Source organism: Aulonocara sp. 'chitande type north' Nkhata Bay, linkage group LG1, assembly GCF_057382095.1.
Source record: "Aulonocara sp. 'chitande type north' Nkhata Bay isolate Kocher_YH1m ecotype deep benthic linkage group LG1, A_spYH_male_GT1.1, whole genome shotgun sequence".
In the NCBI taxonomy this organism is placed as follows: Eukaryota; Metazoa; Chordata; class Actinopteri; order Cichliformes; family Cichlidae; genus Aulonocara; species Aulonocara sp. 'chitande type north' Nkhata Bay.
In genome coordinates this window covers 28,968,944-29,040,353 of record NC_141344.1, presented here as the reverse complement: position 1 = coordinate 29,040,353, position 71,410 = coordinate 28,968,944, and the positions used below count along the sequence as shown (strand labels likewise).

The following is a 71,410-nucleotide window of genomic DNA, read 5'->3' as shown; positions in this document are numbered from 1 at the left end:
CTCATCAGAATAATGTATTCTCAATTTGTGCTCAGAATTCCAGCTTTTACCAAAGAATTCTCAAAACCTATGAAATTCTCACTTTTATCTCAGATTCTAATGTTCATTTGAGAATTGCCACATGGTTCTCACAATTCTATTCTGTCAATTCTATGTGTCAACATTCCAAGAACAATCTGACGGTTCTGAGAGTAAAGATAGAATTCTTACTGTCTCATCAGAATACTGATTTTTGCCTCTGAATTGTAAGAGGCAAAATTCCGACAGGTAAGTGAAAATTATGGGGTAAAGTCCATAATTCAAAGACCTGGCAAAGAATCTATCTCTCTGCCCGAAATGCTTTCCACTCATGGAATTTAGAATTTAGATGCTGAAATAGAGCCACGTTTCAAACCGTTCATTTCCAAAGGTTTAGTTTCTGTGACGTGGGAGAAGAAGGATAAGGTGCCTGTTATGTTGGACATAACAGGCACTGCCGTTGTCAGATAAAACTGCTTGTGATTCAAATGTGTTGATATGGGGGATTAAGATGAGCATTCTTCGGGTGCCACTACATAAGGTGCATTTGCATTCGCCCGTAACAACGGGGCATGTTAAAGCTCCCAGTTACAGATTAAAGGGGTTTCATTTATTCTGTGAAATGATTTGGCTGGTGGGAAAGTTTTCCCCGCGCCTGAAGTGATCGAAATGCCTGTTACCTCTGTCACTAGTGCTGCCACCCCTATAGCAGGTGTGTTCCGTGTTTGTACCATTACTCGTGTGCAATCGCGCAAATTTGATGATGTTACTGATGTCGCTGACACATTCATGGCTACGTTAGACGGGAAGAAGTTTCCCACCACTAAGAGTGGTAGAATAAAAAGTGGCAATGATGTGACAATACTGATGGCAAGAGCTAAGCTTAAAGTTAAACAGGGATGCATTAATAACTGCTCAGCAAAATGACCCGTCACTGACTCCCTGTTTCAAATCTGCCGTCACTACCAACCCCCCGGGACACCTCGGGGTGAACAAAATTTATCACCAGGTGTTGCACAATTTCTTTTGGCCTTTGCTGAAGGCTGATGTGGTGGCATATTGACATTCACTCACTACATGTCAGCTGGTGGGGAAACCTACTAAACAAATCCCACATGCTCCGCTACATCTTATTTCAGGGGAACCATTTAAAAAAGTAATATTGGATTTCATGGGTCCACTGTGTCTACCAGAGGCGGAGCCAGACATTTGAAACACCCGGGGCTTAGCCCTAAAGGGTAGTATGCATGTGGTATTTTTATTTTTATTTTTTTTTTATTTTTTTGGGGGGGTGGGTTAGAAATGACTGAAAGATTAATAGGCTCTGTTTTGAGTTTTGTTCAAAAAAGAATGACTTCATATAGGGAAAAATATATATCACATGTGCAGGACACCTTAAACTAGTTTTTTAATTAAGCAGCAAGGCAGAACAAAGTCGGGGCTGTATCAAGACACAGGGACTAAACCCCAATTCAACCAGACCCAGAACTGATCCGGAATTAAAACAGGACTACAACAGTTCAAAATCAGGACTACTTAGGACTTAACCAAGACAGAACCAGAATCAGAACTAGATGATAGTAGCACTAAAAATCATCATAGACCTGCACTACACTTATTTTTTAATTCCACCAAAGTACAATATTTAGATTGAGGAAAGTTTATATAATTATTTATCCTTGTTGTGCGAACAAGCCTGCAGAACTTAATAAATATAGAATTTGAAAAATAGCAAACCTAAAAAGAAACACTAGGTACGAGATACATGAGGACCTATGATACGGTGATACTTTTGGCAAATGACCATTTGACTAACATGTGTGTCTCACCTGCTCTTGTTCATCTCTGTTCTGTCCTCATTCTCCATCTCCCTCTCTGTTCCTCTCTCTCCCTCTTTGTGCTGACAATCATCAAATATACAGTTGAAACCACATATTTATGTACTGTTCAGATCAAAACACAAACACTTTTTAATTGTAACATCAAATCGGACTAAATGTTTATTTTTTTAGATTGATAAATATAAAAACATATTTGTTAACTTTAAGAGTAAAGAGAGAAACTATCTGTATTTCTTAATTGCAAATGGCACCAAATTGTATTCAAACTGAGCCACACTTATGGAGCTCCACAGTTCTTTTCCTGGTGTTTTGGTTGACATCTCTTGATTTTCCCATGTCAAAGAAACAGACTCTGTGTTTTGCCTTATATGCATCCACAGCTGTGCCACCAATTTACTCACATGGACTCTACTAACCTATCAGAAGCTTCTTCAGCTCAGAATGGAATCGTCTGGAGTTTCTTACTAATTAACAATAAACTTAATGTATATGTACTCCTAAATTTGATCAAAGTGATAAAAAATAGACAGCTCTGTCTCTCTTTATTCTGACATTTAACTAATTCAAAAGATATTTCAATATTTATCTAAAACAAAAGTTTACTCTAAATTGATGTTGTACAGTAAAAATGTTTTATGTTTTCTCCCTAAAGTGTAAATATCTGGTTACAAATGTGAATATCCTGCTGTGTACTGAAATCCCTCTTGTTTTGCATAGAAATATACTGAACAACATACAAAGCATAATATATAAAATAACATTTACCTGAGTTTTTTCTTTGAAAGAAGCCTCTAATGTCCATTCTTATATTTCAGTACATAACTGAAACCGATTTAGTCGGGGAGGGTAAGAACTGAAAATATGAAATAAACACACGTAAGCTAAGACTCTCTAAAAAATAGCATTTGTTCGGCTTTTCATTTCGCCATTTGTTGATTCACTTGAAGAGCAAGTAACGTAATATTGGTCAAGTGATCAGTTTGATATCAATCTTTCGTGATGCACCGTCATATTTACATTATTTGTACGGTATGAATGATTTTCTTTGGTAACTGGTCAAACTTAAGCTCTCCTTAGTATGGCTGGCTCCGTTTCTCCAACAGCGCACACAGGCAGCAGCTGCCCCGCCCCCTCGCTCAGTCACTTAGTGCCTGAGCTCGGATCATACCAATATCAGGGGGGATTCACGCACAGTCGTAAATTCCCACAGTGTGCACTATGTGCTTCGAATATTGTGTGTACTTTTTGTTTTATACAGTTGTCAGCCAGACATCTAACTATGAAAAAATTACACTCCAAAAGACCCCGGGCTTCTGACAAAATAACCCGGGCTTAAGCCCAGTAAGCCACCCCCACGCTCCGCCCCTGGTGTCTACTAAATCCAGACACCAATACATACTCAGAGTGATGTGTTCAGCGACAAGATTCTCAGAAGCAATTCCATTATGTACATTAACAGCCAAAATGTTGAGAAAAGCACTAAGTAATTTTTTCTCTACATTTTGGCTCCCAAAGATTGTTCAAATTGACCAGACTGTGTGTAGTGTGAATGGAGGACCCAAACAAAGATACAATGAACATGGAACGTAAATGCACACAGGAGGTGATCAGGGGAAGTGGAAACACATGGGGAAACAGCTGATATGAATCTACATAATGACGCCACAGGGGAAGTGAAACTAGACCCACTGAACATGGAAATAGACTCTTCACAATAAAACAGGAAACATAATGAGACGCAGACATGAAACATGACTGATTGAAACAAGCAGACTTAACATGACAAACTGACAAAGGAGACTTAAACACAGGGGGTGATAACACAAAGGGAGTCTAAGAAACAATGAGCTCTAACGGCAACCTAGGCATAATAGAAATGAGCTTAGATAACCTAACGAGCTTAAACATAAAACATTAACATAAAAATATATTAAAACTTAAAACGCTGGGTCAAATGACCCAGGATCATGACAGAGGTAAAGTCCATACTACAAACCGAGTAAGAATTCTATGATGGAATTCAGGGTTTTGAGGTAAAAATGAGAATTCTATGTGGCAACATTCCAAGAACAATGTGAGAATTCTGAGAACAAAGATGGAATGCTTACTGTCTCACTAGAATACTGATTTTTGCCTCAGAATTCCAAGAGGCAAAATTCAGAGAAAAAACTAAAAATTTTGAGGCCAATTGTTCTCACAATTGTACTCTGAGTTTTACCTCATAAGTTTTCTGACTTTTCATTTCATTCTATATTTAACTTAGTTCAAGTCCCAGAAGTTTCCGTTAAACCTCAGAATTCTCATTTGTATCTCTGAATTCTCACCTCATTCTCATAATCCTATTCTGGGTTTAACCTCAAAATTTTCACTTTCTTGTTTGATTTTGCCTTTTAGAATTCTGACTTTTTCATCAGAATGCTTAGTCTTGTCAGAATTCTATTTCTGTTCTCAGAATTCTAACGTTATTCGAATGTAGAATGTCTCCCTTTTACCTCAGAATTCTTATTTTACTTATGCTCATTTCAGAATTCTATCTTTGTTCTCAGAATTCAAGCTTTTAGTTCTGAATTCTCACACTTTCCGTTCAAGGAACAGGGGCTCTCATCGGCTGAAAAAGAATTCTGTACCTGAGACTAAATAGCTCATTCTGCTGGAATCCTATGCCCACCTCCCAACACCCATTCTCACCACCTTCTACAGAGGACTATCGAGAGTGTCTTGAGCAGCTGCATCACTGTCTGATATGGTAAGTGCACTGTATCGGATCGCAAGACCCTAGAGCGGCTAGTGAGAGCAGCTGAAAAGATCATTGGAGCCTTTGTTCCCTCCATCACAGACAATTATTGCACCCGCTGCATCCGCAAAGCCACCAGAATTGTGGACCCCACACACCCCTCACACACACTCTTCACCCTGCTGCCTTCTGGCAAGAGGTATCGGAGCATTCAGGCCCCGACTGCCAGACTGCAAAACAGTTTCTTCCCCCAAGCCATCAGACTCAGCACTCAGTGACTGGACTGACACATGCACACTTTCACACATCAAGTTACTTTTTGCACAATGCTCAGTCTTTTTGCACAACCCACTGTCATTGTTGCACTTTTCTATTGCACTGTGTCTGCACTGCCTTGTGTCTGTATCATTCTGTTCTGTCTAGTGTTGCACTGTTTTTGCACACTTGAACTTTATGTAGTCCTGTGTTGATTGTCTGTAATATGTAGCACCATGGTCTTGGAAGAACGCCATCTAGCTTCACTGTGTAATGACAATAAATTCACTTGACTTGACTTGTTCATGGGGTTTCTGAGTTTCAGAAGCTCTCTGTTTGGTCAACGTCCTGCAATCCCACTTCGTTGATGCTGCCCGATCCTCTGGAAGCTCATGCGAGGCAGAGTGTGGCGTGGTTTGGGGCCAGGCTGCAGGAGAGGTGTGGAGCAGCAGGTTCAGGGGACAGTGTCAGCGCAGAAACAGCTGATGCTGGTCAGACTGATTACTTTGCTCTCCTCATTTTAGTAGCTGCTGGTGCCTGGAGGAGACAGTCTGTTTGAGGCTGAGAGAGTGTCAGGCGGACTGGAGCCGAACGGAGTGGACAGCTCCGACTTATATGTGGACGTTTGTGCATATAAACATATAAATAAAAAGTGAGACAGAGACCGGAAAGCTCTTTCCCGTTGTGTGTGGGTGTGTGTTTTGGGTGTCGTGTCGGGGACGGTGGCAGAGTGCTACACAGACGTATCAGGGTTCTTTTCATTCTGTAAATCTGCAAATTTTGGTAAAGATTTAGACATTTCTGTATCTAAGTGGGCAAAGGAGAGGTCCAAGTTTTCTGTGGGGGAAGTTGTGTTTATTCTGCTTTTGTGTCAACTGGTAACCAGTCTGAGTTTTCTGTCGCTGTGTGTTCTGTTGCTCAACCAGGGTATCGGGAAAAATATTCTGCTAGGAATTATAGATGTGCTTTGTTTCTGTGTCAGCAACGTCTGTGCCCATGCATTCACCTCCAGGGCCTGAGAACAATAATACTGAGTTGGTTTCTGAGTAACTCAACAATGATGTGGTGTCTCCTGAGCCTATGGAATGTTATGTATGTTATGGAGTCTGAGTGTTTTGATTCATTTTCTGTTTCTGAGCTGGTCAATGCTGAACAAATTTTTTGTGTTCATAACTGTCCACTTGGAGACTGTTTGTTGCGGTAGTCAGCCAGCTAAATCTGAGACTGTTTATTGTGCAAGGACACTAACCTCCGCAGAGACTGATTATGCTCCTGAGCCAACACCTCCGTAAACTGTTTGCTGTGTTCCAGAGCAGCCGCTTTTGGAGAATGTTTATGCACCACACCCTGAACTCCTAAAGATTCTTGCTGCGCCTGAAGCCACCCCATCCGTCCCTGCTCCTAGGGTGAGGTCAGGATGGCCCAGCCTGTCCCTGCACTTGCATCAGTTCCTCGGGTAGGGGTGGCTGGTTCCAGCCAGTCAGTATATATTTCAGTCAGTTCCTGCACCCATCCTGGTTCCTAGGGTGAGGACAGCCAGGACCCGGCCTACCTCTGCACCTAAGCCAGAGGGACACCCATCACCTGAGGCGGAACCTGAGCTCAAGTATCGTGGGCACCCAGAGCCTGTACCAGAACCAGAGGCTGAGGGTCCAGGGCTCCGTCATAGTCCTGGGTCAGTTGACCCAGTGTTATAAGTTTGTTGTGGATTTTCTAGAGTTCCTACAGTTGGCTAATGTTTATAATGTTTCATGTACTCTTCCTTGTCCTGTCACTGTGTCCCCCTTTCTCCTGTGTTAATTCCCTTGTATTTATCTTGTCAGTTGGTGTTTCTCAGTCTCTGTCTCTGTGTTTATGCTTCCTGCTGTATTTTGATGGTCTCTCATCTTCTGTGGGTTATGTTTAATTTGCTTCCCTCTGTCTCATTTCCCTGAAGCAGTTCATTTTGGTCTCCTGGTGTATTCTATCTCCAGGTGGTAAAAGTACAGACATTCTTTACCAGAGATGGGCAGTAACGCGTTACTTGTAACGCGTTACTGTAATCTGATTACTTTTTTCAAGTAACGAGTAAAGTAAGGGATTACTATTGCAAAATCAGTAATTAGATTACCGTTACTTTCCCGTAGGAACGCTGCGTTACTGCGTTACTAAAACCGTTATTTTTTTGCGAGAATGTCTCATGACAGTGACGTAAGCAAGTGCGACGTTGGTGACAGCAGCTGTGTGCAGATCAACAATGGATAATATATCGAGTGCGGGAGAGAGTATGAGCGTGCAGCGTTTAAAGCGTGGAAGTACTGACCTTACTTTGAGTTTGATTCCATAAAAAGTGACAAAAACATTAGTGTCCATCGTGCGTGGGAAGAAAACTTCTTTTTACAGCGAAAAAAACCCCTAAACGTCCGAGCAAGCACCGAGTAGCTACGACGTGATGGGAAACTCACAGAGACACTCGCGCGGATTCTTCAACTGACCGCAGCACACCTGCACCAGGGTAACCCTCCGCCTACCCTGCTCCTGCTTTACAGGTGAAAATAGAGCAAAAGGACCGCTGAGTCTTTGACTTTATTTATTTTCTGCTGTGTTTTACTTGCATCTGTTTGAAAGAGTGAGTGAAAACACAAAAAATATTTTATTTTATGTGCTGGAATGTGTAGAAAATAGGTTTAAATGTTAAACTAATTTATTCAAGTCAGAGAATGTTGCATATAATTAAATGTTTTGCTTGATGCATAAAGTTAAAAGATTAAAACTGATAAAACAAGTTAAAAAAAGAGACTTTTCCATTTGATTACATTTTGTATGATGGATTATGTAGAAAAAGTAGAATTGGGCTGAAAGATCTATCACTTTATCACCTCTTCAGGTTGTAAATCGTGTTTTTAAAAAGTAACTAAGTAACTAAGTAACTAAGTAATTAATTACTTTTGAAAATAAGTAATCAGTAAAGTAACGGGATTACTTTTTTGGGGGAGTAATCAGTAATTAGTTACTGATTACTTTTTTCAAGTAACTTGACCAACACTGTTCTTTACTTAAGTAGAAGTACAGAAAATAGTGTTAAAAAAATCTACTTAAGTACAATAATGAAGTATTTGTACTTCCTGCAAAAAGTCACATGAGTGTTGCCTGCAGAAAGGATCTCCAAATAAGGAGATGCCCAGAAAGCTGCAGAAGAAGAAACATGAGCTGCTATCAGACCTGAGGCCACCCTCACCTCTTTCAACCGATGTTAACATTCAGTTTCTGTGACCCACAATAAGTGTATACTACCTGGGCGTGGCAGCTTTTGTCTCTGAGACAGAGAGAGGAAGTCCATGGAGCCATATAAAGCTAATTTGAAATTCGAAACGTTTTGATAATAAATTGTGAAAACGTAACATTTAAGCATATTTGTCTTCTCTCTCATAGAAAACCCCAACAGTCCTCAGTTTCCCTCTGTTATTTGTCACGTTGTCATCTTACCTGCCCTTATGCTGCTCGAGTGTTTGTTTTGTGTTTTCTATGTCTTCCTCTGAGTTTGCTAGTTTTTTGAGTAATTGTATTTTGAGAACACAGCAATAAAGCTGTTTTTGAGTTCACACCATGCCTCCTGATTCCTGCATTTGGGTCCAACTTCCTGCTTCAGCACAGCCAACACATGACAAAGGCCAATATTAAATGGACTGGTTCTTATATTTTGCTTTTCTGCTTGAGCACTGAAAGCTCTTTATATAACGTGTCTCATTCACCTGTTGATACAAGCATTTTCTATGCATTTTCTAACTAACATTCACACACCAATGGATGCATCAGAGAGCAACAAGGACCCAAGAATACTTTGGCACACACACTGTAGCAGCCAGGATTGAAACTACCAATACTCTAATTAGCAGAAGTTTAAATATTTAGTTTAAATCTTGTGTTGTTTCATGAACTCACCTAACGCAGAATAAAGTGATTAGTGAATAGTATTTTTGAAACCTCTGTAAATTTATATAACACTCCCACATATATATAACCCAACACTTTCAAGCTCACCCATCTCCTATAGGCCACACAAAGCAAATACATAACACACTATGTTAGCGTGTGAAGCATAAGGAGTGTGTGTAGACTTGGCTGCAGTGACTTTGCAGCTCTTTGGAAGTTGGATTTGAAATAACACCCCCAAATGATGGAAGCCGTTGCATAAAATTAAGACACGCTTCTACATACCTTGTAAAAATGAAAACATCTACCAAAAAGTAAAAAGAGAAAAACAAGCAGGCTAGTCACGCATCTTGCTCGAGTTTAAAAGTACGAGCCGCTATGATCGCCTAAGGGTAGACTGCACAAGGTTTGCAACCCTGCATACTGCTGGGGTGTGATTGTTTGTGCATTTGTTTTAATACGTGAGTAATCATCTACAAGGGAGTTGGCATAGGGACAACAATGGCCTAATGTGTTAGGCTCTTCTGTTGGCAAAAGTATATAAAAGAGGCAGCCTGCTGGAGGAGAGAAGGAGTAAAAGAGACAGAAAGGTACATAGGCGTTTGCTGTCACGTGCCATGATGGAGATGTATTAAAGACTTTTCTAATGTTTACTAGACTGTCGTGAACGTGATTAAATTAACTCTGCAAAGGTTATTAGGCTCAACATAAAACACTTTTTGGCATAAAAAAATTAAACGGCTTATGAACTGTAGTGTATACATTGATACCAAGGGAATAATATCATTGTACTAATTTTAACAATTAATCCTAAACAGTTACTGAAAATAAGAAGGGATGCTTATGTGTGTTTATAAGGTTTAATACCACACTTCTGGATTGCTGAATAAGCTTTGCAGATTTGCATGGAAAGGTTAAACATCATGATGAACTTGTGTTTATTATACCGTCTGCCTGACTCAATTAGATAAATAAAGTCTTTGGCATTAGATTAGATTAGATAGAACTTTATTAATCCCTCGGGTGGGTTCCTCTGGGAAATTCGATTTCCAAAAAAGCACAGCACCGACAGAAGTTACAGAGTTACAGAATATCATATATATATATATATATATATATATATATATATATATATATATATATATATATATATATATATATATATATATATATATATATATATATACGGTTCCGAATGACAGCAATATCAGGAAGAAGGAACACGAGAAGCTGGAGAAATACCAAGGGCTCAGAGAAGAGCTCGAGAGGATGTGGAGGGTGAAGGTAACGGTGGTCCCCGTGGTAATCGGAGCACTAGGTGCGGTGACTCCCAAGCTAGGCGAGTGGCTCCAGCAGATCCCGGGAACAACATCGGAAATCTCTGTCCAGAAGAGCGCAGTCCTGGGAACAGCTAAGATACTGCGCAGGACCCTCAAGCTCCCAGGCCTCTGGTAGAGGACCCGAGCTTGAAGGATAAACCGCCCGCAGGGGCGTGCTGGGTGTTTTATATATACATATATATATATATATACACACACACATATATATAAATACAGAGACAATATAAATAAAATATACGAAGGGGATAAATAGAGTAAATAGGAATAAAAATAAAAATACAAGTGAATTGCACATTTCAAGTATTGAGTCTATTGCACCGTTGACTATTTACAAAAGTATTGCACAAAAGGTATTGCACAGTGAGGTGAAGAGGCACTACAGCTTAGTTGTTCCCCCCTCCTTTGTCCTCCTGTTTCCCCTCCCTCTCCCCTCCAGGGAGGAGTTAAACAGTCTGATGGCGTGTGGGACAAAGGAGTTTTTAAGTCTGTTAGTTCTTGTCTTTGGGAGAAGCAACCTGTCACTGAACAGACTCTTCTGGTTGTTAATGGCCGTGTGCAGAGGATGCCTGGCATCCATTAAGTTGGACCTTGAAGTGTAGTAGAATGAGCTTTGCCCTTCAAATACTATAACATGTCCTCACCACAGCTGGGTCATGCAGTTTTTAGAGACCGTCACTGTGTTACAACATTACTTAGCCTGTGGCCATAACATTGCACTTTAGGTATGTGAAGATGCCATCTAATTTGAGAAGGCGTGTGGGTGACGTGATTACAAAACAGGGCATGTTAGCACCCATGTGTCTTTTATCTCAGACCCACAACTTTTCTGGAATTGTTGATTTGTGCAGAGAAACACTGCTTATTTGTGAAGCTTTTGTGTTGATGCTAACCTAGTGCAATTAATGAAATGATGACAGACAAAAGACACACACACCACTGATGCTGGAATGACGCATTTCATGCATGCAATAAAGAGGTGCACCCAAACTGTATTGCATCAAATGCATACATGTCCATACCAATTAGAATATTTTTCTTTCTATTTAAAAATTTGCAGAATTACATTATATAGAAAATGCAATGACTGCCTTCCATGATAAATGACTGGGGATAGTACCCAACTATAATAATAATGGATTGCATTTATATAGCGCTTTTCAAGGCACCCAAAGCGCTTTACAATACCACTATTCATTCACTCTCACATTCACACACTGGTGGAGGCAAGCTACGGTTGTAGCCACAGCTGCCCTGGGGCAGACTGACAGAAGCGAGGCTGCCATATCGCGCCATCGGCCCCTCTGGCCAACACCAGTAGGCGGTAGGGTAAAGTGTCTTGCCCAAGGACACAACGACCAGGACAGAGAGCCCGCGGATCGAACCGGCGACCTTCCGGTTACAGATACGCTTCCCAACCCCCTGAGCCACGGTCGCCCTATGGCACATTAATACACATACATTTGCATATGGAGTATAAATATGAACATTTTTGATACTTTAAAACTTAGTCAGTCTGTGACTTTAACTTTCTTTCCTCTGGTATTGATGTTAGTGATTCATGTCTGGACATTGTAAATATTATGGCCAACCTGACTGCGCAGGATGATCGACTTTAGTTTTTCACCCACACTCATCAGGATTTTTTTTTTTTAAATAAACTTATGACACATAACTTGATGACACAGGAAGATGATTGCGTAATTGTTTGCAACTTGAACTAAATCAGTTCAGAAATAAAATCTTTCACATGGTTCAATGTGGAATGACCCCCAGAGTGAGACAGAGAGGCTAAAGCGGGAAGACATGCTGCCAACGGGCTCTTTGTGTGGCAGCCAAGAGTGTTGAGGAGTCACGAAATCCTGTTGCCGTGAACTTGATTCACAGAGCTAACTGAAATCTAACAAACACAGATAGAATTTAAGTGGATGTTAACTAGCTGAAAAAAAGTACATTATACATTGTACTTATTTGAAAAAAGTACATTTTTTCAAATACTACATTAGTATTAGTACAATGTTAGTGCGCTTAAAGGCCAATTAGATTTTTTTAAATCTAAAATAATAAATTTCATATTCTTAGTGACAAGGTTTGCCTTTGAAATCAAAACACTTCAGTTTAACCATAGCACTTGAGTAAATGTACTCTTCTTCCACTAACAGTAAATCTAGTCAACAAGTCAAAAGCATTGTTATAAAAATTATCTTACTGTCATGTCACGTTATGACGTCCACGTGAAACCTCACGTATCAGTCGTGATCCAACAGCGCCATCTATAGACGGAAGTGTACCCTGCGTCTTACCGCCCCGACCCATCACCTCACTGCTGCAAAACACAGCACAGGCCGGGCTACAGTAGTCTGTCTGTGAATAACAACAAGGAACACCAGCAAGATGTCTGACATGGAAGATGATTTTATGTGCGATGATGAAGAAGATTACGACCTGGTATTTATAAATAAAATTATTCTGCTTGCTTGAATATTGTTAACGTTTGTCCGCTGAGCGCTGACACAAGTCCCGACAGTACATGCTAGCTAATGTTAGCGCTTTAGTTAGCCTGCTGGCTAGCACCAAGTTGACAGCGAATGAATAAAGTTAGCTTCCTAGCTGGCTATCCATAGTTGGTTTTGGCTGATATGCTGCTAACTGATATTAATATACTTTAAACACGTAGTTTAAAGCGTATCCAGCTGTCATTTGGATTTGAACTGCAGTCAGGAAAATCAAGTCAACTGGCTAGCTAGCAAGCATGACAATAGCTAACATTAGCTCATGGTTAATATTAATAGAATATTTTCACAGGCGGTCTGGCATGCTTAGTTTTTGCGTTAACTTGCTGAGAGTTTGTGGTGAACATGTGTTTTATACGTTTGAAGTGACTTTTGCGATCTAAGTTTTTACATTCTTGTATACTTAAACTTAGGAATACTCAGAGGACAGCAATTCAGAGCCAAATGTGGACTTGGAGAACCAGTACTATAACTCCAAAGCCTTGAAGGAAGATGATCCCAAAGCAGCGCTTAGCAGTTTCCAGAAGGTGGAGTCATACGCCAGAACAATAATTTCTTCTCTGTAGCTCTCTATTTAAGTTACTTAAAAATGGAATTTACTAACGTATGTTGACTTTGGTGTGTTCAGGTGCTGGAACTAGAAGGAGAGAAAGGAGAATGGGGGTTCAAAGCACTTAAACAGATGATCAAAATCAATTTTAAGCTGGTATACTTTGTAAAACCTTTCACCATTTTCTTTTACACTTACCCCACAAATTATTGAGAGGTGGTTTAATGTGTTTCTCAACTCTGTAGACAAACTTTCCAGAGATGATGAACAGGTACAAGCAGCTTCTCACGTACATAAGAAGTGCTGTTACCAGAAACTACTCAGAGAAGTCCATCAACTCCATTCTGGACTACATCTCTACCTCCAAACAGGTGTGGATAGACTGTTTGACATGCATATGTTTTGGGGACTTGAAGCGTTTACCGTGTTCAGTGTTTTCTAAAATCTACTTCTCTTGTCACTAGATGGACTTGCTCCAGGAATTCTATGAAACCACACTGGAGGCTTTGAAGGATGCAAAAAATGACAGACTGTGGTTCAAAACTAATACAAAGGTATACGACGATTTCCCATTGATTCCAGGTAGTCTTAAATAATTCTCTAGTAAAATAAATGTTCAGACTTTATTTTTTAATTCAGTTGGGGAAACTGTACTTGGAAAGAGAAGAATATGGGAAACTGCAAAAGATCCTTAGACAACTACACCAGTCCTGTCAGGTAATTTGTTCTGTTAATCTTTATTTTGCAGAATATGGAATATGTGTCTTTGGTTTTATCACAGCATTGTCTTGTAGATCTAATTAAATGCAACGTGGTTGCCCGGTTACTTCAGGCTGAGATAATATCCATTTCTTAATTAAGAGTTCAAATAAGTCTTTATTCACTACTTTTGTTATCATGAAGCTGCTGGTATGTTAGAAGCGTATGTATATTTCACAATAGTAATTATTTAATAAATGGTTGCTTCTCTCTTTCTTTTTTTTTTTTTAATGAACTACAGACAGATGATGGCGAGGATGACCTAAAGAAAGGCACGCAGCTGTTGGAGATCTATGCTCTAGAGATCCAAATGTACACAGCACAGAAAAACAACAAGAAATTGAAAGCCTTGTATGAGCAGTCCCTTCATATTAAATCTGCCATTCCTCATCCACTCATAATGGGAGTTATTAGAGGTATGAAGGCGTAGCTCACAGAGCAGTTGCATAGTTTAATGTGCAACTGCTACACTATATATTGTCAAGCTTTTTGCTGCATAACTTGTGGTTTTTGCTTTTTTGTTTTTGTTGTGGTCCTGGCCAGAGTGTGGTGGGAAGATGCATCTGAGGGAGGGTGAATTTGAGAAAGCTCACACAGACTTCTTTGAGGCCTTTAAAAACTACGACGAGTCTGGAAGCCCACGAAGGACGACATGCCTGAAGTATCTGGTCTTAGCAAACATGCTTATGAAGTCTGGAATTAACCCCTTTGACTCTCAAGAGGTGGGAATTAGTTGTTTTATAATTTTTTGTAAGGTTGCTTTCCGTAAATGGTGATAGAGTGTATCTAGTAATATAAACAACACACAGATTAGCTGGTTGCCATATGTTTTTGCAGGGTTTGTTGTTGTTGTTGTTGTTGTTGTTGTTGTTGTTGTTGTTTTGAAAAGGCATCCAGTGGATTTTATTCATTAATTTGTAAGTTGAACTGTTTTTACACGAAAAAAAGTGCACATGCAGAATTACTGAAGCATTCATGAAACGTGCGAACTGCTAATATTGTTATCGGGTTCATTTGTTTGTATGCATGATCTGAGGCAAGGCTAAATTTTTAAATACTGATCAGTCACAGATTTGTGCGTGTAACATTCGTATGCATTGTTAATGAATGAATAATGTTTTATGCTTAAGCTGCAAATAAGTCCTTTTTTTTCCCCCCCCCAAGGCCAAACCATACAAAAATGACCCAGAGATCCTAGCGATGACAAACTTAGTAAGGTAAGCATGCATTCATATTCTATTCACTAATAGTACAGCATGCATCACAAAGTTAGTTAAGCGCACAAATTGTTAAACATAAAAAATAGTGCAGGTGTTGTTTAATCCAAAAAACACCTTTTCCGCTAGTACTTACTCAGATCGACTCAATGCAACTAGACTCTACTCTGTTTTGGTCATTTTCCTTTAGCTGAAAGTCCCTCGATGACATTTGTATGCAACAGGAATACCACAGCAACAGTGATGGTATATATTCTGGTTGGTGTATTGCTTTTTGTCAGACACGGGGACCATGGTGTTGTTTTATTTTTTAGCCTTTTCTCCTGTTGTGGGGTTTCAAAAATGTCTGGTTTGATTTTCATAAACGAGATGCTGTCGCGCCTCATTAAGCGATATCACTGACTAGGCAATCGGTGGCTAGTCTGTTGATGTCGCATCTTTGGATTGCCTCAGATCAGTTGGAACCCTTGCTGAATAGGTTTTTAAAAAAAAGTACCTGGTACAGGTACTACCACCTAATGGAAAACCCTAAGTCGGTACTAGTTAACAAGGGCTATAAGTTATTACATACAAGTAATAAGAATAATCTAGTCCTGAACGGGTCTTAAAACGAGTTAAATAGAACATCAGATGAACTACAAAGTATGACATATTATACTGTGTCGTCGTTTATTTAACAAAAAATAGGGCAAAATGCAGAAACGGTATGCTGAAAACAAAGCTTTTTTAAAAAAAGAGGAGTTCATTGTTGATAAAATGACTGCAAGGTGCCCAGGTCACGTGGCACTTTGCAAGGCAAGCTGACCGCCCCCGTGCTTGACAGTTGATATGAGGTGTTTTTCCTGATATGCTGTGTTTGGTTTTCTTAAAAGGTTGTGCTTTCTGCTATGGTCTCCACCTTAGCCTCCTCTAGCCAAAGGATATTGTTCCATAAGTCTTGTGGTTTGCTCAGATTCACTTTTGCAAACCTAAGCTATGCTGTCATGTTCTTTATAAAGAGAAGATGTTTTACCCTCGCAGATCTTCCAAACAAGCCATACTTGTTCAGTCTTTTCCTCATTATACTGTCACGAACCTTGACATTTAACGTGTTAACTGAGGCCTGTAGAGTCTGAGATCTAGCTCGTGGATGTTTTTTGCAAAATCTCTGAGCATTCCACAGTCTGACCCTGTTGGGATGTTCACTCTTGAAAACACTTGTCTTGAATTTTTTCCACTTGTGAAAACAGTGGTATGGCAGACTTCATATTGTTTGGAAATTGCCTTAGAAACCTTCCCAATATGATGAGCAGCAACACAAAAGATCATTGATGATGCCTTTCATCCTTGGCATTGTGTTAACACACACCCAAATGCTCCAAACTGCCAAAACATCTGCTTTCATAGAAGTGGTCACACTTGCTAATAATCAGTTAATCAAGCATATTTGATTCACAGCACGTGCTCCTACTTACCTTCTGGATTTCTATGGAAATAGTAAGGATGTATTTAGTTTTTCTCAGACATTGCTTCTGCATTTTGATTTAGTTTTTGTTAAATAAATAATGACAATGTAGAACGTATTGTTTTGTAGTTCATCTGAGGTGATATTTACCTACCTGATCCTTAGTAGTTGTATTTATCTGCTAAGGGCCAGATTGTTTTTATTACATAATGATCTCTATGATCACTGTGTGGTTGTTGCTTGCACACTGTCTCCAGCTCCGTCACTAAACCGTGTCTGTAAGGAGAGAACAAGCTTTAACACAAAAAGAGACTTTTAACTGGCAGAGATTGCCATCAGTCCCAGGCACATCATGTATAAAAATCATTTCTCGGAAATCCCACGTTCTATTCAGGTTTACTTAGGGTGTGTGGGTTAATAATTTAAGTTGTGCAATTGCATGCTAGTTGTAATCGTTTTTAATAGCCTGAACAGTGATATATTAACAAAATTAGTGGTAGTAGGCTTATTCATAGCAGCTCGCAAAGCAGTAAGAGGATTTTTATAAATGATCAGCCCATATTTTTTTTGTCTTCCTGAAACTTTTACTGGTCTTCTGCTTCCTCTTTTACACTCTTTAGTCTGCATGTTTGCATAAACAACAGGCACAATTTTGTGTTCTACGATTAAATTTAAGACTTATTACATAAACAAGAAGCTCGGAATGCACGCTCAAAACTGCAATAAGAATGGTGTTTACATAAAAATGTAACATTTTCGCAATGTGTTTGACAGCTTTCAGGATGAGAGTTTGTGTGTGGGTCACGGGGACACCATAAATACAGTAAAACAACAGTGACTGTTTTCCCTTTCAGCGCCTACCAGAACAATGACATCACTGAATTTGAGAAAATCCTGAAAACAAATCACAGTAACATAATGGACGACCCTTTCATCAGAGAGCACATAGAGGGTGAGTGGTGAACGTGACTTCAGTCCACGTGCTCAGTGAATGAGTTTGAAAAGTGTATCTGATTATGTGATGTTCTGTTGCAGAACTCCTGCGCAATATTAGAACTCAAGTACTTATTAAACTCATCAAACCGTACACAAGAATACACATCCCTTTCATATCAAAGGTAAGACCAAGGGCAATAAAGTTGTCCCATACATTGACTCTGTCTGTAGTCTTTCCTCTTTAGATAACCATTTATGCTCATTTGAATTTTTTTTAGACCTTAAATGGGTTCTACTGAAAAGCATTCACTCAAATTCAAGACCAAAAGGCTGAATGTGGAGTACAGAACAAAGATGGTGTTCAGACAGAATCTCATGTTGAAATGTTGTTGATTCTGGTTATACGTCACATTCTTTATTATCAGTCTAGCAGTCTTCGCTTTCAAAACTGAACACAGTGTATACACTATGGGAAGAAAGGTGTAAATGTGACTCAGGTGTAAAAAAAAGCTCCATTACTTTTAGTTTAACATCATTGCCTTGGAATGTGCAGCTGTCATTCCGGCACAGATGAAAGGAGCTGATTTGGTGAGAGGCATACGTTTCTGACTGAAAGGAAAATTTGGTTTCCCTTCCCAGTCTGTCACTGTACTTTCAGTCTTTAAAGATTAATGGAATCAAGTATAACAGAAGTAAATAAAATACTGTTTTGGCATCAACATAACTTTATCCTGATGAAATCAGCATATGGAAGTCAACAGGTATATAATCACATTAATGGATCTCCAGAAAGAAGTACTAAAATAGTATGGTTCTGTGGTATAATATGTAAAAATGTGAATTCAAACAAAAAAAAGAACTGAAATGTACATTGTAGGTTTATTTCCCCTGTTTATTTCAACCTTGATTAGCAACGTTTGGTTTAAAACAGAAAAGAGAGCTAAAGTGTCTGATAAACTGATAATCTTCACATAAGTAGGGGAATTATTAATAATTCAGAATGTTTAGGTATACTTGTTGGCGTGCATCTGAGTGGATCGGTCTTCACTTCTTCCTTTGTGTTTCAGGAGCTGAACATTGATGTGTGCGACGTGGAGAGTTTGCTGGTGCAGTGCATCTTGGATAAGTAAGCTTCTCACATGTGTGCTGAGAAATTGAGCAGAAAAAAGATCCTTCCTGTAGATAGATGTACTTCCTCATATTTTGCATCCTTTGGCCAATAAGGGAGTAAGGCGGGTATGAATAGACAGTTTCAGTTAGATCTTCAGTTTAATTTACAGTCTTACTGTAACAGTGACCTTACGTAAATGCTTGTGTAAATGACATGCCAAGATGTGAAAACAACACACAGCGTGTTTTTACTTTTAGTCATTTTCTTGTTGTCATCTGCAAGGTTTTGCTACAAGATTGAAAGTATCAGGAAAAGAAAAACCACAGTTATTATTTTCTTTTCCTAAATATGGTTTCAAAAACTAAAATCTTTATGTTTTGCTTCTTTGTCTTCTCAGTTATTCTGCCTCTGAAAGGAGGGCGTATGTAATCGCTTCCTTCTGCTTGTTCCTCTGTTTGTCTATTTGTTAGTAATCTAGTGTCCACAGTTTGCAAGATATCAGATTTTGGGTGATGTTAGATTCCAATAATGAGCTGATTTAATTTAGGTGGAAATCAAGTTCAATGTGAAAATCAGTAAAAACGTTATATTACTCACAATTAACAACAATATTCTGGGTCTTGGAGGATATTAGTACCTATGTTGGCTTAAGTATTTGAACCTTGACGGACCTTGTTAGCGCCCCAAGGTCATTGTTGACTTTGGAAAGAAAAAAAATTCAAGAAACCATATAGGGTAGTCATGACAAGGCATGGAGAGGGCTGTACAAAAAACTGTTTTATTTTTTTTCTCATGCGCTACAAAATGTCACAGTGATGCCATAACAGGGTGATGTCATCATATTGTATTAAAAGCAAAAAATTTAAGTATAGCAGTTGCTCTTCGTTGGGGAGTTACACTCGCTGATTGGTCTTGTGTTCTGTATTTTCTTATGTGTTTTTATTGTATCACATGGTAATGGTATTTTTAAAAATAAAAATTGCATTTTAGTGCTGCACTTTTTAAAAATCCACTGAACTCCTATATAAAATCAAGTGGAAGTCTTGTAAACACACTGATACTTTTCTTTCCTTTTCCTTCACAGCACAATCCATGGACGAATTGACCAGGTGAACCAACTACTAGAACTGGACTACCAGAAAAGAGGAGGGGCTCGTTACACAGCTTTAGACAAATGGACAAATCAGCTGAACTCCTTGAACCAAGCCATTGTTAGCAAGCTCACATGATGGCCTGTAAAATCAAGAGACAAGGAGAAATGGCATGTTTGAATACATCCATAAAGTTATGCTACTGTGCTCCTTCAAGTTTATCCTCTGAGTCAAGAGGCACAGCACAGGCTTTGAGAATGCGTCAATATCAAGAAGACCTCCAGCACTCTTAAGACAGTGTTCAGAGTGTGTTGTTTTGTGCTGATAAAAGGAAATCACTGGCACTTGTTTTTGTTTTCCGTGTTCCTAATTGGCAAATCCTTTCATGTGCAACACAAAGTTGCTTAAGTTGTGAAACAAAACCTCCAAATGTGTATGAAAACCTGTACACAGTATTTTAATGTATGCTGTTGCCTGTTGGTAATAAAGATTTCTCTCAGCACTAAATGAGTTCAGCTGCCTTTGACTAGCTACAAACTTTGTGCTTTGGGAATTTGATCAAGTAGAATTGAATAAATAAAGGTTTTGAAACTGTTAGCATTGAGATTCATTAGCATTTTCTTTCGTGTTACTTTGACTTCCCCTTTGAAGATTTTTTTGTGCGCTCGTGACGTAAAACGGTTTCCAGTCGCTTGAAACTTTTTGGACCTCAGCGGCTTCCGTTCCAGGTGACACCCATTTTCCCCCTGACAGCAGTCCGCTCCTCGACACCAGCTACTCTGCTGAGAGCGCAGCTAGCTGACGCAGCAGCAGCAGTTAACGGTGGGGGTCTGCTTAGAAACTGGGTGTGAGTGACTGTTGGTTATTAATATTTACAATGAAGAAATTAAAAATACTTCAATCCTGACGTCCACACTGTGGTCGATGACGGTCTGGCGCGGCGTCGGTGACTGACATGGACGCGAGTGACAACAAGGTACAGTTTATTTCAAATTGGTGTGGGGTTTTTTTGGAGTGCTGCTAACGCTTTAGCCTTTAGAAATTGATAAATAACGTTAGTTTATATCGAGGCCCCAAAAATTCGGATCCTTTTTGCATTGCTCTTAAAGCGATAGTGTAATTCAAATGGCTTCGTTGCGTAAATGAGCTTTTTGGTGTCATTATTCGTACTAAAGCTACAATGAGCTTCGGTGTTTTGTCAAGCGACAGCAATAAAAGCACTCCTCTTATTTGGCTAGGAAGCTAATAGTAAAACGGCTAACGGCATTTAAAGCGTTAAGGGCGATTTTTTTTAAGGTAGCACACGGTGTGTTTGTTCTCTATTGTTCCAGCATTTTTGTTTCTGGTCATTTTTTTTTTGTCTTGGGAATATATCTGTGGCAGTACTCCAGTGGTTATGGACAGACTTGCTTAAATGTTAGCACGGCTTGCTAACTAAAGCTAACACCTTTGCTGTTCTTTGAGGGTGCTTGTCATTTTAGTCAGAGCGATAGGTGGGCGGTAGCAGTACTTTTTTTTTTAAAATTAACTGTGTAATTGTGATCGTAATTTCTTCGAGACTTCAGAAAAAGGTTTCAGTCAGGTGGGTATGTTTGCATGTTTGCTGTTGTCATCGGAGAGGCGGAGAGGTTTCATGGGTCGTCAGCAGAGGAATGTCTGGTTCTTCTGCATGTCTGTCATTCCTCTGACGCTGTTAGCTATGCAGAAAGTTGACTTTTCTGTTCGGAGGCTTTTGTTGCCAGTCTCTCAAAATAACCTGGCATCAAAATCGCTCCCTCCTGGTGATTTTTCTGGATGAGACAGGTCAAATGCGATCCTTTTTTCTAAGAAAATGCATGTGACAATGCTGATGATGTTCTTCTCAATTTATGTGTAACATTCTCGCTGTCCACCCTGGTTTCAGCACACAATCGCATGCTGTTTGCCGGTGTTTGACAGCAGCTGGTGTGAGAATAAATGCTTGCACAAACAAAGGCTTGTGAGATCAGTAGCCCCCCAGTCCATCATCCCCAAGGGATGCACATCTGGGTCTGACCTCATTGCCCTTTTTTCAATCACAGCTGACGCATTAACCATCTCAAAAACGAGGTTAAATCAAGCTATGAATTCTGACCAGCTATGTCTTCCTTCACATTGTTAGCTGGATTCTCTACTACTGTTCAAAATGCAAGATTCACCCAGAGTGCACACAAGGCCTCCATATTGTGGCTTGGCTGATAATTAGCTTATCCTGTCGTACTGTCCCTACTTTATCCTCTCAAACTTAATCCTGTAACATCATCCTGTCAGCCATAGTATGCAACTGCATACATTTAGAACTACTGCTGTAGTTCTCAACTCTGGGGGAAGTATCGTTCTGGTCATGGACATTGCTACCGTTCTCTGGGGGTCTGGGAGTTTCAGAATCTTTCATTTATGGCTGTGTGATCGTCACCAAACTGGCAGAGCAGGCTCCATTTACCATAATGCTCTTTAGATTTAATGAGCTCCATAGGTTACATAAGAAAAGGTGGTAACTACCCACAGACAATAGCAGTGGGAGACAATAGCTGTCTGTGACATCCCCTGGCTGCACTGATACTCCATTCATGCATCCCGACCACAGTTTCACAGAAGTGAGGGGCCATCTTTGTACTCTGAACTCTGTCACCTCTCTTCATCTTTTGCAAAATGGCAACTTAGACCACGGTCTCAGAGGTGTGTCCGGCTCTTGTAAACAATAAAGGAAAAACTAATGACGCACAAGAGGGGTAGTTATATTTGGTCCGTAGTGCTTTACTTAATATTTTGCATTTTGTTAATATTAATCAAATGTATTTCAAATCAAGTCTTTTTTGGGGGGCCTCAGGGCATTAGTGTTTTGCTTATTTTTCACCAGGACCTCTTGTTTGTTTATTTCGTCAGACAAGCATTTAAGGAGCATGTAATAAGCTGTAAAGCGTCTTTGGTGACATGATATTAAGTAAAGTTTTTGACTTCTACTTTGAATGCAAATTACTTCTAGACAAATGGCAAAGGAAACATTTTGAGGAGAGTTTGGAACTGAACTTTTAACTTATATTTTGCTTAATTTTTTTTAAATTATTGTAACGTTCAAGGCCTCAAACATTATCTTTGAATGTATGATCGCGATTGCCCTAAAAATAAAAATGAATAGAAATTGCTAGTTAGGTAACACCCATTATAAATGACATAAATGTGTCATAAAAATATTCCAAACTCCTCTTGGCTTCAGTCGACCATATAAACGGCAAGTGTTCTGTGTATGTCTCCCTTCCAGTTGGGTGTTAAGTCATATCTGATCTCAATGAAGTTTTATGTCCTTGTGTTAAGGCCCTCCTGTTTGTTTGTTTTGTTTTTTAGCTCTTTAAGACTGTAAACCAACAGAAACTGTATGAGGAAATGTGTGGCATAGTTTATGATTACTACAAAACACATAACACTGGTCAGTCTGCTGGTAGTCAGTGAATTGCACTTTGTCTCTTTTGGATGTTTGCTGCTATAGTATTAATGTTCCTGGGTATAAATTGTCCCCTGTCAGTGTTGTTTTGCAGTGTTTTTAGAATTAAGGTTGTAAAGTGTTTCCATTAGCTAGAATTTTTTTTAACGTGAGAGCGATAGCTTATCAATCATCACAAACCTGCCCGGGCAGAGAACATAGAAGGGTTTTCATGATTATATTGTTATGACCTGTTGCTTCATTCTACAGCTATCTCAAGTAGGTGTGGGGTTGCAATAACAGTACAATAATGTTATTCATTGCTCTCTTTAGTTACATGTGTGGAAAATGTGATCAGCTGGCTCAGTGACTAGTTAGAATTTGAAAAATAGATCTTAGGTGGAGATATGTTTCCGTCTTCTCATGGAGCCAAATATTGTCTGCCTTTGTTCAGCATCTGTCATTAATCTTTCTTCATTCATCTCTGTGCAGAATGTGAAGCTTTCACCTGAAGTGGAACCGTTCATCCCACAGAAGAAAGGTCTTGACGGATCACTAGTCAGCATGAGTCTTTCTGGCGAGGCAGGTGGAGGAGGGGGCGGAGGCAGTGGAGGGGTGGAAAGTACTCCCATTCCAAGCTACCTCATCACCTGCTACCCTTTTGTCCAGGAGAACCAACCCAACAGGTAGTGTTACTCTCCCAAAATGAGGGGACATTTGGGTATGGTTGAAACCTTTAAGGCTGAAACCCCAACTCTTGTCTCTGAGCTGATGGGACTGGTGGTTCCAGTTCAGGATAATTATGGATTTTTCCAGTGTTGCTAGTGTTGAAATATCACACCCTGTAGCATTGTGGGAAGTCTGGTGACTTTTGAACTGCATAAGAACAATCTGCTCTCTTCTAAACTGTTCGCCACTACTTCTATTTTTGGAGTAACTCATTTATTCTTTGTCACTAAAGTCATTGAAAAAAACACACATTTCATTCCCAATGTTGTGCTTCACAAAACGAGATGCTGATCAGATCCTTGAAACAATGCGCTGATTCTGAACCATTACATTGCTCTGTAATGTAAGACTGTTTAATTATGAATGGAAACCTCCATAGCTTTAGAGAGTTTATATCGAGGGGTAATCTGTGTTTCCAGTCCCTCTTTCTTTGTCCTGAGTGATCTGTTATATCCTGCGAACATCCGTTCTTTTGTTTCCTTCCCTACAATTTGAATGCAAGGAAATGCCCACTATAGCAGGCTGGCTGTGAAAATGTCAACTGGATCGTTATCACCATTTGTGTATTTTGTGCATGTACCCTCTTACAAACCAGCATTACATATGATAACCTTTCCATTATAGCCCTCTTATTTTGTAGAGGACATATTAATCAGTTGTCCCAGCAGTGCTACATGTTTAAAAAAAAAAACGAAGACACGTTTTAAACACTGGAAACAAATTCCACAAAGTAGAGATGCATTGGTATATAAAAAAATTTCAGTATTTGCCGATATTTAGCTAACATGCAATGTTCTGTGGTGTACTGTATGTTGTTGTTTAGTGTGCTCAGGGAAGGGAGTATTGTTCTGTTTAAGTTGTTACAGAAAATTTTTAGCTGGCTTTAGACAGCTTTCCACAAAAACCCTGTGGTGGAGAAGACATGCTTGATTTTCATGGTTGCATTTAGTTGAAAGGGTGTAATATTGGTAATAATCCAACATGTCATTTTTCTGCTGCTCCACAGGCAACATCCCATGTATAATGGAGGAGAGCTGCGCTGGCAGCAGCCTAATCCTACCCCTGGTGGTCCATACCTGGCCTACCCAATCTTGTCTTCTCCCCAGCCGCCTGTCTCTAATGACTACGCTTACTACCAAATCATGCCTGCGCCATGCCCACCTGTGATGGGCTTCTACCAGCCCTTCCCTGGCACCTATCCAGGTCCAGTACAAGCTGGAGTGGTCAGTCCTGTGTCTGCAGATGTCAGTGAAAGACCCATGGCACTGGGGCCAGCATATGGAATGACCAGTCAGCGGGGGAGAGGCATGGTCCGGTCTAATGTTCTCCCAAAGGTGCAGAAGATCAACAGCTTTATTTGGATTTTGTTCTACTGATGTTATTCCACACTAAAACGTTTGCCCCCATTTATCTCTATCAACTTTGTGAGAATGCCCTTTCTTTGTTCTACAGCAACATTTGGGTGTGTGCCAGCCTACAAGAGGTCGTCGGCCTCCAACCAGGAGTGTAGCTGTACAGAAGGAGGTGTGCACCTTAGGGCCGGATGGCAGGACTAAAACCGTAATGTTGGTGGATGCAGCACAGCAGACCGGTACGAATACTGTGGCTATAATTAAAGATATGTTTAATTCCTAGCACTCAGGCTGTATGCAGGATTTATGTAACAATAAACAATGTCAAATAAGAAAGACTTTTAAGTCTGAAGACTGAATAATCTGAGTTCAAATATGACTACGGTCAGTCATGTTCCTTTTTTCCTATCGCTTGAAGGAAGCTGAAGTTGAACACATTCCAGACTTTGTTAGAGTTAATTGCTTTACGTAACAACAAGACTCTTTCCTGTCAGCGAGGAAGTAGGACACAATACCAGTAAGAGCTGGGTCTAGTCCTACAGGTTGATGTTGGTGATGTCTGTGCTTCTAAAGAAAAAATAAAAACAAAAAAAAGTGGAATGCTGATTTTCTAGTTAGAGAGGTTAACCTTTCGCAGACAAGTATGTCAGCAATATTTCTTTTGCTTGAGTGAGCTAACAAGCCTGTTTAAATAGTTTGACTCCACAGCTGGGATTTTACAACCATATAATAATAAAATGTCACATTGATGGTCGGAGTAAAGTTGACTGAAGTTTTATTACATTTGACGGTCTAAGTTTCCTCTACCTTGTCCTCAGATTTCCCAGGTGAGGTATCAGGGCGTTGTGCTGCCGAGCGAGTAAGTCCTCTGCTGTGGAAAAACCGAACAAAGAGAAGACGGGCTTCCCATCCAGCTGAAAGCTACAACGAGACTGGTGCAAGTGAAGCCGATATAGACAGTGATAGCGGCTACTGTAGCCCCAAACATAACCAGGGAACCGGGGCGATGCAAAGAACAGCAGAGAACGCAGCAGCACCCATGGTATGTTGCCTACTGACAAAGTCCTCCAAAACCAATAAACTTACCTTTGAAATATATATTTTATCAGCAAAGGATATTTTTAACTCTAATCATGTGAAGGATAAAATAAACAAAGCTGTACAGATGTAAGATGGGAAGAGGAAGTTGAATATTTTTAAAGTCACACCGAAAGGTCAGTTACAGTGTCTCTAGCTTTAGTAATGTGATATCTGTCAAAATATGTTCTGATGTGTACTTAGAGTGGAACTTAAATGATTGCTTTAGAGCAACACACAGCCTAGAAGCTGCATAAGCCTAAGGACTAATGAGCGAAAGTGATAGGTAGCATGTACATTTTTCATCAGATGTAGCTTAAATTAATTTACAATTTTACAGTAAAGGTGCTGAGGGCACTTTGAATCAGAGGATTTGTTTTTGTTATACTTGGAAAAAGTATAATAAAAGTATAATGTAGTATAAAGTGCCACATTTCCAAATTTCTCTTTTAGTCTATTTTTTCTTTTTCATGTTTGCTATTATAGTTATAATAGAGCCAATTTAAGTACATAGCAGAGCTGACACCAATGAGGGAGCTGTACTAAAGTCTTTAAATTTATTTGCCCACGTAGTGAAACACACAAATGGCTCAGCTTTTTTTTTTTTTTTTTTTTGTCCTTTTGTCTGTGTGTGTTATAGGGAGTAGAGGCTGGTGTAATGACTGGTAAGTGTGGTCTAAGATATTTTCTGAGCTCAATTTCACTTTGTGTTTTATACTGATATCTATTACGTATCCTGTAGTTATTGTATTAAAAAGGATGGAGGTGCTCCTTTTGTATGAGAAATACTTCCCCCCCCCCCCCCCTTTATATTTACTAGCAGGTACCTGGGTAAATGTAGCATCTCAGGCTACCTCAAAGTCCTGGGTGGACAGAAACGGTCAGTTTCACAGAGCAGATCAGAGGAAGAATCCCGAGCAGAGAAACTTCTCACAGGTAAAATAGATCCCAGTGGAGCAGAGACAGACTTGTTCAGCATAATGTACTTTAAAGAGAAATAATTGTCATGTTTCAAAATTACATAAATCATTAGCATTCTTCTTTTTGTTGTTGCCATTTTTAGATGCCTTGAAATACTGAGTCAGCTATATGTGTGAATTAGTTTATTTTGCTATTTTTGCTCTGGCCTCCTTTCCCAACAAGTTCCCCTCCTTTGATACTAGCTACACAAATAGACCGGGGTTGAGAAACTTGTTGAATATCAGTGGTACCCTGTCTGACTGGTGTGTTCACTCTCTGTTTCTGCCTTTCAGGATTACCACAGTGGGTGTCAAGGGCGTATGCCACTCAACCAGTCGGAACAAAGACATCCGCCAGTAGCAGTCACAGGCACAGACCTCACTCCAGAGCCCCTCTACTTTGAGGTGAGCGAGTGTTATCTGTGAATATCTCAGTACTGTTACCATGACATGTCTTTTTTTTTTAGAGAATTTGAATTTTGTGCCAAATGGATTTCTGTGGATTTGCTAGGATGAAGATGAGTTTCCAGATCTTGCTTCTGGTGGGGCCGCTCAGCGCAGCAACAAACCAGAATCAACTCCAGCTCAGACACATACGCAACCTAAGCTGCCCAAAAACCTGGTAAGGCAAAACCCCTTTTGAACACAGTTCTCTGTGCCATCATTTGAATATAAGGGCTGTGTATGTGTCCTTCTTATATAGGGAGTGCAGAATTATTAGGCAAATGAGTATTTTGTCCACATCATCCTCTTCATGCATGTTGTCTTACTCCAAGCTGTATAGGCTCGAAAGCCTACTACCAATTAAGCATATTAGGTGATGTGCAACTCTGTAATGAGAAGGGGTGTGGTCTAATGACATCAACACCCTATATCAGGTGTGCATAATTATTAGGCAACGTCCTTTCCTTTGGCAAAATGGGTCAAAAGAAGGACTTGACAGGCTCAGAAAAGTCAAAAATAGTGAGATATCTTGCAGAGGGATGCAGCAGTCTCAAAATTGCAAAGCTTCTGAAGCGTGATCATCGAACAATCAAGCGTTTCATTCAAAATAGTCAACAGGGTCGCAAGAAGCGTGTGGAAAAACCAAGGCGCAAAATAACTGCCCATGAACTGAGAAAAGTCAAGCGTGCAGCTGCCAAGATGTCACTTGCCACCAGTTTGGCCATATTTCAGAGCTGCAACATTATTGGAGTGCCCAAAAGCACAAGGTGTGCAATACTCAGAGACATGGCCAAGGTAAGAAAGGCTGAAAGACAACCACCACTGAACAAGACACACAAGCTGAAACGTCAAGACTGGGCCAAGAAATATCTCAAGACTGATTTTTCTAAGGTTTTATGGACTGATGACATGAGAGTGAGTCTTGATGGGCCAGATGGATGGGCCCGTGGCTGGATTGGTAAAGGGCAGAGAGCTCCAGTCCGACTCAGACGCCAGCAAGGTGGAGGTGGAGTACTGGTTTGGGCTGGTATCATCAAAGATGAGCTTGTGGGGCCTTTTCGGGTTGAGGATGGAGTCAAGCTCAACTCCCAGTCCTACTGCCAGTTTCTGGAAGACACCTTCTTCAAGCAGTGGTACAGGAAGAAGTCTGCATCCTTCAAGAAAAACATGATTTTCATGCAGGACAATGCTCCATCACACGCGTCCAAGTACTCCACAGCGTGGCTGGCAAGAAAGGGTATAAAAGAAGAGAAACTAATGACATGGCCACCTTGTTCACCTGATCTGAGAACCTGTGGTCCATCATCAAATGTGAGATTTACAAGGAGGGAAAACAGTACACCTCTCTGAACAGTGTCTGGGAGGCTGTGGTTGCTGCTGCACGCAATGTTGATGGTGAACAGATCAAAACACTGACAGAATCCATGGATGGCAGGCTTTTGAGTGTCCTTGCAAAGAAAGGTGGCTATATTGGTCGCTGATTTGTTTTGTTTTGTTTTTGAATGTCAGAAATATGTATTTGTGAATGTGGAGATGTTATATTGGTTTCACTGGTAAAAATAAATAATTGAAATGGGTATATATTTGTTTTTTTGTTAAGTTGCCTAATAATTCTGCACAGTAATAGTCACCTGCACACACAGATATCCCCCTAAAATAGCTAAAACTACAAACAAACTAAAAACTACTTCCAAAAACATTCAGCTTTGATATTAATGAGTTTTTTGGGTTCATTGAGAACATGGTTGTTGTTCAATAATAAAATTATTCCTCAAAAATACAACTTGCCTAATAATTCTGCACTCCCTGTATCAGGCAGTGATACCATCCCTGACATAAAACATGAACAGATGTGCCATTCTATTTTTTCTACATTAATAGTTAAATGTGATTTATATAAGCAATTTATTTTATTTTTTATTTAAAAAAAATAGGAAATGCAAACGTTTTGATATAATGGATAACTATTACTTCATACTTTGTGTATATAGCAAAGTGTCCAGCAAGATTTCTTTATCTAACTAGTGTCAGTGCACATCACCTCCTTAAATAAGTACAAACATTTGGAGTGTATCCTCCTACTCACCATCACTCAGTTGTGATACAATTATGTCTTTCAGTGTGTAAATGTAGTTGATAATTGAAGTTGTACATGATTGAGGGGAAATTGAGAGTGCAGTTAAGATGTACCAAATCACACACAGGGTGGAAAAATTGTTTTCTGACAGCTGGATATTTTGTTGTTGTTGTCCCCTGATGGTTGTGTATCAATGCAGCCAAATCACCAAATATTGTATTGGGAAATCTTTGCATCTTTGCTAATGTGTGCATCTACTTTCATAACAGCTGGAAAATCTGCCAGAAAACTCCCCTATCAACATTGTACAGACACCCATCCCCATCACCACTTCTGTTCCCAAGAGGGCCAAAAGCCAGAGGAAAAAGGCTCTTGCTGCTGCCTTGGCCACTGCACAGGAATATTCTGAAATCAGCATGGAGCAGAAGAAACTACAGGTATGAACTCTGCTTATGTTCCCTGGGCTGGAACAGGCTGGAACTCACCACTTCATGGCCTTAAAATATTATATTATTATTTTTAGCACACAAACCTGGTATTCTTCAGTTGTAATTAACCTTTTAAAAATTCTATGTACTTTTTGTCTCTTGTCATCTGACAGGAAGCTTTTATCAAAGCAGCAGGGAAAAAGAGCAAAACCTCTGTGGAGCTTGACCTGGGAGACATGCTGGCAGCTTTGGAGAAGCAACAGCAGGCTATGAAAGCCAGGCAACTCACCAATACCAAGCCACTGTCTTTTACAGGTATCGGGAAAGTTAATCATATGTTAAAAAGTGGCTTAAAACCTACAATACAAATTGGAAATAAGGATTTAAGCTAAATCTATCAAAAGTAAGCTCTTTACTTTGAGGCTTGTAGTAGGTTGTGCTCTGTAGATTTGTAGTGATTGTTGCCTAATGCTGCAGAATTTGTGTTGCTGGCTTGGTAACGGTAACTGACTGTTACCTCTGTGTCCAGACAAACCAGGGCTGCACAACTATGGCCAAAATTATATTTACAATTATTTTGTTCAAGAGCATCTCTTAGAAGAAAAAAAAAAACCTTTCAGAATGAAGTCAGGACACTGCTTTCACCATTACAGTGTATTCCTGTTGATCTTTCTAAATGAATCTTAGCAGGAAAGTAAGATGAACTCTTTCATTCCATTAATTATACCCACACGATGGATGTGAACATATGCAGCAAAGCATTCAACAGCTATGAGATCCCTTTTATATCCTGTGACGTTTTGCATACAGCATGGGTTTTGCTACTTTGAAAAAACTAACTGCACGAGAGGAAACGTTTTTCCTAAAGCATTTGTAACTGTTCTTAGTGGACATGGATATTTGGCATTAATTCTACTGCAGTTTGTCGTGTGTTTTCAGGCAGCTTGCAGGATAAATCTGAAGTACTCCATTTAACAACTATGTAGCAACTGGCTGCTTTGAGTTACAAGCTCTTTGCCTTCTGCTGTGCATAAAGTGCAGGAAACTTCAAGCTGCACACAGTGGGGAGCAGCTGTGATTGGCATGTGGTCGAAGTTAGGCAGCACTTAATTTGCTTTGCATTTTTTTAATTGGCAGAACATGGAATTTAAATGTTGCCCACCTGCTCATGTTCATGTAATTGCAGGAAGCAAAAATTGTGATCAAGATAAAAATTTGATTTGTCATGCAGCCTTGAACCAAACATCACGACCCCTATGTTCACACACATCTACATATACTTAGATTTCATTCTCTTTGTCTGCAGTTGGAACAACTACTCCCTTCCACAGCTCAGGCTTTACCAGTGTGCCGTCTATGTTGAGGGGTCATCAGCAGTCGCACTCGACCCCGCAAAATCCCTTGGACTCCACTGCACCTCGTATAAAGAGAGGGAAGGAGAGAGAGATCCCCAAAGTCAAACGACCAACAGCCCTCAAGAAGGTTAATAATTTAAGAAAGTATATTAAAATTCTCTTTAAGTACCTTTGTGTTAGACATTATTTTTTCTCTTTGTTTATGTAGATTATTTTGAAGGAGCGTGAGGGGAAGAAAGGGAAGCCATGTGCAGAACAAGAGTCATCAAGTCATGACGAACATGGGGATGAGTGTCTACATTTTACTGATGATCTTACACAAGAGCCTGCTTCTCAGGAAGGTCAGTGTCATTACCAAGAAGTGAAGTAATTCAGTACCCACGCTTTTCTTTTTTTAATCCGTTATAAAGTTCCTCATTCTTATTTGTGGTCTGTTTTTTGTGATCCAGAAAATGGTCTGAGTGTGCCCAGTGATACATCCCTTTCCCCAGCCAGTCAGAACTCTCCTTACAGCATCACCCCAGTGTCCCAAGGTTCTCCTGCCAGCTCGGGTATCGGAAGTCCCATGGCTTCAAATGCCATCACAAAGATCCACAGCCGACGTTTCAGAGAGTAAGTGCTCACTATTACCCCGCGTGAACTGAATAACTGTGACTATCGAATGGGGCAGACCTTTAGTAAGAAATGCCTGGAATGTCTGCAAAAACCAAGTGTGGTAACAAAACTGGTTAGTAAAGCAAATACTTGCCCCACTCAAAAATCACAGAGCCTCTGCTTGTAAGACGCATACTCTGAATGTTATCGGGTGTTTTTAAGGGCGGATCTGTACAATAAAGAATTGTAGAGTATGGCACAGATGCCGAGCGCATTGTCCTCTCTCTGCAAAAATGTATGCCAGCAGTCACAAATACAGCATTGTCCCTCTCTGGCCCCTGATGTGGGCCTATTGTGCCAACCCACTCGTCTAGAACAGATTTAGCTTTTAAGTCTTCAAAAGGCCTCTGTAGCCACACTCCTCCTCTCAGCTATGACCCCCAGGACACTTGTTCCCCAGACCACACCAGTAGAACTTCCAGTAGCAAAGTATAGTAGCATAAGCATTATGAACAAAGAGGCAAACAAAGCTGTCATGAAGAGCTGCATAAACTTTGAAAGTCATTTAAAGCCTTGTAGGACATAAGTCAGTCCCAAGTAGATATCTCCTAGTCCTTTTTTGTTAGCCATAAGACACTCTTCAATTAACTGTTACAATTAAAAGAATGTTTAGCATTTTATTGTCATTTTCATTTTCTTTCTTTCTCCCTCCCTCTTCTGCAGGTACTGTAACCAAGTGCTGAGCAAAGAGATCGATGAGAGCGTGACTTTGCTGCTACAGGAACTGGTTCGCTTCCAGGAGCGAGTCTACCAGAAGGATCCGACCAAGGCTAAATCCAAGCGTCGCCTGGTCATGGGTCTCAGAGAGGTCACCAAGCACATGAAGCTTCATAAGATTAAGTGTGTCATCATCTCTCCCAACTGTGAGAAGATTCAGGCCAAAGGTGATTATTGCAGTACTACCTCCAGCATCAAGCCATATTGGGTCATATTGTCTAAGGTCTGACCAGCTGAGCTGCCAATAGGTTTGAGTTCATATGATTATTTGTTAATATATTTATGTTGCAATTAGAAATCAGTCACATGTTGCAGCTAACAGAGAAATGTCTGTTTTTAAGGACCATTACAGCAGTTTTCATATTTTAGCTCTCCAGCCTGTTTTAATTCACTGTTTGTGGCCTAATAGAGTCATTTTCAGGAACAACAAAAAAAATAAATGATAAAAAAAAGCTAAATAAAAAAACTATACTACTTATTTAGCACTAAACAGCTCACACACTGAGCAATGACGAAGCTCAACCAAAAATGGATTCAAGAAGGGGAATGCAGTACCTGTGTTTGCTAGGCCAATGTGGTTATTTTGTTGCCACGAGATATTAGAGGTACTATTGCATTACCACAAGTAATGTGGTAATGTGTGACCATAAGATCAAATGCACATAGCCACATGTTAGTAATGCATGGCCACAAGATATGTCATTTCCTGCTGGCCATACTGGGCAAGCTCTGCAGTTATTATTATATGAAAGCCGGTTTATCTGCTTTAGATTAATTAGATTTTTTGAGATCTAATTAGGGCAGGTTACCATCACTGATTTCTACAACTAATTCAATTCTGATTCACAAGGTCTCGATTTCATTTTATTCTATTCGATTTTGACTCGGACAGTCAGAAAAATCAGAATTATGAGCATTTGTCTTGGACTTGTACTATCTAAACCTTGTAAATTAAAAATATTTAATTCCAAATTATTTGACTATTTCTTTGCAATTAGATCGTTTACACTGAGTTTGTATGTACAAAAGCAGAGCTGACACTTGTTAGACTTAATCAGAGGTGCAAGCATCACAGCAGATGCCTTTGTGTCAGAGTAATTGAGGATAAAACCAAAAAATATGAAGGAGATTTTCCTGGCCAGGCTTTTTATAGCAGATAAGCACCTTGAAAATATTCTGCAGTAGATCAAAAACGGAAGGAAGTGAAGCAGAGCAAAGTTACAGAGGTTTTATTAGAGACACAGCAAAGTGCTTTGTGATTTGGCATAATTTGTAAAAGTTTACATTTCTTCAGTACTGAACAGCAGAAATTAGGCTTTCTTGTCGGGGAGGAAAAAACAAAAACCCAACACTGAACACAAAAGTAGACTTGACCATAAAAAGCAAACAGATCTTTGATGGGAATCTGGTCTTGAAGTCAAGTGAGAGAGAGGAGGAAGTGTGATTGTTATCATGGTGGAAGTAAAATGGCAAAAGTAAGAGGGAATACATGACAATGTTTTTCAAACATGACGCGTAGTTTTTGTTTTCTTCTGCTGCTGGATCAGTGAATTTTGGTCAGAGAGTAACAAAACGTGCAGTTTGGGAATCTGTGAGATATCGTCTTTCACCACCCGACGGCATGTCCGCGTATGTGCCGTTGTGTGACCGGGGGAGTCTGCGCTTTGTGTATACGTTTTTGCGCAGAGTCTGTTTACCTGCTCTTTAATTGTTTGCTGTTTTAGCTATCTGGCGGTTGTTGAAATTGTTTTGTGAGCTTTAAAGATTAACCCGTATTAACCCGTGATCGTCACTCATGTCACTGTGGGAGCTCCAAATGGGGGGGGGGGTGTGTGTGTGTGTGTGTGTGTGTGTGTGTGTGTGTGTGTTGGTTTTTTGTTTTGTTTAGTTTTCTCTTCTTCCCGAGTGTGATACATTTGAGTCACTGATTGTTTTTCTGTGCTGCAGGTGGTTTGGATGAAGCTTTATACAATGTAATTGCGATGGCCAGGGAGCAGGAGATCCCGTTTGTGTTCGCCTTGGGCAGAAAAGCTCTCGGACGCTGTGTCAACAAGCTGGTGCCCGTTAGTGTTGTGGGCATTTTCAACTATTCTGGAGCTGAGGTAGGACACTCATGTCATTTTAAACCTTTATCCACATAATCTGCCCAAGTTGGTGATGATGATGAGCTCTCTGTATCTTTTTGTTTGTTTGTTGTTTTTTTTAAATGCCTTTCTCAGGGACTCTTCAACCATTTAGTTTCTTTAACCGAAGAGGCTAGGAAGGCCTACAAGGACATGGTGTCCGCTCTGGAGCAGGAGCAGGCTGAGGAGGCTCTGAAGAATGACAAGAAGGTCCCTCATCACATGGGGCATTCCCGCAACCACTCTGCTGCTTCAGCCATCTCCTTTTGCTCCATCTTCTCTGAGCCCATCTCAGAGGTTAATGAAAAGGAATATGGTAAGCCCTGTTTCTGTTTCTTTACTATTTGTTTTATGTTATCAGTGTTATCAAAGAACCTCTTTGGCAGTAGTAGCTGGTTGGAGTAGAGTTCTGTTTATCTAAATGTACAGTATATTAGTTGTTACAAACCTAGGTTTAAAGGTCGAACAGAATTTTCTGTGGATAAATCCTGGGGATGGTGAGATAATTAATGGGGAAACAAGGTAGGCAACACTAAGGTTTAGAGAAATATGGTTGTTTTCTTCGACTTTTCATTAATTTAGACTTTTTTTCCTGAATAAAATTCAGATAGTTCTATTTGGAAGTATTAACAACTCAAACATGTGAAAGGTTGGGGACCACTGGTGTAATGTTTTTAAGCTATTGTGTAGTGTGTAGTTTATTGAGTTACTTTCCTCACCTGTAATGTTGGTGATCTGAGAAAATGGACCGTGTGGTTGTATTTTTCCTTCAGAGACCAATTGGAGGAGCATGATGGAGACTTCTGATGCCCCAGAGCCTGTAGACAGCGAGCTGAGTCGCCCTTCACCCTTAACAGGCACCCAGAGAGACAGTCAGGCCCCGCCAGTTACCAACAACACCGCCCCTCTTGGCGCTACCGTTCCCCAGCCCAGGGCTCCGGCTCCAGAGAGAGATGAGGTCCGAGCTGACGACAGGCTGGAGCTGGCCTCTCAGCAGAGCACAGAGACAGGCTCGTTGGATGGAAGCTGCAGGGGGCCGCTGAACTCATCCATCACTTCCACCACTTCCACCCTGGTTCCTGGGATGTTGGAGGAGGCTGAGGAAGAGGAGGATGAGGAGGAGGACTACACTCCTGAACCCATTTCTGTAGAAGTGCCCACTCTGAGCAGCCGCATTGAATCCTGGGTGTCCAAGACCCTGGAAAACCTCCAGCTGGGAAAGAGCCAAGAAAGTACTGAAGAGGAGGAGGAAGAGGATGGAGAAGAGAGGGTACAGAGTGAGGATGATGAGGACCTTGATTCAGCAGAGATCACAAAGACAAAGATGGAAGGCAAAGAACAAGCGGAGGCTAAAAAGCCCACTGGTTGAAATCACTTACACACGTACATTCCCTCCTTCTCACACATCCCTCTTCACAGCAACCAGCAGCCCTCCTCCTTTGTGTCTAGCCCCTGACACAAGTCATAATCTCAGGTATCCACCCAGCTGACCAATGCTCTCTCACTCACTCACTCACACACACACACACACACACACACACACACACTCACACTCACACATTACAGAGAAACTGACCAACGTAAAACCACACAGAGTCACAGACCAAACAGCTAACAAAGTCTGAGGGTTATAGATTCACAACAAAACTCATCTGATGATTTTAAAAGGATGCCCTCTTTATTTTTCTTTTCCTTTTTTTTTTTTTTTTTTTGGCCCCATAACCTGCAACACTTGAATATAGGGTGGAGCGTTCCCTCCTCCACAGCTGAACTCTTTCAGAGTCAGGAACATTTGTGGGAGCGAGCGATGAGCGCTCAGTGACGTTGAGCTGGTGTCTGCAGCTCACAGAGGAGGAAGGTTGGAACCTTTCAACTCACATCTTAACTTTATTCAGAGCTCGGAGGGTTTTCAGCTCTGCAAGTATTTGTGTGTTTGCGTGTGCGCTTTGGAGGCACAGTTTGCATTTATTTTGCTCTGTCCTTTGGCTTTAGCTATGTAAATAATGTGTGTGTTTGTGTGTTTAATTTCACCTCGCTGCTCCAGGAGGAAAAGAAAGAGAGAGGGCGTTTCTTTATAACTGCTTAGTTGGCAATTAGCTTTCATCACCGAATATTACAGTGTCAGGGGTTCTGTCTTTGTACCAAAACCTCTCCCGCGCATCAGTTGTCTGTGTTTTTTAATGTTTAAATAAATAAGTGTCTCATTCTGTATTCAGATGATTTAAATTACTTAACTTCTAAGAAGCAAATCAAGCTTTGTGAATATAACCTTGTCTAGGTGGTTCTACTACAATATGTAATGTTTTGTCATATTGATCTTGCCTATTGTCAAATTATTTGGGGTTTGTTTTCCTCTGAATGGAGTCCTAGTTCCTAGATGCTGTCCATGCTTCATAAAAAAAACAAAACAAAGAAAAATGCTCCTGTTTTTTTTCCACTCACTCGTGTTCTCTGATGGCGGGGCTCTCAAGCCGTCTCTTACCAAGGTTCCCAGCATCATTATCATCAACACTGAGATCTTTAATCAATCCCGAAAGTACATTTTCCCTAGTAAATTATGAGACACAACTTGGTTGTTACTTTCTCAATAGTAAAGCACTGAGCCTGTGTGTGTAGTTTACAGCTTCATGAAATAATTGGGAAACTGGATGCTGGAAGACAAACGTGTGAACTAAAGAAATTTGTCTTTGCCCCCCCCCCCCCCTCCCCCTCAAACAACATTTGATTAAAACTAAAATCCTCAGTGCTTCACTACCGCTAGTTAAATAAGTCATCACCAAGTCATGCACATGCCTTTGTAAATATAATTGTACAAAGGAGATTTTGATTTTGCATTGTATTAAAAAATACAATCATCCTGTTCTTCAAGCCATTTGGTGGGTTAAACATTGTAATAGTTGGAATCCAATTAGATAAAAGTATTCGATCGTGAATCATGGAGAGGTGTTGGCCCGTCGACAGTGATGCAGTACGTCAGGCTGTATGCAATGTGGAGATGGGACGCGACGGTGTACTGAATATCATACTTGGGATTTTGAAAGTATTTCTAGTTTGATTCAAGGTACGCTGTGTAGGCATTTTTTTGGTATGACTTCCATCAAAGTGTTTAAAGTATGTTATTTGACAGCAAATGTGTTTTTTGCACTATGTAAATACAGTACTGGTAAAGGTCTTGTAACTAATGTGAACAAAGAAAAAAAATGGTTCAATGAAGTACTTTTTTCAGCGTGTTTCTCATCTTTACATGGATATTTAAGATGGTCTCCTTAAGACTGTACATCATTAACAGCATTGTTAGAGGCTGTTTCTCATTACCCTGTTGTCACTCTTAACCTATGGACTGATGATTAACATCATTAAAATGTTGTTTAAGAAAATCTTCTGACTGGTGCCTCATCTTCTCTCCTTTGTTAACCTAATTTGGGTTTATTTATAAAGAGCCAAATGTGTATTCTTTCATAAACACATGCAGCCTGAAGATCCCCACAAAGAAAGAAAAATGATCACAATAACAAGGTTAAAAGAACCAAACACTAAGTTTTAAACCAATAAAAGATGAAAAAGTCTAGAAATTAGATTAGTTAAAAGTTCAAATGAATGCCAAATGAATCAAAAAACACTGCACAAGAGCTGAAAAGGAACAACAGAATTAATCCGCTATGAGTTTCATAATAAAACTGATTTTGCTCTTGTGGTCGTAAAGGGATGGACATGTTAGCTGCTGCTGCTGCTTCAGGATTCAATATGTTGTGCATTCAGAGATGCTCTTCTGCTTACCTTGGTTGTAATGAGTAGTAATTTGAATTTTTCTCAGCCCAAAGCAGTCTGGCCATTCTCCTCTGACATAAGTATTTTCTCCCACTGAACTGCCGTTCGCTGGGTATTTCCCCTAGAAAACAAAGTATTCTGATTCTGATTTTCTCTTTTTAAGATCATTCTCTCCAAACCCTAGAGCTACACTGATTTGCTGCAGCGTGGTGGTTGCCGTAAATGTGCAGTTGAACAGAGCTACCAAACAAAGCAGCTCCGAGTTTATAGTTAACAGACCAGCTGATTACTGAAAAAAGTGGTAACAACATCATATAGATTGTAGTTTTAATAAACGGCCACTAGGAAGGGACAAAACTCTGCCGTAGACATCACTCAGATTTCAATATATGCATACTCTTTGACAATAGCTAGTGGTGTGTAATTATTATTTTATGGAAAAAGGTAAAGCTCCATGGTTTAAAATGCTTTTACTGTGGAATTTGAGAGTATGGCTGCACCGCTGCAATCTGAAAGACAATCTTTCAATCAGGAATAACACCAGTATGTAAAACACTGTTTAAATGGCGCCTGGAATATTGTTCTGATCGGGATCAAAGGGAAATGCAAATGCTTCAGTTAAATCCTCTTCCTCCTGTGTGTTAATTTGAACAATACAGTCACTATGGGGTACATTTTATTGTGTAAATCATGTCAGTCATGGTACCAGTGATAAAATGTTATTTTCCAAAGTAAGCCAAATTAATGATAATTTATTTAAAACATCTCTAAGGTGGAAGTCATGTTAGAAGAAAGGAATGGAGCACTGCTTCAGTGTAATACTGAGTGTGAGTGTGTGTGTGTGTGTGTGTGTATGTGCACAGCATGAGTCACCCTGCCTGCCTGTGATTGGATGGTAGTTTATGGGTGAGGGAGGAGAAAGAGAGCCTTTGGGGGCCGTCTGTCAATCTCTCCTCTGCTCCATTCACACATTCATCTGCATGCAGCGTCATGAGAGAGACAGGGGAAGTGAGCGAGATCTCATTCATAAAAAAAGAGAAAGTTCATTCATACACGCTGCACAATCCTGCTGCGCCTCAGAAAGAAAAGACAGAGGGGAGGAAAGTTGATGTGAAGGTGAAGCTGGGAGCCTGGCAACTGACTGAGAAAGTGTGTGGGTCAGTAGGATGGGGCTGTACTCTGCATGACTAGAGTGGAGCAGACTGGACTCTAGACTTAACAGGACATCCCAGAGTCCTACAGTGGTGAGTTGAATCTGCACAGCAGGATTCCCTTTAAATGATCTGACGACAGAGCGCACCCGACACAAAGATAGTTTTCAGACGCTCCTGAAACCTGATGTTATTTCTTCATCTCCTTTTACCAAAATCTTTAGTTAAAATTCCTTAATGGTGACCTGAATTTTCAAGTTTCCTTTTTTTTTTTTACATTTATTTCAGCGTTCTCCTTTGCTCTGTTTCCTGATTATGAGAGAGCAAACCTTATCCAGGTTGAAATCACAGACGGGACTCCTACCAGGCAGGTCGCTTAATCAGTACAATGAAAATCACAGTGCGGCTGATTTGATTCTGACACTTTCTTTTTCATCTTCTACAGGTATGCTGAAGCGTACTAAATACAGTCGACTGCGCAACGATTCTCCAACATCTCTGGAGGAGAACCCCCAGGGAATGTTGCCCCTGAAGCAGGACCTCTGCTTAGACTCTGAATTCAGTCAGCTGGGACTTGGGATTACTACACACCACGGACCATCCACCCTGAGGGATTTCATCCCCCGCATGGCCAACATCCGACTGCAAAGCCCTATTTCCCGGCAAGGCCTAAAAGGACAGACAGACACAGCCAGAGGCAGAAGCATCAGTGCCCCTACTGACAAACCCTTGTCCAGAACAGAGTGGGGTTCAGGAAGTAATGAGAGATTTTGCACTCACGCTTCCCTCAACGCTCCCCTATCCACGGGCCAAAATCTAATTCACCCTGCTTTGCTCTGCACAAAAAGACCTATCACCCTACAACGGATGGCAAGCCTTCCTTGGACCCCTGGATATCCTCCCTGCTCACATCACAGAGGTGGTCTGTGCTGTGTGAAGATTTCCTCTGCAAAAGGTGATCGTACAGTGGTGGGGACAGGAAGCAGAGCAGTTCACCATCACATCAAGGTACCTGACCCTGCACATGTGCATGATCAGATAGAGTAAACCAACATTTTACTTGCCCAAGTAATTCATATTCTTAATTTTGTTAATGTGTGTAAAATTCTTTGTGTGTAGAAATTACCAAAATGCTGTGCAAGCTCCTTTTCTCTGTACTATGCAAGTCGTCATGACCTAAAGATATGCCAGATTTCAGCAGTGTTAAATTACTGTTTACTTAGTGCCACGGCCAAAATAAATACACACACGTGAACATGGAAAATACACATATGCATACACTCTCTGCTCTATCCACACCGTCACACTCACAGTCACTCCCCTCCTCAGTTAGAGCCTCCTATGTAGGCAGTAGTGACTCATCCTAGCTCTCTGCTTCCCTCTAGTTCAGTCCTGCTATGTGTGTGAATGCATGTGTGTGAATATATCTAGTATCAGCATGCTGTCCTAGAACAGAACCCATCTTGTCCCGATGGCAGAGGTGTGTCCACACAGGCCTGTGAGCTGACCACTGGTGGAAATGAGAATGGACTGTCTGATTGACCTCTATAAACAAGCACACACATATGTTTCTTCTGCCCGCTCAACCCACCCATGTATACATATATTGATTTAAGTCTGGTTTTTATCAATGGACTTACTCATCCTGCCTCCAGCCTATGAGGTCTGCGATACTGAATTTCCTGCCCAGTAGAAGTGGGACTCGTCATAGTGTATTTGAGCACATGGCCTGAATATTGCCTGGTTGCTTCTCTGTCTTCCTCACATCTATATAGTCTGATAAATTCAGTTACAGTCAGACACATGTCAACATTTACCTCAACTCTGAGTTGTCTGGCATTCTAATAAGCTAAAGTAAGACTGTAAAGATTGTACTGGCTACTTGTCGCATGGTTAGAATCTGCTGACAGGTCGCACATTAAAATGTAGTCACAGCTTTTACTTTCTGCTCACTTGCTTTGCTTAAAACTGCCATCTTGCTTTTGCTTTTGTAAGCTTGAGACTTACTTATTTCTTGGGTATTCCAATCAGAATTTGCTACAAAGATTTTAAAGGTTAGTTTTGGGCAGTAATAACTCAAAGTAGCAAATCACTACCTCCGCCAAGGACTGTGTGCCTGTCATTCAGTTTTAATTTTTAAATGTTATTTATAATGTTATTTGTAAGGTAAAGACCCTACAATAATACAGAGAAAACTCCAACAACGAGCATGTACAGGAAGAAAAATTCCCTTTAAAATGGAAGAAACTACAAACTTCTTAAAGTAAGAACAAATATAAATATACACAGAGTACAACATTCCCTTTAAAGTAAATACTGCACAGAGAGTGAGCTGCCTTAGCAGAGGTTTATGCTTTCAGAGGTCTTCTTGTTTTGTTTTGTTTTGTTTTGTATGATTTTATCAGTCTTTGTTGTGGAAGGATTTTGACCCACTCTTCTTTGTAAGGTTGCTTCAGTTCATTGAGGTTTGTTGGCATTCGTTCATGCACAGCTCTCTTAAGTTTCCAATACAGCATTTTCTGTTGTGTTGCATTCTGGACTTTTGGTTGTTGCAGCACTTTTAGTCTTTTCTTTTTCAGCAATTCTGTTGTAGATTTGCTGCTGTCCTTGAGATCATTGTTCTGTTACTTCACCCAATTTTGTCCAAACTTTAGCTGTTGCACAGATGGCCTCATATTTGACTCCTAAATATGTTGCTATACAGAGGAGTTTATGGTTGACTCAGTGACTGCAAGGTGTTCCGGTACTTTGGCTGCAAAACAAACCCAAATCTTCACCCCTCCACAGCTGTGCTTGACAGTAGGTATGAGCTGTGTTTGCTGATATGCTGTGTTTGATTTTTGACAGTCGTTGTGCATCATGGCCACACATTTCTGCTTTGGACTTGTCTGGCCATTGTCCCTAATGTCTTGCGGTTTTTGCAGATGGAACTTTGCAAACCTAAGCCACGCTGCCATTTTATTTTTAGAGAGAAGAGGCTTTCTCTTGGCAATCACTCAGAACAAACTTGTTCAGTCCTTTTCTAATTGTACTGTCATGAACTTTAACGTTTCACATCCTAACTGAGATCTGTAGAACCTGAGATGTAGCTCTTAGGTTTGCTGGGACATCCACTCCCTGGAGTGACATAGTGTTAACATAGCTGAATACTCCAGACCAGCAAACTACCAAAATGTCTGGTTTTTTAGTGGTGGTCACACTTCCAGATGATCATTTAATTAAGCGCATTTGATTAGCACCACCTGCTTACCTTCTTAATGCCAGTGGAAGCAGTTAAGGTGGAGTTAGTTTTTCAGTGTCCTGTGAAATCTCTTTAAGCATCACTTAAAGAACCCTGGGGTACTTTCTTCTGAATAACTAAAATACCTTTATTTTAATAGCATGGTTATATATAACCAACAGACAAACAAAAACAACAACTCCAGTGTGTTTCAGAATACATTCCTTAAGAAGTTAAACCGATTTCAGGAAAACAATGACATAATTTGGATATGAACTTTAAATTTCTGCTCTGCGTATCTAATTTATTGATTGTTTTCAAACTAGCATTTCCATCCCGTCTCACGTGTTCTATTACACTTTTTTTTTAAAACTAAATTCCCATTCCCAGCCACAAAACTCTAAGAACGCACATGGATGGAACTTAAATGACTTAAACACAATGCATAAAACCACTTTCTCTCTCTATCAGCTTTCTGGAACCTTCTCGAAGGCCCAGTTATTTCCATTCCTCTTGACTCGTTACAGCTATGTGTAAATCTATGTTGTCTGCCGCAAATCAGCTCATGAACTTTTCACCTTTTCTGCAGAATCATTTTCTTCCATCATAAAAACTAAAAGTGAGGATGCAATAACAGAAAATTCATGAAAAGTGACCAGACTCCTGTAAGAGTGTTGTGTTTCTTTAATATATTTTAATTGTTGTTGAAAGTGCGCACCTCAGAGTCCTCAGGACTCTGTTGGATGTTCCTGAGACTTTTATTACTAGTATTATTATTATAATATATTTTTCCATTGTTTTTTTTTCTGTGTGTTTTTCTAGTACATGGGTAGTGTGGAAGTGACCCAGTCCATGAGAACCCTTGACTTTGATACAAGAATGCAAGTTACACGGTAGGAGGTCCTCTCTGCACCCCTTTCTAACAAACACAAACAAACACAAATACGAATATATACATCTAATGATATAATACATGAACGTATAATACATGCAACATAATCCTGACTGCAGGGGAATGCCATATATGGATTAGGTGCTGTTTCGCTTGCACACAGATGAGGAAAAAAAGTGAGCAAAATTGCTTTATCCTGAACTCATTTAACATATATTTGCCAAGCTAACCATGTGTAGCTTATTTCAAAAATGTTTCAAAGAGGGAAATCAAATTAAATGTATAATATTTCATAAACGGGGCTTTCTCCTCATCATTTGATATTGAAATCCTAGTGCAGGATGCCATAACACAGCCCTCTCTGTTTACAGAAGCGCTGTTGAATGATGGAGCAGAAAATCCAATTAGATGAATTTCCTCCTAATGATCCCTCAGTCTTATTAAAAGAGAGAGAGGGAGACAAACCTCAATCCAATTCTTACAATGTGTTTTCAAGAAGAAAAACGGTCTTCCTGGAAATCAGCATTGCTTCCTAGGTAGTGGGATGTTCCATTCGTGCGCGTGGGGGTGTTTTTTTGCTTTGCCCTCGCTGACCCAAGCGTCAGAGATACAATCTCAGCTCAGATTGACTTGATTTAAAAAAAGAAACATACCAGGAATATTTTGAAGTGTTACTGCTTTAACACTGCAGATGGAAGTTTGTGATCAGCTATTCTAGTTATGTTTTTTTTTTGTTGTTCTTCTGTAATTTTTTCTTCACTACAGTGATTATTGCAAGTTATCCTTAAAAGAAGGATTTATAAGTTACAAGAAAACTGAATTTGTAAAAAGCTAAAAGCAAATTAACAAAAACAACATCTTGCAACTAGTTAGACTTCTTAAAAATAAAGATGAGGAGGATTTCGTAACACTGTAAAAGACCACGTGGGCAATGGCAAGCAGCACAACAATTTAATAATGTTTCTAAATGCAAAATTGCAAAGAATTGGAAGATTTCATCATATCATTAAAAGATTCCAAGAATCCAGAGAGACATTGGCGAAGGACAAGGCCAAAAACCAATATTGAAAGGGTGTGATCTTCAAGACCTCAGGCAGCACTGCATTAAAAATAGACAATACACAGATTTTATAGTGGAAATCCATGTGTGGGCAGCTGAAACTCACTGCTAGTGTAGACAGTTTGTGTCCTGGTCCACAAATGCAAATTGAAAATATGCCATACAATTAAAAACAAACTAAGAAACAAACAAAAGCAGTTAAAAAAAAAAAAAGATCCATAAAGGCCGCTACTGTACCTTCTTTAAGCCAAAGCTCATTTAAGATGGAGCGCAGATCACCTGCCTCCATCTCACCCTCCATCCTCCTTTGTCATACCAATCTGCATGTCCTCCTTCACTACATCCCTGAAACTTCTCTGCAGTCTTCCTCTTTTCCTCCTGCCTGCAGCTCTATCTTCAATATCCAGTATATCCGCTATACCTGCCCTCTACTCTCAGTACACATCACAATGTTGTCTGGAAACAGTGTAGTCCACAGAGACTCCTGCCTGACCTCATCTGTCAACCTGTGCGTCATCACTGCAACCTCAGGTCTCAGAGCTGATCCCTGATGTAATCCCATCCCAACCTTGAACCCGTTTTTCCCTCCAGCTGCACACCTGACCACTGTCTCGCTGTCTAACCTGCTGCACATCCTTTCCAGCTCCATCTCTCTGCCTCTGCCAATTTATACAAGTTTTTGAATCTTGCATACAACTCAGTATAAGCCTTTTCCTTTGCCTTTTTTTACTTCTCTCTTTCCTCCCAGTGCTGCTGTCCACTTTCTTATTTCCCCGATATCCCACTTTTTCTTTGCTAATCTATTCCTTGGAATATTTTCCTGTACTTCCTCATTCCACCACCAGGTCTCCTCGTCCTCTATCCTCCATCCAGAGAATACACCAAAGACCTTTTTTGGACTTTCCCTAAGTACTACAGCTGTTCCATTTCCTGTCATCTGGTACCTCTTCTCAACCGACCAACTCTTTCAACATTCTTCTTTCTTTCTTTCTCATTTAATCCTTGGCTCTGTCTTCACAAACGCTTTTTCTTGATTTCCAAAGTAATCATTCAGACTACTAACCAATGCTGCCTGGCACATTCTCTCCTGCCACCACCCTGCAGTCTCCTATCTCTTTCAGGTTGCAGCTTTTGCATAAGATGTAGTCCACCTGTATTCATCTTCTTCCACTTATATACATTACCCTATGTTCCTGTCTTTTGTTGAAGTACATGTTTACCACAGAATATTAACCAAAAATTCAGAAAAAGTTATTAATTGACTTGCATGTAATTGAGTGAAATAAGTATTTAATCACCCAGCCAGAATTCTTGCTCCTACGATTAGCTGTGTGCACATGTAACACACAGATTACAATCAATTACGGATACTCCTGATCTCATCTTGTTACGGACAAGACCAAATACCTGTCAATGGACATCAGGGACAAGATTTTAGACCAGCACAAAGATGGAATGGGGTACAAGACCATCAGCAAGAAGCTCAGTGTGAAGGTGACAACTCTTGCTGCGATTATTCAGAAATGGAAGAAGTTTAAAATGACCGTCAGTTGCCTCTGGTCTGCAGCTCCATGCAAGATCTTACCTCACAGGGTGAGGATGATCCTGAGAAAGATGGTGAATCAGCTCAAAACTACACTGGAGGAGCTTGTTAATAATCCTAAGACACTTGGGACCGCAGTCACCAAGAACACTGTTAGGAACACACTGCGATATGCAGTGGATTGAAGTCTTGCAGCACATGCTTAACAAGGCACATGAACAGGCTCGTATTAAGTGAACATTTAGATGATTCAGAGAAGGACTGGGAGAAAGTGCTGAGATTGGGGGAAGAGAAATGCTGAGCATGTGTGCAAACTTAGTGACCAACTACACGAAATGTCTTATCAGTGTGCATGCCAACAAGGGTTTCTCCACCAAGTACTAAGTCATGTTTGGCTTTTGAATCAAATACTCACAGCGACATGCAGATAAAAGGATACCTTTTGTGTAATATGTTGGGGTTTTTTTTGGTTGTGTGTACTAAATGTACTCCAAAACTAAAGTAATAAAGTATTGCATTTGAGTAAGTATATTTGGTTACATTCTTCCAGCAGTGCATGTATATGTGCTTTCTGTAGTGTAGTTTTCTTCCTCTCACATGCACATCACATGTCCGCAGGGCACACCAGATCACATACAAAGGTATCTCTGTGTTACTGTGTGCATGTGCTTATGTACATGCTGATCTGTGTCTATGTGTTTGTGTGCAGAGAGGCAATCAGCAGACTTTGTGCGAGGACATTGCTCAAAACAGCAGTGAAAACTAAAAGGGTAAGGCTTGTGTACACAGACAGGCACACACTCATACTCACACACTCTCTCTTTCTGCCACGTTCAGCTGGAATAACAGTGGTTTTTGTCATCATTAGCCTGTTTGCAAGGGACTGTCTTCTGTTCTGGGTCAGACAAACCTGCAGTTTTCTGGAAGAAGGATCATCCTCACTGTCTCCACCGACAGTATGACTCTAATCGCTGCCTCGTCCTTACAGGTGACAGTGTCAGCATGTTAAACCCCATCAAAACAGCCTCATGTCAGGTTTACTGGCAAACCTATCTGCTATTGTATCATTTCCTCTTTTCTCTTTCACAGAAGATTGCCCACCACCCCATGCAGACCATTTCATTTGCCTCCGGTGGAGATTCAGTATGTTCATATTCTCAAATCTTTCCCCTTGTACACGTTGATGATCAGATAGGGACACAAACAGGGTAGCAAGAGCACAATCACACACACAGTGAGTAATTTGATTTAGTCTGATTATTGCATTGGTGTACTACCATTTATGGAGGATTAAATCATTTCCTGCCTCAACTCTTGATCATTCTGCTCTTTTAATTAGTGGTACAAGGTCAGCATCTGAAAGCATGCTACAAATGAAACTTCAGACTTTGGCAAAAATGTCTAAACATTCCCTTGTGATTAATTTTAATGAATATGATTTATGCAAAGAACCTCTGATATTCAACAGTATATTATCCCCAGCATTCAGAGTGTGCTGGGGGTATACTGACCTTTATTTTGTTCAATTTAATTTGGATTCTTCATTCTTGGGAGTGTGTCACGTGAATGTTTTGCCTGTTTCAGAAGCGAAGCCTTCCAGAAAAGTTTGACAACCACCTCCTTAAGTGTTTAAAGCTTGTTGGTACTATATAAAAGAGCTGGCAAATATAAAGAAAAGATTTTATTTGATGGGTTATTTCTGCTAGAACTGTAGCAGTGATTAATCATGTGACTGCTTGTGAGTTTTCTCTTAAGGATTACTCTTTCAAGTCTGAGTCATTTAATAAATGTGTCTGTTTACGGTTTTACCCTTAATTTGGCTCATTGTAAAACTCTTGAATGTAATTCTTGTGCTAATTAATTGCTAAAGGCGACAAATCATGAAATCCTTTGCTGTGACTTATGCACTCATCAGAGCTAACTGCCTTCATCATCTTTACACCTTGCCAAGCGCTTATCAGACTAATTACTCAGGTCTATTCTTCTTAATTTGTTTCCCTCTGTGCGCACATATATCCACATGACAGGATTCAAGTTATTTGGCCTGAGTGAAAATTTCCTGTGCCCTAAAAATGTGTGTAATGAACATAAAAATCAATGCAGATCTGTCTGTAGGGCATGTGGTTATTAGCTGCTGTCTAGGTCAAACTGCATTTTGGTTGGCCTTTTAGTTCAAACACAGATTCACTACAAATCATGTGCAGAAATATACACTGACTAAAGATGAGAGAAAATAAGAAGGTAGTTACTCTCTGGGAAAGACAACACCAGCAAAGCTGTGGATGGGATTATAGCTCACCGTTTTTAATTAATTAGCCATACTAATCTTGTAGTGTGCTCTAAGCCTCTGCTCAGCTGGCTTGGGCACATGAAAGATAGCAAAGGGGAATTAAATTCAGTCTGACACAGAAGCTTTATGGTGAACCATATTCAGCTTACTGTGCTCTTGTATTAGGCTGAACTCTTCAGACGAAGCGTACACGTGGATGAACATTAACTGAAAATAATGGGTGAAAATATAAATTGAAATTGAGCTTTCCACATGGAAAAAGTCTATCGAGTCATTTTTTGCATTTATAATTTATAATCATGCCTTTTATTGTGTTTTTCTCTCTCAATTTGTTTACAGGACATGGCAGATTACATTGCTTATGTAGCTAAAGACCTTGCCAATGACAGAGGTATGAGAGAGAGTTTGCTTTGAGCTGGCCTTACACTCAAATTTCAATTTACTGATTGTTATGAAAATAATGTTTGACTTTTGCTCTCTATGGCAGCCTGTCACATCCTGGAGTGTCCCGAGGGTCAAGCCAATGAGGTTATCAACAGCATCGGTCAGGCCTTTGAGACGCGCTTCCGCCACCTTCTCAGCCAGACACCATCGGTCCTGTCCACCAGTTCCAGGTTATAGCTCTTACATGTATATATGTGAATATATATATATATATATATATATATATATATGCATGTGTGTATATATACATAAATATTATAGTATATTATGGATTTGCTATTAAATATAGAAACAATATTATGCAGTATTTACTGTATGGGGCAGGGATAGTGGTGGTGGCCCCATGATCGGAAGGTCGGGAGTTCGAAATCCACTGAACAGCTACCCTGAGGTACCCCTGAGCAAGTTACCATCCCTACACACTGCTCCTCGGGCGCCCAATGGCTGCCCACTGCTTCACAGAGCGTATGGGTTAAATGCAGAGAGGAATTTCCCCACGGGGATCAATAAAGTATACATTATTATTATTATTATTATTATTATTATTATTATTATTATTATTATTATTATTATTATTATTATTATGTCAGTGACTCTGAGTGAATTCATATGTACATATAAGTATAGCTGAATATATGTGTATATGTATGATTGTATATAGTGCCATAAGTATTGGCCCCCGTCCTGATGTTTGCATATTTGTTACATTTAAATGCTTCAGATCAACAAATAAATTTTAATATGAGACAGAGAACCATAATCAATACAAAATGCAGTTTTTAAATGATACGTTTGGTTTATTAGGGCTAAAAACTATCTGAACCTACTGGGCCTTTGTGAAAAAGTAATTGCCCTCTAAATCTAATAACAGGTTGTGCCACCCTTGGCGACAAGAACTGCAATCAAGCACTCGTGATAACTAGAATAACTGAGGTGTGGAGGAATTTTGGCCCACTCTTCTTAGAAGAATTGTTTTAATTCAGACATACTGTTCATGTTAAACAAGCATGATTTATGCTTAAGTATCTCAATCAGATCATTTTGGCCTAATGAAAGTCCAGACTTTGAATAACCCATCAATATTTTTTTGAACCATTCGGCGTTGGACTTTATGGTCTGTTGAAAAAACCAAAGCGTCATTAAGCTTCAGGGCACAAATTGATGTCCAAACGTTCTCCTTCAGGTATTTCTGCTAGAGAGCAGAATTCATGGTTCCAGCAGTTTCAGCAAGTCCTCCTGAAGCAGCAACGCAGCCTCAGACCACTACACTACCACCGACATGTTTGGGGCACAAACCTTCCACAAAGTTCAGCTTTATCTCATCGGGCCACAGAATATTTTTCCAAAAGTCTTGGGGGTCATCAAGATGCTAATTGGCAAATGTGAGATGAGCCTGTGTGCCTTCCACTCCTGGGAAGGTTCACCACTATCTCTCACTATCTCACCCGGATATATGTAAATTAGTTTGTTTATCGGTTGTTTTTGAGATCTTTTAGCCTGTTTCACTTTGTCAGACAGGTTCTATTTAGGTGATTTGTTGATTCAGCAGGTCTGGCGGTAATCAGGCCTGGGCAAGTGAAACTGAACCCAGGTTTCAAAAAAATGTCATTAATTACGGTTAATTCATGGTTTAGCAAGGGAAGGCATATCAGGGTATCTTTATCTGATATTAAAATGTATCTGTCTTTTCTGTCCTTCCTTCCTTCTACCAATACCTCAACACTGTGTATATTCAGACCGGCACTGAGAATCTGTCACAAATGGTGCCCAGAAGAGTTAATAATAAACCAAAAGGCAAACCGGGAAGGAGAATTCAGTGAACACCGTGACTATTACAATGTGAACCCAGGAGACCCAGGTGGAATAAAAGACTTTCAGGTCACAGAAGAGGAGAGCAAAGAAGATGCTAACATTCACAGGGTAAGACTTACCTGTAACACCAAAGCACTAATAATTTACAGTCACTTGAGTTTGTGTATATAAGGACAGGACCTTGAACACAATTTGTTCAGAAAGAAAAGTTCCCATTGTTGTTGTAAAAGCTTAAAACCACATCTCTTGGTGCTTTTCAGCATTTTTAAAGTGGTCGACTAGCATGAATACAGTTTAGTTTTTGATAGTGTTATGTCATAGCTTGTCACATTACAATTTGAAACATATTATGTTGCAATGCATGAGACTGCATTATTTAAACTTATATTGTATAGGATGTACTGTAGACTATAATCACATCTATGGACTAAGTTCACAAACTTAGCATTGGCTAAAAGTTTTAGCATTTAGCCAACAGATAAGCTGGATCTGATTACTTTGCAGTAATCGCTGTAAATGCTGAAATGCTTTTCCAGGAGACTTTGTAACTTATACAAGGTCATTTTTAAATGGCAGCCAAAACGTGGTTTTTTTGTGAAGAAATATAGAAATGATGTTGTTATAATTAAATATGATAGCAGGCACACAGTGCACTAGCACATTTTATGGTCTTGTTATTGAGCACAAAGGTTGATCCCAGAGGAGAAACACTTGAGCTACTTCTCACCAAACATCACCTCACAAGTTTTCTTCACTTCCCAGAATTACCAGATGATAATTTCCTGTCATGACTGCTCATCTCTAAAATGTTACCAGCGCAGTTGCCCCTAAACACACACACACGTTCAAACGTGCACAGCCAACAATATGTGTCTGGTGTGTATGACTCATGGTGTGCCATTGCAGGTCTGTTTCCCTCGGCCTGTTTCCCTTTATGAGAACTGCTCCATCACAGATGAGACTCCAGCTCCACCTGCAGGTGAAAATCAACTGCGTTATCCGAGTCCAGTTTCGAGTTTGTCCATATAATGCATGTGTCCCTCAAGTACAATTATGACTTCTATGCCTCTATGATTCAGAGGAAACTGTACTTTACTTTAACTTGGTTATTAAAAATCAAATAAAGTGAGCAGTGCTTCAATTGGGGTTTAAAGCTGTTGCTTTTCAACTGTTGTTTTCTTCCTCTATCTAATCTCCATCAGATTTAGAGCAGTCTGAGATCAATACTGAACAACGCTCTCTGCTCACTGAGACGCGGGTCCAGAAGCTGATCCAGGAAGAAGGATGGTTCCACGGCAGGTTGGTAATCAATATCTGTTTGACTATGAGTGATGCGTCAAAATGCTGCTAATTCCAAGGTCATTCTCTCCCGTGGAATTTTGTTTGTTTCATCACAGGTTGGGAAGAGAGCAGGCGGAGTCGCTTCTCACCTGTAGCGGAGATTTCCTGGTCAGAGAGAGCAGCTCTGCCGCTGGTCAGTATGTACTCAGCGGTATGGAGGGAGCTACTGTGCGACACCTACTGCTGGTTGATCCACATGGACAGGTACAGCTCTGCTGGTGGATTTCAAATATCGTTTAAAGAAGAGAAAGAAAGCAACTTTTAAGCATATTTTCCATTTATTGACCAGGTGCGGACCCGTGATCAGGTGTTTCTGAGCGTTGGCCACCTGGTGCGATTCCACATGGAGAATCAGATGCCCATTGTTGCTGGAAGCAGCGAGCTGTGCCTGAAACAGCCGATCCTGCAAACACACAAACATTCACAGACTGCCAGATGCATGGTCTTGAATTAGCAGTGGTTTTTGAGATGAAACACAGAGAGGCCTAGCAACAACAAAAAGAAGAAGAAGAACTTTTAAACCTTTAAACACTTTCAGCTGCCTCAAGAGAAGAGCACCCCTGGACATAATTTCCAGTGAGATCATTTTTCCAAACTGTTGGGACAATTTTGCATTATTTGCCCATTATATTATTTACTGTGTGTTTTGTTTTTTGTTTGAGTAAACTCTCAAGTCACTGCTTGTGCCTGTATTGAGAACAGCCTTTGGCCTGCAGAACATCCTGTCTCGCTCTCAGGCAGTTTGCTATTATTTACTCAGTGTCTCAACACAGTCTCTGGTGTTGGCAGGAAATAACCAGAATGTTGGCAGGCTTTCCAAATCCTTTTCTATATACTATATTTGTCTCGTGCTCATTAGTTTTGATTTTCTTTTGTTTTCGTTCCCACTTTCCATGCTTAACTTGAGAAAAATAACTTTTCATCCCACTTGTTTGTTGCATACTGAATATGAAACTGCAGTGGTCTTTGTATCTAGAAGCCCCATTTAGGTCCACATTACATGTGGTTAAACACATCTTTGGGTCTTTTACACAAGTGATTAAATCGGATTTTGTTGGTGATTTATTTGACGTTAAACCTCTAACCAGAATAACAGAACTTTGTTTTGAAATCGTGTTGCAGTCCATCCAAGAGTTCCAGTCAATTCACGCCACAACAAAAAGATATCAAACTAATGGAATTAGCTTCGAGTGACTAGGGATTGTACCACAAAATAAACAGTTCCTCACAACATTGCCCACATTATTGTTCAATTTAGAAAAGCTAAAAGCATTCAGATGTCATTGTATTCACGATAACATTTAACTGAATAACTTGGTTGTATTGAAATTTTCTTTTTTTTCCCCATTTACTACAAAAACCTTAGATACCCTGCATAATTATGAGTTGTTATACACATACAGTCACCAACCCCTTCGTCATGCATGTAGACATTCCCAGGATGACGATGACGTTTAAATTGAGGATCAGAATGGGAAAGAAAGATGATTTAAGTAACTTTGAATGTGGTGTGGTTATTTTTGTCAGATGGGCTGATCTTATTATTTCAGAATAATACGACCAGCTGATGTTACACCCCTGAAAACAGGGGGAAAAGAATCACGAGAGTGATTATGACTTGCGTCTCTCATGCAGTAGTTTATTGCAGTCAAAATGAGCAGAAACGTTTCACATTCTGTACTGCTAAATGTCACATGGTGGAAGAAAAACACCAAACAATAAACCGAAACACCAAAGTGCTTATCATACATATACTTGAGCAGGCCTCCTGATAAAATGGCTGACAACCGCGGCGTTCTTAGCTCCTGCCGTTATCACAATGGCCATTACACAGTACAAAACACAGCTCAAAACCGCCACGTATATGTGCACAAAACTGCAATGTAATGCTTCTAACGCTTACAAAACAATGAACGGTTACCTCTTAAATATCTTAACAGTGTACACATTGGAAATATATCAACTTTTAAACACTTTTACCTGAAAACAGGGGGAAAAGAATCACGAGAGTGATTATGACTTGCGTCTCTCATGCAGTAGTTTATTGCAGTGAGGAGAACGCGCGAAAGCCCCCTAGTGGAGAATAGAGACACTACTAATCGAGCCCAGAAAAGGCTTACTAGCCGATCACTGATGTATAGATTGTAGTTCTCTTAAGTAACATGAAAGCCATTAATATAACATGAAAAATAATAAACTCTTAACCATTTTCTTACCATATTTACATTATTTCCGTCCTTATATTATTTCCGTCCTTATATCAACTGATATGAATTAGTATTAACTAAACAGTTTTATATGCAATACTCATTCAACCTGTCACACTCTCCCCCACTCAAAAAATGTCGTCCCGACATTATACCAACAAGATGCTTTTCAGTCTATATTCTCTTGTAGTCAGGACATCAACAGTAGAGTGAACCAATGTCCTCAATTCTGTAGGTTTAACACCTGTTTCACCACAGTCCATCACTGGTGAATGAAGACAAAGTCTATAACCAGTCCATATGTGAGTCTTCACAAAGTCTATTGTCTATGGTTATAATCCACAGATGGGGAAAAGTTCATGTCTTTTTCTTGATGACAGTCTGTAAGTACAGTTCTCAAGTCATCAGTGAAAAAGTGTCAACTTACATTTGCTGGAGTCCATACAAACCAATGGGCTGGGTGCAGTATGACTGCACAGCTGGAAACCATGGAACCAGGCCCGGGTACACAGGAAGCAGTTGCGGTGCTGGCTGAACACTGTAGCAAGATGGGGTGCCCAGTTGGTCATACGTCATCCGTCTTGGCGGGTGTCTCTCTCGCTGTGGCCGCTGAGGTGTCTCCTCCTCAAGTCTCTCGAGTACCACAGGTGGAGGAGGGGCAGGTATGTCACCTGCAGTGGGCTCTGCCTCCTCACAAGTTGTCTCCACGGCAGCTGGGTCAGGCGCCTCCAGATGGTCTCCAGCAAGGGGCTCTGGTGTTGGTGCAAGAGCAGGGACTGAAGCTGCGGGCTGAGACGTTGCTGTGAGAAGTTCTTGTTCTGATGGCTGGGACACAGGTTGAGGTGGTGTGTAATGACAGCGGTATTCATCAACACTGCCCTCATCATCAGAGTCTGGCACAACAGCGACAGGTTTATCAGTCTTTTTCTGTTCATGTCTTGTACGATTATCTTTTTCAGGCACTTTTTCAAAAGGTAAGTGGTCACATGACATAAGCAAGTTTCTGTGAAGCACTCTAGAGCGCCCTCTGCCTCTCTCCGGTCTTATCTCATAGATAGGGAGGTCAGGCCCCATTTGTCTGACTACTGTGTGAACAGTGTCCTCCCAATAGTCTCTCAGTTTCCCTGGGCCTCCTCTAGGTGTCAGGTTTTTGACCAGAACTCTCTCGCCAGGTTGTAACACAGAACTCCTTACTTTTGTGTCGTAGTGTCTTTTGCCCTTTTCAGCAGCTTTCTTTGCATTCTCATTTGCTATAGAGTATGCTTGTTCCATGCCCTTTCTCCATTTTTCAACATAGTCTCTGTGGTCACTAAAATCTGTTTCTGAGTACAGTCCAAAGAGCATATCTACTGGTAGCCTGGGTGACCGTCCAAACAGTAGGTAAAATGGGGAGTAGCCAGTGACTTCACAACGTGTGCAATTATATGCATACATTAACTTGTTGATAGATTCCTTCCAGTTTGACTTTTGTGTTTCAGTTAGCGTTCTAAGCATTTGCAACAATGTCCTGTTCATACGTTCAACTTGACCGTTCCCCATTGGGTGATAGGGTGTTGTCCTAGAACCGGCCATGCCACACAGTTTCTTGAGCTGACTGAATAGCTGATTTTCAAATTCACCTCCTTGGTCATGGTGAATGCGACAGGGGAAGCCAAACTTTAGGGCATAGTCATTGAATATCAGGTTTGCAGCAGTTTTGCCTGACTTTGAGGTGGTGGCATAGGCTTGGGCAAAACGTGTGAAGTGGTCAGTTATCACTAGAATATATTCATAACCGCCTTTGCATTTTTCAAGATGGAGAAAGTCTATACACACCAGCTCAAAGGGCTGCGTAGTTACAATGTTTGTTAAAGGAGCTCTTGTTTCATGGCTGGGCTTTTTCTGCTTTACACAGGAACAAACGTTGGTCACATAATGCTCGATGTCTGCCTGCATGTGTGGCCAAAAGAAGCGTTCACGTATCAAAGACACTGTGCGATCAACACCTTGATGGCCCATATTATTGTGCAGCTCTTCAAGTACAGTCTTTTTGAACTGATCTGGCAGGACTAGCTGTTTCCGGGCAGAAGTGAGCCTGTACAAGATGCCATTGTTATCTAGTCTTAACTTGCCCCACTCTCTGAACAAGCATTTTGTCTTAGGGTCAAATGTTCTTAGCTCTTTGGGCAGTGGTTTTGAATCTGTCTGTTTACACTGTAATACAGGGCTTATAACAGGATCAGACTTTTGCGCTTCATTAAGCTGTTCTTTTGGTATGGGTGTGAATGTTGCTTCTGCTGGCTCACCGTCTGCTGTGACTGACATTGCTGCAGCTGAGAGTGTCCATGCGGCAGGTGTGTCTTTCTGTACCTCAATGGCCTGGATAGCAGCTGCAATAGTGTCCGGTGGCACTTCCTCAGAGCAGTCTCTCATCAAGGTTTCGACATCAAGTGGCATTCTTGATAAAGCATCTGCATCACTGTTTTCCTTCCCTGGTTTGTACTTAATGGTGAAGTGAAAATCAGCGAGCTCAGCGACCCATCTTGATGTGGTGGCATTCAGTTTGGCTGTTGACAGAATGTACGTTAGCGGGTTGTTATCGCTATAGACAGTAAATGTTGGGGCATAGTACAAATAGTCTCTGAATTTGTCAGTGATAGCCCACTTCAATGCTAAAAATTCTAGTTTTCCTGCATGGAAGTGGTAGTTTTTTTCAGCCGCTGTTAGAGTACGGGAGCCATAAGCAATAACTCGCAGCTTACCATCTTGTCTCTGGTACAACACTGCGCCTAGCCCTTTGTGTGAGGCGTCTGTGTGTACGATGAACGGCTGTGTGAAATCTGGGAACCCCAGCACTGGTGGGTGGAGCAAACAGTCTATTAGTTCCTCAAGCGCACGTTGATGCTGGTCAGTCCACACGATTTGTTTTGAGGAGGGCACAACTTGACTGGTTCTCTTTGGTCTTGCCCTTGTCCCTTTTGTGGTGTCTGAGTTCTCTGTGGTTTTGTCAGCTTTTAACAGTTCATACAAACAACCTGCTTTTCTGGAGAAGTCTTTTATGTATTGTCTGTAGTAGGAGAGAAGGCCTAACATTTTTCTGAGCTGACCAACATTTTGTGGTTTTATACCTTTGAGTGCTTTGACTGCTTCAAAATCTGCAGGATCCACTTTACTGCCCTCTGCAGACACTATTCTGCCCAAATAGCGCACCTCAGACTTAAACATGTCACACTTACTTGGCTTAAGCTTTATACCAAAGCCTCTCAATCTCTGGAGCACTTTTCTCACGTCCTCCAAGTGATCTTTGAACGTTTTGCTGTAAACTAATGTGTCATCCAGATAGGGGATGCAGATGTTGTCGCGCAGCCCATCCAGGCACTCTTCCATACAGCGCTGAAATGCTGCAGGGGCATTCATAAGTCCAAAGGGGATGCGAATCCACTCATATAATCCCCAGGGGGTCACAAAAGCAGTGAGTGGACGACTTTCTTCTGACATGAACCCCTGGTGGTACGCTTTCCCCTGATCTAAAAGCGAAAACCAGGAGTTTCCACCCAAACTGTCCATAATGTCCTGGACGCGTGGGATGGGCTGGCGATCAGGATGGGTTTTCCGATTCAGGTCTCTGTAGTCTATGCACAGTCTTAAAGTACCATCTTTTTTTCTAACACAAACAACTGGTGAGGAGTATGACGAGTCTGACTTCCTGACCCAGCCTTGTGCTATTAAATCATGCAGGTAACTTTTCATCTCTTGGTAGAGCGGCCGTGGCACAGACAGGTATGTTCGTTTGACTGGTTCGTTGTCTTTGAGTGATATGGTCATTTTCAGTTTTTCAATACAGCCTATATCATTGTCTGTTTTAGAGAAAGACTGGCATTCCTCTCTGAGCATCTGTTTTGCTAATACTCTCTGCTCTTCACCCAGGTGGCTAAGATCTACAGGTGGGTCCCACTCTTCGCTAGCGCTACACTGGGCTTGTGTATTTGTCTGGTTAACAGTAGCTACAGATGTGGCTTTTTCAAACACCTGGGCAGGTAAAACAGCTGTAATAGTCTGAACCGAGCCAACTAATGTACGGCCTGGAATGACAATTTCATGGTCAGTTGGGTTAGAGACACCTAGTGTTATGACAGGTAAAGTACCCTTCTTAACTTTAACCAAAGTGTCAAAAAACTCAAGATTGTCTGGCCACTGGGGGTTTAAGTCTGGCTCAAATATCATGACCATATCTTGTTTAAATGGCCCTGCTGCTATACGACCCTCAACATGCATGTGGCTTTTTTTTGGTACAGTAATACAGTCTTTCTTTGTCATCACTTTGTACTCGTCAACTGCATCTGCACTAACAGCCTGTATAAAAGCTTTCACCTTGTGTCTTTTGAGGCTGGGAAATGCTTTTCTCACTGTGCTGTACAGTTTAGCTTGGTCAGTCTTATTCACAATGTATTCAATTACATTGTAGCCTATAATAGGGCATGTGAGCTGAAAGCCTTTCATTACCAACATGGGGATGGTCAATTTCTCAGTTTGTTCAGTTCCGGAAACAAGTTGGAAGGTTGTCTCAACCCACCCAAGATATGGCATGTTGGTCCCATTTGCTGCGGTCAGGGTGAGTTCAGATGTGTCCATAATATCTGCTACATCTCTCAGCTCTGTGTGTGGCAGATAGTCCTTTTTCCACTTCTCATCGATGATTGATACCTGTGAGCCTGAGTCCCATAGAGCTTGAAGCCTGTGGCCGTCCAGAAAACACTCAACCAGACATTGCCTGCCCACCAGAGATGTGACTTTGTGAGGGGAATAATTTACATGAGCTGGCGACAGTGGTACCTGGACAGTCTCATTTTCTTTCTTAGTCTTTAAGCCAGTGCATTGTCTCTTATGTTGTCTCCAGTGTTGTTTCTGGCATGTTCTTGAACAATAAAGTGCGTTTTTACATGCTGAACACTGTCTCATGCCTGACTTTTCTTGTTTACAGTTGGAGCAATGTTGGGACTTGTGGATGATGGGCATGGTTAACACTCGTCCCTCGGTGGTAACCATTGCTGGTTTAAATGTTTCTCTTTATATGGTCTCATACCTCTGCTTCTACATCCGGCCTGAAAGTGTTCTCTACTCCCACAGAGGTAGCAGTGGGTGCAGCGCTCGTTGACTCCATTCTGCTGGCAGATGTGGCACCTCCTCTCACGGCGGGCTGGACTACCTGTGTAGTGCTGTACAGGATACTGAGGGGGTGGTGGCCTTTGACGGGGGCCCTGGAAGCTATAATACTGCTGGTCCCTATCATACTGCATAACTGGTGGTGGGGCATATGACTGAGGACCAGCCACCGGCTGCTGTAGAGTCTCTTTAATCTGAGCTATCTCTGCACTGAGACCTTTCAGGGAGGCTACACCTGTCTTAAGCTCCGCTAACTCAGTTAAAAGCTCGGGTGGTATCTTAGCTTTAACTTCTTTCACAGGGTTCTTAGCTGGTGACACATCATCTGACTGCACTGCACTCACACTTGTAGCAGTCTGTGATGCTAAACATCTCTTCTTGTTTTTCCTTTCTGCCTCATTGGCACAAGCCATATTTAACCTCTCTAACAGGAGTTCATCAGGTGTCTTAGAGTCTAACAGGAGTGGCTGCATATCTATCCTGACACTGTCACTCTGGAAGCCTGTGAGTATGGTGTGCAAACACATACGCTGAACTAAAGCTGGGTCGTATTTGAGTCCTGACTCAGATTCTTGGGAAGCAAATAAGACTTTCTGCTTTAGATCCAAAACTCTCATCAGGAAGCTTTGAGCAGTCTCTTTTGGGGTCTGTACCTCAGAGGCAAGTTGTTTATACAGTTCGGTGGCGCTCTTCTCCTGGAAATGGGAGCGCAGTATGCGGCGTAGAGTCGGAAGGGTGAGTTGAGCTTTTCCCTCCAAATAGCTGCGTAGTTGTAGACCTGGCAAGATAGCTCTGATGACAGCATCTACAATGTCAAGCTCTGAGTAACCTCTGCTCAGTCCATTTTCGATCTGGTGAGCAAGACTGGAAAATGTCAGTTTGTCTTTTTGACCTGGTTCGCCAATCTGGCCTGATATTTTGAAATCTTTCTGCCAGTAAGGGCTTGGTCGTTGGGGGGTACTTGACACAGATGAGTTAGGGACAAAGCGATTACCTTGGGAGTGAGAAATAATTGCTGTGTTAACTGCATTAGCTGTCTCTGTTACCAGTGAGGTTGCAGTATTTGGTTGCTCTCTGTGTCCTGAATCACCCTCTTCATTTGCATTTGGTTCAGTCTCAACAATTGTCTCTTTCATTATTTCAGCAATCTTATCATTAAGCAACAACAGTTCTGACATTCCTTCATCCTCAAGTACTGTTATACCTTCTCTCTCAATGTGTATTTGGATGTGTGTTAGCAGTGACAGTCGTGTTTTTCTGCTAACATCTATTTTCTCTGCAATGCCAAGGAACTCGCAGATTGACACTAGTTGGTCTTTGGACAGAGTGTGCATTTCACGCACAACCTCTTCTCGCAGCTCCTCCACCGAAGACATTGTGGCAGTAGGCTGGAAGAATTTTGCATGTACGGGTGACGCTGAGCTGAGTCGCTTTTGCAGCCCCTGATGATCTCTGGCTGGCCTCAGGAAACATGCGCTAAAACACAGCTACCAGTTCGCCTCGACAGCAACACTTTCCTCGCTGCAGTCTGCCTGGGTTGTAGTGGGGGGATTTAGCTGGCTTGGACTACGATGTGCAGATTGTGGACACCGGACATCTAAGCAGCTATCCCAGCGGTGCCTCCAAATGTTACACCCCTGAAAACAGGGGGAAAAGAATCACGAGAGTGATTATGACTTGCGTCTCTCATGCAGTAGTTTATTGCAGTCAAAATGAGCAGAAACGTTTCACATTCTGTACTGCTAAATGTCACATGGTGGAAGAAAAACACCAAACAATAAACCGAAACACCAAAGTGCTTATCATACATATACTTGAGCAGGCCTCCTGATAAAATGGCTGACAACCGCGGCGTTCTTAGCTCCTGCCGTTATCACAATGGCCATTACACAGTACAAAACACAGCTCAAAACCGCCACGTATATGTGCACAAAACTGCAATGTAATGCTTCTAACGCTTACAAAACAATGAACGGTTACCTCTTAAATATCTTAACAGTGTACACATTGGAAATATATCAACTTTTAAACACTTTTACCTGAAAACAGGGGGAAAAGAATCACGAGAGTGATTATGACTTGCGTCTCTCATGCAGTAGTTTATTGCAGTGAGGAGAACGCGCGAAAGCCCCCTAGTGGAGAATAGAGACACTACTAATCGAGCCCAGAAAAGGCTTACTAGCCGATCACTGATGTATAGATTGTAGTTCTCTTAAGTAACATGAAAGCCATTAATATAACATGAAAAATAATAAACTCTTAACCATTTTCTTACCATATTTACATTATTTCCGTCCTTATATTATTTCCGTCCTTATATCAACTGATATGAATTAGTATTAACTAAACAGTTTTATATGCAATACTCATTCAACCTGTCACACTGACTCACCGAGATTCTAGTGGATTGGGAGATTCACATTGTGGATATGCAGCTGACAAATCGTCACATCCACATGTACATATAGTGATTTTGAATCATATTGGCATGCCATCCTATCAGGTCAATATGGATCAAACTCCCTGAGGAATCTTTCCAGCACCTTGTTGAATCGGTTCCATGAAGAATTAAAGCAGTTCTGAAGGTAAAAGAAGAAGAAGAAAAGTTGATGTTATGGATGATTCATCTTCTGTACTTCATGGGCTGAGCTCACATGGTGAAGCTTGAAAGCAAGAGCCAATAAAATGTATTATTATTATTTCGTAAACTCCATGTTTAGGATCAGCATGGTAATTGCAACTTTGTGCAACAATTTTAAAGATTCTGGCTGTTTTATTGAACATGATTAGGTTTGGCCTTGGGAGTTTTACTCTGTTTCATTAGTTTACTAAATTTAAACACTACCAGCTTTTTGATTGTGATAGATAAAAAAGAAACATGGAGAAAAAAAATTCCCTTGCATTTCAAATAAGTGGCCTCAAATGATTTGGACTAAAGTGGACAGAATTGAGCCCAACTTTAAAGAAAACCCCAGAACATCAGATCCTAGTCAAAAGGTGTGAATATCAAACCATTAATCGCATTATCAAAAACACTGTAGCGTATTTATTTAACACATTATTACATATTCAGAGAAGAGCTTTGAAGGCCTTTCTAGAAGCCTGGAGAACTATTCCTGAAGACTGGTTAAAGAAACGACAAAACGGCTGTCTAAGTTTTTACCTTATGTACTATATTTCCATGTATAGTTGCAGATCTTTCAATAAATCCATTAACTTACTTTCCACTTGGAAAATATAAAGAAATCAACATTTTTACACAATGTGTGTTTCTTAAAAGTCATTATGATTTTTCATTTTATTTAAAATTTTGCATATAATATCTAATTATTTCTTCTTTACTGAAAGAAAACAAAAGGATGTTTCACTGCATCCATGTTTCACTGGATATTTCACACCACAAGGTGGCGCTATCAGTCTTTACAAGAGCTCTTCATCCTATACTATGCCAGCACATTTTCCCCTGATTGGTCAAATAGATCTGGATAGTTTTCTAAAACTGTATCTCCATTTAATCTTATATGCAATATAAAGCAAATTCACAAGAGCTAAATACAAAGAGTGAAACCTTTTTGCATTTCAGTGTCTGTTTTAATGATATTCACACAGATGTGTCTGAAAAATCAGTGAAAATAGCTGGTAATAAACAGCCTATAACAACAACTGCAGCGCTGCTCCCTCAGATTTCAGCACCCTGTCACTTGTAGATTTCGGTGTAGTAAAAAGAAAATGACTGTATGCTCAAAGTATGCAGTGGACTGTTTGGGGCTGTGCTGCCCTCTCAGAGAGACTTGGAGGGTCTCTCCCACACTAATCACCTTCAGCACTGTTTGCCAGGCTGAGACTGAGGAACAACTGGCGGTTGATGGGTAAATAAACTGCTCTGCCAATAACCGAGAGAAAAGCGACAAACACTGATAGGATATCTAAAGAACAGCAACACTCGAAGCCTTTTGTTCGGTAACTCTTTTGGATGTTATCACAGAACCTACATGCCATTTAACTTCCCACAATTCTTGGTAAAGAACAGGAAATGAACACACTTGAAATATTGTCCCCGTGTTTTCCTGAACACTTTATGCAGAAGGTAAATGTAATAATGATATCTGCGTCATTTGATACAGTCAGTAAACAGGCAGGGACTGAATGCATCTCTGTCCAAACAAACAAACAAAAAAAAAAATCAGATATCATCTTTTAATATGAATGCTGTCACAAGGGTGAAATTAAATAATTTTACAACCAAGAAATGCGGTTTTCCTGCTTCGCTCATGCCCATGTGGATTCTCTCTGAGTCACACGGACCTCACCCAGAACAACTCACCAAAAACAACAATGACCTAGTGTGTGATGCCATTCTTTCAGACTTGTGAGGCCTGGTGAGGGTCACATGTTGTCAAACTTGCGAGGTCACCATTTGACCTCTGGCCCCTAGCTTGCAAAGCTGCGGAGTGTAACTGTACAAGACAGTCAATTTATCAGACTGGTGTTGATAATTTGAACAAAGGAAATGTTTGTCTATAGATAACCCTCTACTCTTGGACTCTTGAGCAGGATAAAAGCATATTTTTACTCTGGTATAAAAAGAAATTTGGCACTTTCAGTGAAAGGCAGTAATTTTAAGTGACTTCAAAGACACCGATGATATTTCAGTTAGAAAAAAAGAAGGTTGGACATTCAACATTTGAATAGATATATGATCAGGAGGTTTTAAATGGTAATACTGAGACATTTTTGGTCCCAGCCTTCCAAACATCCGTTCGCTTCAGGTTCGTGGGAGCCAATCCCAGCTGTCTTAGGGCGAGAGGCAGGGTACACCATGGACAGGTCGCCAGTCTGTCACAGGGCCAACACAAAGAGAAAGACAATTATTCGGACTCACATTCACACCTATGGGCAATTTAGAGTTTCCACTTAACCTAACCCCACTAACTGCATTGTCTTTGGACTGTGGGAGGAAGCTGGAGTACCCATGCAAACACGGGGAGAACATGCAAACTCCACACAGAAAGACCCTGGTGGACCTAATTCCTGGTGGAAACCACTTAATACATAATGGCCACTGTGGATGACTAGACAACAACAAAAATCTTAAAAGTGACCGTTAAGACAAAGAATATAATGTCACAAAATGGATAAGTAACCAATTTATCACTTGCTCTGACCAAAAAAGTTATTAAACTAATCCAGGAAACCATCGGTTTAATAATTAATAATAAAAAAGTCAGGGTTGTGGTCCACAACCGCATAACTTTTACAGCCCTTGAACCCAATAATTAAAATAATTGAATAATGTCCAGTACGTTTCACAAAATCTCCACTGTGTCAAGCTGTAATTCATTATTCAATCATCTGATTATGAACATGACCCCCAGTAATAGATGCAGACACCCTTGGACATGAGATCTCCCTCCACCTCGCAACATGAGCCCATGAGGCCTTGAGTTTTCGCTTGCAGAAAGATTTACTGTTAGAGTAATTTAAATATTCAGCTCGACCAACAAAAGGAACTTTACCTTAAATGGTGTAAGCACATGTTGAGCTTTCCTTTGTTAGTGCATATGTGTGTGAGTGTGTTCTTTGAACCGATATCGAGACGTTTCCTCAGAAAAAGGAAATGATAAACTTTTTGTAAAAAAATCTTCAAGTTCTGTGGATTTAGTTCAGATCCAGAGCATTAATATAAAAGCCTGAACTTGAAGTCCTTTTGCAGAATAAACCTGAGTGCTGATGAGCCTGAGGGCATTAACTTTGCACACACACACATACAGATTGCTCAAATGACAAAGCATTCCCAGACCCTGAAGCGCCTTAATGGAACAATTAAAGTCATAAAAAGCGCCCAGAATACGAGAGCATGAAATTGTTCCTCGTTTCAATGTTATCAGAGTCACACAGAGTTCAGATCTGGAAGGAAGCAAAGCAAGACTTGGCCCACTGACTGGGCCATGTTGCAGCACTTATTGCCATGCCAAAATCTACATGTATGTTCCCCCAGAGGCAGCCCAGAGGTGGAGACACGTGAGTCATGTGAGATTTGCAAACAAAATGCACAAAAAAATATAGAGACCGACGCCTTTGTGCCTGTTTCTATTTCCTGTTTCCACAAGTCAGGGACCAGTGAGGGTGTGCTGTGAAAGAAAGAGAGAGAGAGCCACGAGTCTCTGTTAAATGAGTATACAGTGAGTTGCTGTTGGCTCGGGTCTGTGTAGAATAGATGAGTGTGTGCGTAACCCCCACAGCGACTGCCTCGCTCCTCAGCAGCCCTCAATCTGAGATTTTACCTCCCTGTGCTCACAGGCTCTTTACCCTGGCTTAGCATGGCAGCTTGGCAGGCCTTACTGAGTGGAATCGCACACATATGCACACACACATGCACACATGCGCAACACACTTTGTCCTCGAGCACAAAATGCCCTGGAGTTTCTTAACCTCTTTCAAATCTTCATCTTTCCACTCTCTCTTTATCATTGCCCCACTGGAAACTAGGTCAATGTCAGTTCATGTCATTAGCTTCTGCTCCAACTGTGCATGTGTGTGTGTGCTCTAACTGTGCATGTGTAGATGGACTTACAAGGGTGTGCATGATCATGTTCAGTTAGCAGCCATGCTTATCTGCCACTTGGCTAAAGAACTTCCTTGAAAATGTTTGTTTTCATGATCTGTGCCGGTGCATTGGAAATGAGTCTGTGCGCATGCGTGTGTGTCTCTGTGTGAGTGAGTGTGTGTGTGTGTGTGACACGGTGATGATGAGGGGGTGGGGGATTCCAGGATTTTTGCACGAGGCAGCAGACAGATGTGGGAGACTTGAATCAAAACTGTTTTGTTGGCCAACTTCAAAAGGCGACTTCTCCAGTGTTGGTCTCTTTTTGCTTTCCATTCCTCTGTCATTCGCTCATGCTTTGGCCAGCAGCTCACGCTTCTCCCCTGTCTTTCAAGCAGAGGCTTGGAATTGAGCAAACAGCAGGATGGATGTTTCAGTAAATCTTTATCATAACTTTCTGTCTTTGCTCCGGAGGACCTGTGGTCTCTATAGGACCTCAAAAGACATAATTAATAGTACACCCTAATTCACGTCTTTTTCCCCACTTTTTAAGAGAACTCCTGCTAAAGATTTTGAACAGAGGTCTCAAAGTTTCAGGGGAACCTTCTCGTAAAAGTTTACTACAGTATATAAACTGAAATCAGTCTTTCATCCATTTGTGACTGGTGCTGACTTTATTCATGTAATTTACAGTACAATTCACAAATCTCCCAAAAGTCTGGATTAGGATATGTTCTTGCAGTTTTATTGTTTGTAATTGCATTAGGAGGCTCAGCTGCAAATCAGCTGCTCTCAATGTTTAGTCCGCATCAGCTGATAGCTAAGCAGATACTCTTCTAGACATCCAGTGAGTAAACCTCACATGGAACATTATCTTGCATTACATATGCAAGCAGCTTTGTAACCCACCTCCACTCCAGCTCCTTGTTTTCAGGTTGTGCCCAACTTAATCATCAATTTGACAATCCCATCAGGCTCAGTCATTGTGTTTGTTAATCCAATGTTTTAAATGCATAGTACTTAAATGAAGCCTCCTGCAGTTGGTAGCATAGTGATAAATTATTACAATTTTTTTTTTCACAGTAGTGAGATTTATGCTTGGAAACAAGGAAACAAGGCCACAACAAGGTAAAAAAGCCTTGAAGCCACAGCTCTTTGTTTTCTCTTCTGTTACTGCTCTTTCTTCATCAGCAGTAACAATCCCCTTCTCAGGCATCCTCCTCACCTCCTCTCTGTTCTTCCTTTTGCAAACAAAGAATGCATTCATACTTGATGTCCTAAAATAAAGTTATAACATTAAAACTGGAGTAAAGTGTATTTGTCTGTCTTTTTGCACGGGGTGTGTTTATGGTTCTCTCTGCAAGTGTGTGTCTCTTACAGATGGCAGTGAACCACCAGCAGGAAACAGGGAATGTTTTCCATCCCTAAGATGGTCAGATTCTTGTGGGGGGACACTGACTCTGCATAAATCGCACGTGGAGGGAAGATAGGCAAACTAGAACAGCTTGCATTGCTACTATTGAGTGTACCCCGCAGACCCTGAATAAATCTCTGAGTATTCAGCATGTGAACACCTGGCATCACAAACTACAACCTAAAAAATAAATGTATGCAAATACAAATGCCAAAAGGTAATTATTTAATGTTGAGTAGCTTTGTAAACTCGCTTTATTTAATACGGCTCTTCAGCATTTTGAGAAAACATTGCATTGCAGCCAAAAGAATAGTTTAGATGAGGATATTTTTAAAGCCAATAAAACTAGTGCCTCTGCAGCTAAGGTTATATCTGTGCTTTGTCTACAGCATTTATGGCCATTGTAAGAGCTGTGAGTGGAAGGCTTGGATACTGCTGTTGTCCTAAAAGTAAGGACAAAGGAAAAATTCGCGCTTTGGGGTTTGTCATTTGAAATTCATTGAAAGGTGATGCAAACTTGAAACAATATGGCAGTCAACAAAAGCTTGAGCCAGAATTGTACTAGGGACCTTGCAGTCATCAGGAAACTGTTCCTCGTAAGCACACTTTCATCAAGGATTTGAAACAAATATTTTACATTTGTATCTATCACTCTATCAAACCTGTTGCCTCTGATTTTCATTCTAGTTCTTGTCTAATTTATCCCTGTTTACTTCTTCTTATGAGGCTTCAGTGAACGGTTATTGGATCAAATGAAATTTCAGGTTTCTCATTCAGGTCCTGTGTCAAGTCTTTGGCTGATTTATTCTTATTTCTTAAGGAGAGCATTGCCAGATACTGTTCATTGGGTGTGCCACTTCTTTTGTCTTCCACTTGTCCAGTTTCCTCAACTTTTTTAAGAACACACTGCACACCATGCTGAGATTTGCCAAGTTACTGCCAAGCTTCTAGCTCTTTGGGAATCACCATTTTGGTGCAAAAATACAATTTCATGCCTATTGTATGATTGCGTTATCTTTGGCAATTTTCATAGGCTCATCTAAAGAAATGGGATTTGGATTCAGTTTGGAACCAAAAAAAGTCTGCCAAATGTAAAGAAATCAGATTTTGCACACTCCTGTATTTAGCTTTTACTTTTGTATTTACTCATATGTCTGTTTAATCAATTTTCAGCTCCTCACTTTTAAGTTGCCAAGCAATCAGTGAAGCCTCCAGGAAACCATTGACCTGGGTCAATGAAAAGTCAAGCACACACACTCAATAAAAACAACTTGTCCTTTCCCCCCTAATTTAGCAAGAGTATGGATTAAACAACAGACATTTCCTGTATACTGTGTTACTTAGTGATATGAAGAGATGATGACGGCTAATTTAGTTACTTAGGACAGCACAAAGAAAGAATTCCTTTTTATTCACCAAAGAGATGTTAAGGTGTTTCTCTCAGCTAACTCTGTATTGGTACAAAGCACTTTTTCAGTTGCCATTTTGACAAGTAATAGTGGAAAAACACAGGTGTTACTAATCACCTTAATTAAGGGTCTGTTGTGTTTAGGGACAGAACATTGATTAAGGTGATTAGTAACACCTGTGTTTCCACTTTACTACAAACCCAAATGGGTGCAGTGAAACAGGTCTATGCGGTGCATGCTTGCGTGAAACTTTCTTGATTGGGGTTTAACGGTTCCATTAATACAAGTTCTTTTATATTGATTACACTAGGGTAGCGGGCTTTTCTGATGTAACGTCCTCTTTTCTCAATCAAGGGTCACACAACTGAGTATTGCTGAAAAACATTTGGTTTACGTAAACCAGCTATTAAAACTCAGCTCCCAGGACTCTTAGGGATGACTCATGCTGTCATCCCCGCATTTCTCCTCTCCTCCTACACATGGGCCTTTTTCCTTGAAAGAGGCATCCTCACCGTGAAATAGACCAACTACAACATTTCATGAGCCCAGAAATTCAATTTTTCTTCTTCCGTGGAAACAAAATTTAAGGGAAATGAGTTCACGCAGTGCCTAGGTACACATAATGAAAATGATCCATTTGGAGACGAGAAGGGATTCCTCTGAGTTATTTTGTGGTTATGTTTGAGTTTATGCAGCACCAGTGTGCAGTCTGTAGTGTGCTATGTGGCAGTGAAGGGGACGATTTGTGATGACAAAGTGACTGAGCCCAAACATCTGAATTGCACCAGTACATTATCCTCATAGAAAATACAAATACAGAGCACCGGGCAGCCAAACTCACGTGTTACATGCATACACACCCATGCAGAAAGAGAGAGTGGGGTGTGTGTGAGTGTGTGTTGGGGTGAGGGGGGGGTTCGTTTCTGCTGCAGCTCATTTTCTTGAAATATTTCATATGAATATTGGCAGCAGTTGTGCTGCAGAAGACAAAAGGAAATGAACCGTGCGTGCCGGAGCCAAAGACAACATACAGTGTGAGAAAGTCTTGCTGCAGTTGCTGCTCACAGCACAGTGAGAAGCAATCTCAATCTAAGCTATTAAAAACTGCCAGGGGATATGTGAAACACAAGGGCGGGGAGATGAGCTGGTGAAATGATATTTGGGTTGTTGCAGGAGATCGGCTCACGTCCCATACAGCAAAACAAGTGAAATATAAAACGCAGGTTGTGTTATTACTAAATGACAGTTAGTTGGTATTCTGAGGGGGAGGGAAGAATTGAGGGGTTGTGAAGAAACAATAAGGCAGAACTTCTACTTCTACAGTGTTTATCTAATCTCTGTTTCAGTCTTACTATTTCAGGCTTTTTTTGGTTCAGCCATTTCAGGACAGAGGAGTAAACATTCCCTAAAATGAAACCCACGCTCAGTTTCTAAAAGTCAGGAGATTAGCTGAGAGACTGAAAGAAGGATGGGGTGATACACAGAGGTGGGTGGTGGAGAGGAGGAAAGTAGGGTGGGGTGAGGAGGTGGTGTCTTACTGTAAATGACACCCACTCTGTGTTGAGGAAGAGCAGAGGGTGACCCTGTGATGGGAACCATGACACGAAGAAACAATCCTGCCGTAGACTCTGACATCAGTCTGTGAGTCTGGGAATACAGCATGAGCCCATCTATTCATGCGTGCTCGTCCTATACACATGTCTGCATTGTTATATTCAAATTACTTTCTTAGCATCAAAGGGGGAAATCCAGGAGTTTTAAACATGCTGGTCAGAGCAAAAGTCTGGGGAATGTTACTCATCTGGTGAACACATTTTTAGATTATCTTGAGTAACTCAGAATGCATTTACTGAAGTGGTATGACTTGAATAAGCTTAATTTGTCCGTGAGAGAAAAGTCTAGGAAGCCAAAGTAAGCCTGTACTCTGAAAGTACAGTTTTACTAGGATGCACTATGAGGTCTTTAAGATATGAAGGTGGCTGATAATTCAAGACTTTTTATATGAGAAGGATTAAATTATTCATTTCTCCAGAAGGCAATGTAGAGAAGTTAATATGGGATGTATATCTGTTATCTCTATTCCACGTTAGCACTCTTTTTC

The 71,410-nt window shown here is 40.6% G+C and overlaps 3 protein-coding genes across 4 annotated transcripts; all 3 read left to right on the top strand.

The window, feature by feature from the left end:
* Nucleotides 1-12,381: 12,381 nt before the first annotated feature.
* On the top strand, nt 12,382-20,229 carry cops2 (COP9 signalosome subunit 2). Its single transcript, XM_086292065.1, has 13 exons — nt 12,382-12,545; nt 13,024-13,137; nt 13,239-13,316; nt 13,406-13,531; nt 13,625-13,714; nt 13,800-13,877; nt 14,161-14,335; nt 14,463-14,641; nt 15,084-15,136; nt 17,435-17,532; nt 17,616-17,698; nt 18,584-18,642; nt 19,712-20,229. The coding sequence occupies exons 1-13, from the start codon at nt 12,492-12,494 to the stop codon at nt 19,854-19,856; spliced, it is 1,332 nt and encodes a 443-aa protein (XP_086148191.1). The 5' UTR covers nt 12,382-12,491; the 3' UTR covers nt 19,857-20,229.
* A 228-nt stretch (nt 20,230-20,457) lies between these two features.
* secisbp2l (SECIS binding protein 2-like) lies at nt 20,458-37,490 on the top strand. Of its 2 annotated transcripts, none has more exons than XM_086292052.1 (18): nt 20,458-20,694; nt 23,650-23,843; nt 24,893-25,220; nt 25,339-25,477; nt 26,057-26,280; nt 26,956-26,980; nt 27,139-27,251; nt 27,569-27,679; nt 27,786-27,896; nt 30,065-30,232; nt 30,397-30,538; nt 31,530-31,705; nt 31,787-31,919; nt 32,028-32,190; nt 32,896-33,116; nt 34,897-35,051; nt 35,169-35,388; nt 35,846-37,490. In XM_086292052.1, the coding sequence occupies exons 1-18, from the start codon at nt 20,674-20,676 to the stop codon at nt 36,439-36,441; spliced, it is 3,240 nt and encodes a 1,079-aa protein (XP_086148178.1). In that variant the 5' UTR covers nt 20,458-20,673; the 3' UTR covers nt 36,442-37,490. The 2 variants fall into 2 exon arrangements, with proteins under 2 accessions (XP_086148178.1, XP_086148169.1); XM_086292043.1 differs by having other exon boundaries at nt 27,136-27,251.
* Nucleotides 37,491-39,847: 2,357 nt separating this feature from the next.
* LOC147339292 (SHC-transforming protein 1-like) lies at nt 39,848-54,558 on the top strand. The gene is made up of 13 exons (XM_086292028.1): nt 39,848-40,084; nt 40,280-40,999; nt 44,034-44,104; nt 47,416-47,476; nt 47,575-47,694; nt 47,796-47,849; nt 49,336-49,387; nt 49,484-49,610; nt 51,177-51,360; nt 52,159-52,231; nt 52,455-52,551; nt 52,650-52,797; nt 52,883-54,558. The coding sequence occupies exons 2-13, from the start codon at nt 40,307-40,309 to the stop codon at nt 53,045-53,047; spliced, it is 1,845 nt and encodes a 614-aa protein (XP_086148154.1). The 5' UTR covers nt 39,848-40,084; nt 40,280-40,306; the 3' UTR covers nt 53,048-54,558.
* Nucleotides 54,559-71,410: the final 16,852 nt, after the last annotated feature.

Excerpts from the sequence above, each read along its gene's own strand:
- cops2 (XM_086292065.1), top strand. The coding sequence starts at position 12,492 with ATGTCTGACATGGAAGATGATTTTATGTGCGATGATGAAGAAGATTAC. Across the intron at positions 12,546-13,023 it reads ATGAAGAAGATTACGACCTG|GAATACTCAGAGGACAGCAA; the intron begins GTATTTATAAAT and ends ACTTAAACTTAG. Across the intron at positions 13,878-14,160 it reads AACTACACCAGTCCTGTCAG|ACAGATGATGGCGAGGATGA; the intron begins GTAATTTGTTCT and ends AATGAACTACAG.
- secisbp2l (XM_086292043.1), top strand. The coding sequence starts at position 20,674 with ATGGACGCGAGTGACAACAAG. Across the intron at positions 25,221-25,338 it reads GGTCTAATGTTCTCCCAAAG|CAACATTTGGGTGTGTGCCA; the intron begins GTGCAGAAGATC and ends TTTGTTCTACAG. Across the intron at positions 26,281-26,955 it reads AGAACGCAGCAGCACCCATG|GGAGTAGAGGCTGGTGTAAT; the intron begins GTATGTTGCCTA and ends TGTGTGTTATAG.
- LOC147339292 (XM_086292028.1), top strand. The coding sequence starts at position 40,307 with ATGAGAGAGCAAACCTTATCCAGGTTGAAATCACAGACGGGACTCCTA. Across the intron at positions 49,388-49,483 it reads AGACCTTGCCAATGACAGAG|CCTGTCACATCCTGGAGTGT; the intron begins GTATGAGAGAGA and ends TCTCTATGGCAG. Across the intron at positions 52,552-52,649 it reads GAAGGATGGTTCCACGGCAG|GTTGGGAAGAGAGCAGGCGG; the intron begins GTTGGTAATCAA and ends GTTTCATCACAG.